The sequence below is a fragment of the Coenobita brevimanus genome, chromosome 18 (genome assembly GCF_032717465.1).
Source record: "Coenobita brevimanus isolate Jiangsu-jjx chromosome 18, ASM3271746v2, whole genome shotgun sequence".
In the NCBI taxonomy this organism is placed as follows: domain Eukaryota; kingdom Metazoa; phylum Arthropoda; class Malacostraca; order Decapoda; family Coenobitidae; genus Coenobita; species Coenobita brevimanus.
In genome coordinates this window covers 3,990,513-4,062,601 of record NC_136971.1, presented here as the reverse complement: position 1 = coordinate 4,062,601, position 72,089 = coordinate 3,990,513, and positions in this window count along the sequence as shown.

Below are 72,089 nucleotides of genomic sequence, written 5' to 3'. Positions count from 1 at the left end.
TTTGCCTTGATATAATTCTCCGTAACCAAAACTTAAAAAACTGGAAACTGGAAAAACCCTTCATAATCGTGGCTGCTAATCTGTTGGTGTTGGTTGGTGTTTTTTTGACCTTACCAGATGAAGCAAGCACAACACCTCGCCATCGCTGAAAACATTAACGCCTTTGCCAGCTCCATCGTCGAAGCTGACAAAACACCTTGAGTAACATGTAGCACTGTGATATAATGCCTAAACGAACACCATCTCATTTTCACACTAATAACACGTCCCACTAATACCCACTCTGACACCTTTATTATGACACAGACGCCACTTCACCATAAACTGACACCATATCACTATAACACAGACACTCTCGCAATGACGACACTTCACTTTGTTTTCCGCCGCTGAGCTGTAGAGGTGAACCTATAAAAGGAAAAAAATCTGGGCCAAGTTAGAGTAAAAAATATTATAGTATGCAACCTTACAAATCTAATTCCTGCACTGCACCTTTGTCAATGTAAGCAGCACGATTATTAACTTTTAGAATTTTCAGACACATTAAAGTTACCGAATTGAATGGATTGAAAGGATATAATCATTGACCCCCTCGGAATTCAATGGAAAAAAAAAAAAAAAAAAAAAAAGCTAGAGGTAGGAAGAAAAAGGTGATTGTATCTGCCTCCATGGCCACCAGAGACCAAATCCGGGCTGAATAAAATCGTCTGGAGTTTCGAAAAATAAAAAATAAAAAGATAACCAGAACCTAGTGATGCAACAGAGAGGGTTAACTTGTCGCCATGGTTTGTGTGATCCTCCAGAGCAGAGCGCGGATCCGGTAGTAGTCGACCTGATCCTCTGCAGCAAGAGCCTGGATCCTCTCTCTCTCTCTCACACACACACACACACATACACACACACACCTCGACACTTACTACACTACTCCACCATAAACACAAAACTACCTCACAGATTAATGTAGTGCATTTTTATTTCTCCCCCACATCGCTTGCCACAGCCTTGATGGAGAGGGGTGGCTGTTCCGCTACTCTGGGCCTCATCCTTTCATTCCCAAGCCTTCAGTAGCTTTACACATTCCAGCTCTGTGTTTTTGTGTCCCGTCCTTGGCCTGAGAGACTGGTGTGGTAGGAATTGGTGGGAACTACTGAGGTTAGAATTGGTTTGGTAGGTCCTGGTGGCGTTGGTGTGGTTAGGGATGATGACGGTGGATTAGGTGCTTGTGGTGGGGTAGGTACTGGTGATGAGGTGGGTATTGGTAGTGGACTATGTATTGGTGGTGGGATAAGGACTAGTGGGGTAGGAGTCAGATAGTCCAGGAATACAGCTTTGAATAAATCATTTATATAGGAAAAGCATCATCAGGAAATCTATAATCAGACCGCGAGAATATACTTTTATTGGAATTCAGTTGTACAGAAACCAAGTATATTTGATTTTGATCGAATATTAATCCTATCATGCAGATATATCAGTCAAGCAGGAATCTGTCTGCATAAGTATCCTACTGTATTAGACTTTGATTGCATGAGAGTCATATTGCATAAAAATGTGTGAACTAGGCTGTATTATGTGAAGTTATTTATATAGGAACTCGGTGACAAGGTATTGATCATGTAAGAGTCCATTTGCACTGGAGTCTGTCATGTAGAAATCGGTTCAGTGGGAATCCGATTGCATGAGAGTGTTGTCGCTTAGAAATCCTTTAGTGTAGGAATCAGATCGTACGAATCCGATTGTGTACTTGCCCCTTACACCCACCTCCCTTCAGTTCCCAATCCCCTGTTCCTTGTCTCCCCCGTCCCTTGTTCCCTGTTTCCATGTTCCCTTGTCCGATGTCCCCTATCCCGTTTCCTCTGACCTGTCCCATGTCTCCTGTTCTGTATCCCCCTATTCCATGTCCCCTGCTCCTTACCCCTCCTCCCACCACATCCCCACTTCTGAAATAAACGAGAGAGAGAGAGAGAGAGAGAGAGAGAGAGAGAGAGTCCCCCCTCCTCCCGTAATGTAATGGAGAGGATTCAATTCGGTAATGCCGTTATTTGCACATTTGTCCGGCTTCCTGTAATGAGATTCCAGTTTAATAGGTTGGGATAGGAGCTTTCAGGATGATTGTATAAGCCTGCCCTTCATCTCAGGCCTCCCAGTTCACCCCATCAGTCAGGGATACATTTTGACAACTCCTTCAATGCGAGGGATCTTTCATCATCATCATCGTCATCGTCGTCGTCGTCGTCCCAGCTCGAATTTCCACTTGGCCCTTGCATACCGAGAACATGTTTCCTGTTTCCTCCAGAAGATTGTGTTCAGCATAGGAGGGCGTCATCATCACCGTCATCATCGTCATCATCAGCTGGCAGATGATGAGACCCATCCTACAGAAAAGCTAGCAAGAATCGAACATAAAAAGGTATTAGTTTGAAGGGGTAAATCACCTTGCTATTTTATTCCCTCGAGCTTGAAAGATTATTCCCTTCTCCGTAAAAATAACGACAGATAGACAGAGACAGACAGACAGGACATCGGATGTAATGTAAGAGCTTAAATAGACAACTTTTTGTTTTTTCTGGTAAGCGGCGCCGGCAGAAAAGTTTATGGTGCTTGTATGTTTAATATCCAGGGCGCTAGTCGGCTAAGGGTATTATTCTGAATGCGGATTGCCTGCTTTCCAAATATGTCTGTAACGAGTGGGTATTAGCATGGGAAATTAAAATGTTAAAATGTTATGTCGGCAAGAGTAGGATTTGGCCTAGAAAAGTGCGGGGATGTAATTAGTTTAGAAAAGTAGGTATGGGTAAGGTACACCTGGGAATAATTAGCCCGGAAAAGTTACGAGGTGTGTAGGTAGATGCTGGGTGTAACTTAGTAAAAAAAATAAAAAAGTGGGAGAGTAGGAATGACGATTGAAAAAAAAACTAATTAATTATGACTAAGAATGACCGTAGAAAAAATAGGTGGATAAAAATGAATAGGAATAACGATAGAAGAAAAGGTGGACAAGAATGAGTAGGAATAACCGTAGAAAAAAAAAAGTTGATTTGTATGAACAGGAATATCCATAGAAGAAAAAGTAGAAAGTATGAGCAAAAATAACGATAAAAAAGGAGGTTGGATAAGTATGGGTAGGAATAACGATAGAAAAAAAAAAAAAAAGGAATGTTAAAAGGTTTGAAGTACGAGTAGAAAGTAAAGTAGTAAATTAGGAGTAATAAAGCATAGGAAAGTAAACAGTGTGTAGGTGTTGTACGAGTGGGAATAAGCTTAAAGAAAAATAAGTAAATAAATAGTATGTAGGCACAAGTTGAAAACGGTATTTAAAGGTTAAAATGTGTATAAGTGTAGATATGAGTTCGGTTGATTTGGAACTTGCGTGGAAAATAAGATATATAGCCTGAGTACAGTAACGAGAGTTTTTTTTTTTTTTTTCTTGTTAGTGTCACCACCATTCAAGATTAATCCAATCTGTTTTGCACTTGAAATAATCTGTAGGAGGGCTGGAAATAAGCGGAGAATATTATCTTCGTATTAGTGCTGAAGTGTGTCTAACCCTGTCAGTGATAAGTATACATCTAAACGCCCTAAGGTTCTTATAATTCACTCAACTCAATCATATCAATTTTGGCGTCAGCTAGAATAAAATAACAGACTTGACACTGTCATGAAGGAGTTAATCGTGGCGCTATTAGTATTCCCAGTTTAAGCTAATTTTGTTCAAGGTTAAGCACCCATGACGTGAATTTCGTTTTCAGCTCTTTTACTTTTCCTCAGATTATTTTTTTCCCGCTAAGTGAACGAGTTTGGTATCGGTGCCTGGTGTACACTATATTACCTGATCAAAACTCACCTCACCTTAGTTCATCCTGTTTCACGAAATGACTTGACATGTACTATAATATAATCAGCCTTATAGCTTCGCATAGCCTCCCTCCACTCCCTCGCTTCCACATAGCCAAGCGCCAGTTCTCTCCAATTACTTGAGTCACTTTAAAATCGTGCATTACACGATGGCATTATTTGATATACTGGCGCGAAATGAAAATGTGCAGACGAACAGAAATATAAATCCGGCTTTAATCTAACTTAGCATATAATTTACTTCGACTTCCTGCTACCCCTCCCCTCCCCCTCCACAAATCTCTCCGATCACGCGAAAAAATATGCATTACACGATGGCATTTCGGCTCATTGCTAAAATCGCGGAGTCCCGGTCTGGCCCTCCAATTAAATAACTTCAGTGCCCTCGAGTCCGGAGATAAAAATGTCGGAATTAGATTTTGCCGTAAAAGTTGAAACGAGGAGAGATATAAAAAGGAAAATGGGTTTGACAAGTAGTGGAAGTTTGTCCGTGGAAAAGCAGGAAGAATGAGACGGACAGTGAAAGCAAACGATGATAATGAGGAGGAGGACGGCGAGGAGGAAGGGGAGAAGGAAGAGGAGTACGAGGACGAGGAAGAGAGGGAGAGGAAAAGAGAAAGGGGGGATGGAAGGAAAGATAGAGGAACAGATTTGCGAAATAGGAGGGTTAATGAGAAGAGAAAATTCGGGAGGAAGAACAGGACGAATGGGATGAGCGGTGAGAGAAAGCGATGATGATGATGATAGGGGGTTAGGAGAGAAAGGGAATGGAAATCCTGATCGTAGGAGAAGATAGAAGCAACAGACAGGAGGAGGAGGAGGAGGAGGAGGAATATGAAGAGAAAAGGGAGATGATGGAAGGAAAAAAAAGAGAAATTGCTGGGGAAGGAAGGGAAATAAGAGAAACGAGGGAATGGAAGGAAGAGAAGAGGAAGAAACTGAGAAGGAGAGGAGAAAAGGAGAATGGAAGTGTTGATGGGAAGATGAAGGAGAGAAACAGGGATCGAAAGTGGTAATGAGGGGAAAAGTATATAGTGTAATCCTCAGATATATCATAATCCTGAAGTTCTCAATGTAATCCCTAAGTAATGTAATCCTCAAGTACTTTATGTAATCTTGAAGTAGTTGAAAAGGTGGTGGGGACTATGGTAATGCAATCTTCTGGTACTTAATGTAATTCTCAGGTACTTAAAATATTCCGCGTGAAGGCATCCCACTTCAGCACCGATAAAATTAAGGTGAAGCAGTGAAGTGACTCCGTGGCGTAAAGATGATTGTTATAATTCCCTTTTTAAGTAAATTAGCCAATCGTAATAGTAATTGTATTTAGCGCCACTCCACCTGTAAAGAAGGTATTTTTGTGGGTATTACCGTGTAGGTAAGCCTCTCCGGTGATGTAACACACACACACACACACACACACACACACACACAAGATAAACAGGTGAGTAATTATATATAAACACGTGTATTGACCTACTGCCGGACCGACAGACACGTAGTATTGCGTAGGAGAGGATCAATGGGGAGAGAAAAGGAAGGGGGAGGAGACGAGAAGAGAGAGGAAGGAGGGAGAAAGGAGAGAAAGGGGAAATGGTAGGAAAAGGAAGAGAGGGGAAAGAGAAGATGATGGGGAAGGGGAAGATGGGGGAGAGAATAGAGGATGGGGATATTGAAGGGGGGAGGCTTTCTGAGGGGGACAACAGAGGGGAGACTTGTACTACTCTCTCTCTCTCTCTCTCTCTCTCATCTGGACTCCATTTCTAGGTCCTTTTCCTTCCTTTTATTTTGTCATTCCTCTTTTCTTTGTGTTTATCTTCGTCTCGTCTCTGTTGTTCTTTTATTCTGTCTTTTCTTCTTTTCACGTGACTCTGCTCTGCTCTTCTTTTCATCACCTTTTCTGCTCTTCCTTCTCTTCTTATGTCAGATCTTTCTCTTGTGTTCAACCTTCATTTTTTTCGTCTTTTCATTTTTTATTTCTTCAGGGTCGTCAGGCAGTTATTGACGTGCGTGTGTGTGTGTGTGTGTGTGTGTGTGTGTGTGTGTGTGTGTGTGTGTTTTTCAATATTTGTCATCGTATGCACTATTTGCCCTTTTTTTTTTTTTTTTTTTTTTTTGATCGTTTGTTTTCTCGAGTTTTTTCTCTTAATCGTATTCTGTGTCTATTTTTCTTTGTCCATTTTTCCTCCTTGTTTTCTTCCTCTGTATTGTCACTCTTCCTCTGTTCCTTCCGTACTTCCTTTTATTCCTTCCTTCCTTCCCTCCCTCCTGTCTTTCTTCTTTCATTCGTTCGTTAGTCCCTTCGTTCCTTCCTTCGTTCCTTCCTCTCATTCTGCAGATTGTCCCTAATTTCCTTCCCCCTTCATCACTCCCTAAAGCCGCTCGCATAGCCTCTCTCTCTCTCTCTCTCTCTCTCTCTCTCTCTCTCTCTCTCTCTCTCTCCTCTCCTCTCCTCTCCTCTCTCCTCTCCTCTCCTCTCTCTCTCTCTCTCTCTCTCTCTCTCTCTCTCTCTCTCTCTCTCTCTCTCTTTCTTTCCCCCTCCTCCTCCTCCTCCTCCTCCCATAGCCAAGACTGACAATGATCCCTGCCCGGCTTTGCGTTGTGACGGCTCCTGAAAAGGCTGATACGTGGCTAATTTGGGAGGAGGAGGATTACACAGGATTACACAGGAAAGCAAACAGCAACAGACCTTATGGTCCTTTCGAGGCTGCTTGTTAGAGAAAACTATGACTACAAGATCTAACTCTACATGTTGAAGGATAAGGATAGGAAAGCAAGAAGGCTCCCCCCACCACCAAACCCTCCAGGAAAAAGTGAGAAAAACCACCATGCAGCATGGAAAAACTGACATGGAAATTTTATAGGAAACACTGGAAAGGAAAAGTCACATTCTATAATACTTTATCTATAAGCTACCCGATAGAGTAACCTGAAAGAGAAAGTAAACAAATAAAATAATAGTTACCGCATGACATTATAAACCAGTCACATTGAGTTAATGGGAAGTCTGTGGACATAACGTGGAAGCTACACACTGCACAGTGTGGATGTTTAGGGGTGGTGCAGCAGCCTTGCCTGGCGCTTTTAAGGTAGGCAGCAGTCAATCAGGCCCTAGCTCCGTTTGCTCCACTGAGACAAGGAACTCTCCCATGTGGGACAAGTACACAAGTTTCATCCTGAAGCAGTGACCCCTGGTACATTAAAAATCCCGATGGTGGTCACTTGACTAACAGGGACCCTCAGTGATCCACAGCCCATCACAGGTCGAAAGTAAGAGTAGTGACCGTTAACTCAGGGTTATCTGTGCAGCTCCTAATCTGTGCTTATATTGCTTTCTTTGCGCTGGGGAGACTGAAAAGTATATAGGACGGGTGTCTTAGATAAAAGGGGACTGCACAGTGCAGTGTGGATGTGCAATGCACAGAGTGGATGTTTAGGGGTGGTGCGGCAACCTTCCCTGGCGCTTTTTAGGTAGGCAGCAGTCAATCAGGCAATAGCTCCGTTCACTCCACTGAGACAAGGAACTCTCCCATGTGGGACAGTACACAAGTTTCATCCTGAAGCAGTGACCCCTGGTACATTAAAAATCCCGATGGTGGTCACTTGACTAACAGGGACCCTCAGTGATCCACAGCCCATCACAGGTCGAAAGTAAGAGTAGTGACCGTTAACTCAGGGTTATCTGTGCAGATCCTAATCTGTGCTTATATTGCTTTGTTTGCACCGAATAAATTGAAAATGTATAATATCGTGACGCAACACTATGTACGGGTACATTGTTTACGGGGTGTCTTGTAGACTAAGGGGGCATGAACTTCCATGTACCGTAGCTATAAAAGCAAGTTATTCGGACAGAAAAAGAGTCAGCTGAGGATTTTCGTGCAAATACTTGTCTAATTTGTTTTTGAATTCTCAATTGAGATACTGTTCACGGTATCTGAGGGTAATCTGTTCCAGATATTTACAACTCTGTTAAAGAAGAAGTATTTTGCTTCGTGGGATTGGAATCGTTTTCCCATGATTTTGCAGCCATTACTTCTGGTTTGACTCGACCGGTCTATATCAAAATATTTATTCATGTCTAAGTTGTCATATCCCTTCATGATTTTGAAAACTTCAATAAGGTCCCCCTCTTAACCTGCGCTTCGTTAGGCTAAATAATTTAAGTTCTTCAAGGCGTTCCTCATATGGTTTGTTTCTAAGTCGTGGTACCATTTTTGTGATTCTTCGCTGAATTTTCTCTAATTTTTCAATGTCCTTTCTGTAGAAATACGGAGACCAGAATTGCACACAATACTCAAGATGGGGCGCACTAGCGAGTTGTACAAGGCAAGTATGACTTTTTCCGATTTAAACTCGAAAGTTCTTCCAATAAAACCCACTAGCTTGTTTGCAATTTTTACCGCATCGGTACACTGTTTGCTTGGTTTTAGGTCATTTGATATTATCACACCAAGATCCTTTTCACTGTCTGTACTTGATAACTGAATATTGTTCATTTTGTAATTTGCATGGACATTGTTACTTCCAATATGAAGTACTTTACATTTTTCTGTGTTGAATTTCATTTGCCATTTTTCTGCCCAGCTTGCTAAAGTATTAAGGTCATTTTGTAACTGCTGCCACTGTAATTTTGAAGTGACTTTACTGGTTATTTTAGTATCATCTGCAAATTTGGATACTTTACAATTTAGACCCTCATCAATGTCATTTATATAGATAATAAAAAGTATCGGTCCAAGTACTGAGCCTTGGGGCACGCCGCTGATCACATTACGCCATTTGGATTCCTTTCCGTTTATCACAACTCGCTGTTTTCGGTCTGACAGCCAGTCTTGTAACCATTTTAGCGTCTTTCCTTTTATTCCATGTGCTTCTATTTTTCTCATGAGACGCTTGTGAGGGACAGTGTCAAATGCTTTCTGAAAGTCGAGGTAAATTATATCTACTGCTCTTGAGTCATCGTATGATTTGTAAACATCATGGAAGAAGTCCAGTAGGTTAGTTAAGCATGAACGACGATGTCTGAATCCATGTTGCGAGTCTTTAATTATATTATTTTCTTCTAGATAATTAACTATTTTATCTCTTATGATTTTTTCCATTAACTTGCACACTACTGATGTTAAGCTGATTGGTCTGTAATTTCCTGGGTGCGACTCATTTCCTTTTTGAAAATTGGTGTTACATTTGCTAGTTTCCATTCGCATGGAACTTTCCCAGTACTTAATGATTTATTGAATAAGACAGAGAGTGGCAGCAGTAACTCATGTTTTGCTTCTTTGAGAATTCTCGGTGATATTTTATCGGGGCCAGGGGTTTTGTTTATGTCCGTACTATTTATGGCTGAAAGGATATCATTATTATGGATAGCATAGTTACTAAGGACTGTGCTATTTGCTTGGTTTGTGGGTAACAGTAGGTTTCTGGTGGTGTTTTCTACTGTAAAAACAGACGCAAAGTAATCGTTAAGAATGTTTGCCATTTCGACCTCATTTTCAGTGTGTCTGCCATTGTTTGTTTCTAGAGGACCTATTGATGTAGTCATAACCTTTTTCTTTCTAATGTAACTGTAAAATTCTTTAGAATTTGATTTGCACGTATTAGCAATGTGGATCTCCAGTGCTCTTTTGCTTTGTTTAATAAGTCTTTTCGATGTGCGGCGTAGATTATCGTATTGTAATTTATCATCATTATTTTGTGTAGCTTTATATTTATGGTATGCCTGTTTTTTGGCTATTAAGTTACTTTTTATTTCACTGGACCACCACTTTGGTTTACTATTTCCAGCTGGACGTCTGTTACGTAGTGGCACACATGACTTTACCACTTCATTAAATTTTTCGGTGAATATTTCCCATGCTTGGTTTATGTCATCGGTTTCAGACATTTGATTCCAATCTGCAGTTGCAAGTCGCTCTGAGCCTGTTGAAATTAGCTCTACGATAATCTGGGACCTTTTCTTTGCTCTCCGTTTCTTTTACTTTTTCAGTAGTAATATTAAACTGTATAGTTCGATGATCACTGGAACTAAACTCAGGTCCTATTTCAACGTTGTTGACTAGGTTATCATTTGTAGTCAAGATGATGTCTAGGATATTGTTTCCTCTCGTTGGGTATTCTACGTGTTGGGAAAGGGCGCTTTCCTGAAGATTCGTATATAGCTCTTGTCCTGAGTGTGCCGTAAGTGGTTCACCCCACTTTGTTACCGGTAGATTAAAGTCTCCAAAAATTACGCTATCCTCTTGACAACAAATTTCCGCAATTTGATCATAAAGTTTTTCATCTGTCTCAGTTGACTGTGCTGGCGGACGATAGATGAGACATATATTTATTTTGTGTGAATTAATACTTAGCTGAACATAACTGGCATCTATGTTGGTAATACTGGGTTTAGATAGCACAAGGGGATGGAGACTAGTTTTCACATATAGTAAAACACCGCCACCAGCTCGATGTGGTCGCTCACAGCTGAAAATATTGTACCCTGTTAGTGAGTATTCCGCTAGAAAGTCACGGTCAGATGTGTTAATCCAGGACTCTGTGATGCCAATGATGTCATAATTTTCTAGGTAAATTAGAGATTCTAAATCCTCAAACTTGTTACGTAGACTACGTGCGTTAGCATAGCAGACTCTAATTCCGTTCCGAACAGTTGGTGATCTGACTTTGTGGGTATTTATGTTAAGGTTACTGTTCCTGGACGTGCCGCGTTTTTTGATCTGAAGAGGGCAACTTTATCGTGTAGAAGTCTACCTAGCCGTGCCGCTCCTACTGAGGAGGGGGAAGAGGAGGAGGAGAAGGAAGGTGAAGGTAAAGGGGAAGAGCATTAGGAGAACAGAAGAGGAAGATGAGGAGGAAGAAGAAGAAAAGAAAAAGGGTGAGGAGGAGCAGGAAGAAAAAGGGAAAAGAGGAAAGGGAGGAGATGAGGAGGAAGAGAATATTAGGCAGAAAGAAAAAGAGGATAAACTCAAGAGGGGATGAAGTTGTACCAAGCTTATCAGTAAAAATTACCAATAAAAAAGTTAAGTAATGAAAACTGCGAGAAACTTCAAGCAGAGAGGAACAGTGGATATTAGGAATGAGAGAGAGAGAGAGAGAGAGAGAGAGAGAGAGAGCAAAATCCCTTCAGTACGATAGCCGTCTTGTTATGTTTAAGACTTTTTTGCATTTTCCTCAACCCAATGAAAAGTTGACCTATGACCTTCACTGACCCCTTCCTTATGATTTTCCCAATTTCTATCTTTCTCATCAGTAGTGAGGTCATAGCCTTACAAAGCTCATCATGTTTTTCACCCTCTCTTCAGCTCTTCCCCAGCTTATGGTCAGAGTTAAAGGAGGCAAAAAAGCTGAGAATGTAAATAGGCAGAAGTGATTAATGTGTAAGTTTCCTTGATTTCCGGATAGTCAACAGTGCTTTCTTATTTTTGGAAGTATCGTCGTGTTCTTCCTTCCTCAGCTTCCTCCTCTTTTGTCTGTACCTTATTTCATTGTCATTTATCACTAACAAGAAGTGTGTCTCTCAGTCTGTCTTTCCATCCATCAGTATGCCTATCCATCAAATTACCCATACCCACCTACGTCTCTGTCTGCTACTCAGTCAGTCAGTCTGTTTTGGTGTATCAGTCAGTTGATCTATCTTCAGTTATTGCCAGAGCCTAATCCCAGTCAGTCAGTCAGTTTGTATTTCTGTCTATGGGTACTGTCAGTCCATTGTTGCCAAACGCCTAATCCCAGACTTCATCTATATCACACACACACACACACAGACACACACACACACACACACACACACACACACACACACACACAATACATCCCTCTAAGCTCCCCTGCCGTCACATGTCTCCGCTTCCTCTGCCCTTCCCAGTCCATGCCGCCCTCCTTCATGTATTCTTGCACTTTAACCCCTTGAATACCATGATCTTGTTTAGTCTGAATAAAATCGCTTGGTGGTAGGCAGAGTAAAGTCTCACAGTAAAGGCGGCAAAGTAAAAGAAAAAAAACAGTGAAGGAAGTAGAAGAAAGTCAATAATAGTCGCAATAAAGGAAGTAGATTTAAATAAATAAATTACAATAAAGGAAGCAGAATAAAGTAAGAGTCACAGTAAAGGAGGTACACTAAAGTAATAAAAGTATAATTACTGAAGGTTAGCATGGATGAAAGGGAAATAAAACGTCGCAGTGATTTTTTTTTTTCAATTTCTGGCGCTGAGAGAGAACCATGACCTCGAACTCTGCTTGCCCAGGATTTCCTCTTACATAATTTATTCCATCAGAGTCCCATGTCATGTCGGTCTTCATTACGAGGAACAAATTACATAAGATTGACGTCATGCTCTGTGCCCTTCGTACGATATATCATGAGTTTATTTTATTCTGGCTGCCTCCTGACGCATTTAATTCGGCCGAAGAAGGACTTGTCGGGTTGAATTAGGAGCTGACAGACAGACAGACACAGTTAAGAGTTTCCGCTTGCATATATAGTTTTAATATGTACACTTTTACCTGTGCATGTAGGTGAGCACTTGTATGTGTTCGTATTCAGTCTCTATCCCACTCCAAACGGTAAAAAGATCAATTAGATTAATGAAGCTGGTAAAAAGATCGGTGAGATTAATGAAACTAAGCTATTTTGGAAACGAAAAATGGGGCGGATGGAAAAAGAATTAAGTGAAGAATAATGCTTGGGGATTAGCCTGAGGAAGAAGGGGAGAACACGAAAAAGATCACGAGGCGAATTAAAACACTGAATTGGAAGAGGGAGAAGGAAATAAGAGTGTGTGGGGGGGAGAGGGAAACGGGGGGAGGAGGGAAGGGGAGAGAAAGAGAGAAGAAGGGGAACTGGAAGTGGAGAAGGACGAGGGGGAGAGGGAGGAAAATACGAAAAATGTGGGTATGAAATATGCACATGTAAAATGGGAGGAGGATGGGGGAGGTGATAAAAATGGAAACTGGAAGAAACGAAGATAAAGTGAGAGAGAGACAGACAGACAGAGACAGACAGACAATTATGTGATTTATAAGTTGTTTATTTTTTTTATGTATTTTATGTGTATTTATTTGTTTACATTTTACTTTAATGGTCCCTCGTTAGTTGAATAAATTTATCTCGTAAGCAAGAGTACAAAAAAAAAAAAAAAAAAAAAATCACGCTGACGTGGTTATGAGCATTATCTGTTATCCGTCACTAGTGAAGGACTTATCAGATGGGAATAACTTTATCTGATGGAAACCAGAAGAAATAAAACTCCCAATGCCAGCAGGAGTAAATTGCTATAGGTTCGACAGCCCAACGATTAAATAAGAACCCGGATTAGTTTGACAGGTTTACAGTCGAAAGTTCTACGATTCGTTCTTAACTGAATAAAATTGTCTTCGTTAGCTAAAGAAAAATATTAAAGTTTTTTTTCCGATTGTCAGAGACTTAATGATATCTGTATTAATATTCTGAAACTTTTTTATTCATTCTCAGCTGAAAGATATTGTTGGGAATGTATCTGTAAATTTGTTTCGACCCTGAGGGGGACTTAATAGAATCCTAGTCTAAAATAATACCCAAAGAAAAAAGACGAGCCATTGCCGAAGAGGAAGGAACAGAGGAGGAAAAGAAGATGGAAAAACTTTGTGGAAACTTGATAATTGGGTATAAAAAGGGAGATGAGATTACGCTAATTGGTTGTGGAAGAATTACCATAAATGTGTGGTGGAAGAGGCGGTGAGTGAGGGATAATATTTGGAGGATCAGAGAGAGAGAGAGAGAGAGGGAGGGGGCCTTTCCTCTGTGTGTGTGTGTGTGTGTGTGTGTGTGTGTGTGTGTGTGTGTGTGTGTGTGTGTGTGTGTGAATAGAATCGTCTAGAGATGGCAGACTGAAATGAAAAAGATATTAGCAAGTGGAACTCAGTTTAAACAGAGGACGCGCCTGTTATTTCCTTCTTGCTACTTTCAGTCAATTTATTCGTATTAGGAGAGACTTTTCGTAGTTGGTGATGGGAGTTAGATGTATCCTTCAACACTCAAGATTCTCAAACTGAATAAAAACCTTTGACAGTAGGAAATATGCAGAGCTCTTCATGGTACTGAAACCTTACTATCTAGAACAGCTTAAGTCGAAATATCAGAGAACAAAATAAGATAAGAATTTCACCTTGATCTTAAGTACATTTCAGTTTCTAGCAAATAGTCTTGGTTAGGATAGGTTATGGTATGGTAGATTAGTGTAGGTTAGGTTAGGATGGGGTAGGGTAGATTGGGTTAGTAAGGTAGAACAGGGTAGTTTACATAAAGGTTGAGTAGAATTAGGTATATTAGGTCAGGTTAGTGCAAATTAGGTTAGGGTAGGTTAGGTTAGTGTGGGCCAAGATAACGTTGGTTGGTTAGGGTAGGCCTGGGGTAGGTTAGGGTAAACTAGGGGAGGGCAGTTAAAGGTAGGGAAGGATGGGGTAGATAAGATGAGGTTAGGTTAGTGTAAGGTAGGTTGGGATAGGTTACGCTAAGGTTAAGGTAGGTGTGGTTAAAGTAGGTTAGGCCGTGTCAAAAAAGGTCAGAATTTCACCTTTGTCCTTCACTAGACATCATTTCTTGGGAAGCAGGTTAGAATTTTCATTGATTAGGTCTGGCCTGACAGAGCCGAGAAAACAGAATCATAAAAGCGAAAGATAGTGATATAATACACGAATAGATGAAAAGCTAAAAATAATTAAGGATGAATGGAGATAGGGGGATAAAAGAGAGAAGATAAAATGATAGAGATTACAGAGAGATGGAGGTATTAAAAGCATAAATGAGAGTGGAAGTATATAAGGACAAAGGATACAGAATGATAAAACTGTAATGCATTTGAACAAGTAAAAAGATAAGTTTATAAAAATCTAAACGCTTCTCATCCCTTCCTCGCCCTCTGCTAATTGACCCTTCGAAAAAAAGAAAGAAAAGAACACATTTATAAAGCAAAAGCAAAGACCAAAGAGATGGAAAATTTTGCTATAAAAATGATCCACTTTTTCATCCCTTCTGTTCCCACGTTTAATTATAATTATCGCCATCGTAGCCATTATCGTTATCAAATCGTCATCTTTATTATCATCATCTTTATCGTCACTGTCATCATCGTCATTGTTATCGTCCACATCGTCGTCGTCGTCGTCCTCTTCCTCCTTGTCCTCCTCCTCCTCCTCCTCTTCCTCCTCCTCCTCTTCCTCCTCCTCCTCCTCATCATCATCATCATCGTCGTCGTCATCGTCGTCGTCGTCTTCGTCGTCTTTCAGCTGTTAGAAAATCAGAAGGAAATGGAAATATGAAATTATAAATGTTTCATTGTCTTCAACTCTCCCCCAGGAAAAAGTATCACACGAAAGGCAAAACTGTACTGGAAAAGAAACATAGTATGATAAAGAATCCAGTTCGTTAACTTTTTTCTCTCTCTCTCTCTCTCTCACACACACACACACACACACACACACACACACACACACACACACACACACACACACACACACACACACACACAATAAAAGCAGAACCACAGACAGCTGGAAAGATGAAGTGAAGAAAGTTCCCGTTTTTCCCTCTCCTCGCAGTAATCCCCTTCCAAGATGAGCTGTGGCCCCGAGTCAGCTGGTTTCCTCCCCCAGCCCATCACTGTCTCTCTCATCTGCCTTCTTTCTCCACCTTGAACTTGTTACCTCCTTCCCTTCCCATACCGTGTGCTTGACAGGCTTCTCTTTCCTTTAATAGATTGTTTTGTACAATCATTAAAAGATCGATCACTGTCTTTTCCACCAATACTTTACCTGTATATGGAGTTGGTAAGAGAAATTGGACAACAAAGCCACAATATTAAGAAAATTATCAGCAGCCTTCCCAGCGTTTATCTAAATATTATGGAACGTTATGGACTTCTGACAGTCTCTTTACCCCATGTCAGTATCTCTCTCTCTCTCTCTCTCTCTCTCCATCCTGAACTTAAAACTCCTGTCCATGCGATGTTGTGTGCGTGACAGGAGATATTACTCTCTGCCGCACACTTCACCCCGAGGCCCTGTTTGTGTATCTTGTTGCTAGCAGGAGATTTAAAGCGAACATAATAGTAGAGATCTCTGATAGTGAAAGAAGAGACAGCATCAACTCTTCCATTTTGAAAAGTCTCTCCTAAGCTTAGTATAATCACATGGAGGTAGCAAAAAAGGAAATTAATTAAAAAAAAAAAATGGCATCTCAGTGTAGGAATCACGACTGAAATTATGAAGGGCAAGTAAAAACCTATTTGACGGACATTTATACAGCTCGAATGGTTATTATTTTTTCTTTCATTTTTTTTTTTATAATCTTTTTCTCGGCATCTCACTTTACACAGTCCAACCTCCACCACCACCACACTTACGGCATCTATCACCCCACCCCTAGCCACACTATCAGAACCACATTTTCAACCACATTGCCCCTACCACATCATTAACTGCATTGCTCCAACCACCCATCGCACTGCCACAACAACCCAACACACCTACTTCACTACCACACCTACAGTATTATACTTACCACCAGACCTCAGAACCACCACACTCCCCTGCAACCACCCACCACCACGGCTACCACAACTCCTTCCACCATACATTACCACACCTGTCACCATCCCTACCATCACACCTACTACCACACACCTCCCCTACCATACACATACCACCTCACCTACCACACACCTGTCTCCCAAATTGGCGCCGCTAGAGTAGATGATTAAAGCACAGCACACACAACTTCCAACAGCGAATTTAACGCATGAGGTTCCCGCTTGCATATCAATCTGGGGGCCTTTAAAGCTTTTCCTCTGGTATTTGAGAGAGAGAGAGAGAGAGAGAGAGAGAGAGAAATAGTAAATAGGGGAAACAGGCCAAGCAAAGATAGACACACGGCAAATTACACAGGCAGTGTGTGAGAGAGTAAAAGAGAGCAAGGAGCGAGAGTAAGAGTTAATCGAGTTAGAGGGAGAGATACAAAAATACAGAGTGAGTTAGGGAAAGAAGAGGGTGAGAGGCGGAGGGCATGGGAGAAATTACAGGGAGTTACAAAACCAGAGAGAGGGAGGAGGGTGTGGCAGGAAGAGGCAGAGGACAGAGGTAACTGATAGGTGGTACAGACAGGAGATACAGGATACAGACTGGAGGAGATGGAGGTAAGGGCAGTAGGAGATACGGGACACAGACGAGAGGAGACAGACAGACAGCCTTACATCTCCCTCTTAATGGTCAGGTGCTTCCATTCCACCCCTGTTTGAGTGGACCTTGAATTACGCCTGACCTGGTATTGAATCTGACGCCGATTAGGTCACCCCGAGACCCCAACCCAGACCAGTTTAACGTAATCCAACTGAGGTATACTTAATCTGAACCAGCTGGGGTGATAAGGGTCAAGTGCTGAAGTATACTCTTGATCTTTACACATTCCGAAGAAAATGAATAAATAAATAAGAATTCGGATTTAGAGATTGTATTACTGTTTTTCGATAGTTCCCTTTTAATGGTTCTTTTTCTATTCTTCCCATCACTATCACGATTACAGTAACGGTGATGGCAGTGAAAGTAATGCATGTAATGATGAAGAACTTTACATCATTTATAACAACGGTGGCGACGATGAAAATGATGACGCTAATGATGATGAAGGCCAAGTGTAATGATCCTGAAAGATGATGACGGTGAAGTTAATGAAAATGATGATAAAGGCTACTGTACATCACAAAATAATGGCGATGATATTGATGATGATAGTGATGAGGCCTGTGTGTAATGATCCTGAGAATTGATAACGATGGCGATAATGAGACGATGGCGATAATGATGATGAAGCCCAGGTTAGTGATGCAAAAAGATGATGAAAGATGACGATGATGAAAATGATGATGGTAAATGATAATAATGATGATGATGATGCTTAAGGATAATTAAAATGATGTCCATAATGATGATGAAGATTATAATGATGATGATAATGATGCCCAAGGTTAGTGATCCAGAAAAGGTGATGAACGATAAAGATAATGAAAATGATGATGATGATGATGATGATCGTAATGAAGCCTATGCGTAATGATCCACAGAGATTACCCAGGTTATTTCCAGGTAGGGCAGCGAGCATTGTCAAGCCTTTTAACTGCAATCAAAACTTTTATGAGCCCCCCCCCCAAAAAAAAAAAAAAAAAAAAAAAAAATAGAAAAGTATTTATTGGTGATCAGTGAAGCCCTTCCATTGTATAGATCATTAACAACACGATCATGATTTATTTTTTTGTACAACATATTCATTAAGTAGATGCATCCGGCAATTACCGAGGTTTAGAATATAAATTTTTCGACGTGGGACCTAAAAAAAAAAAAAGGAAATTATTATGGGTGTACCTCGACCTGTTATTAATTTCTGGGGCAATAGCTGAAGTGGGGCAATTACCATCAGTCACGTATTTTCCTGATTGGTAAGTGCTAAGGTTAATTACACATGCTGTATAGAGGATGTCATTTTAGCTTGGCTCAAATTTCGTCCTTTTGTGACTTATCGTACGTAACTCAGATAATGCTGTACTATTCCATAACACCTTTTCGTGACTAGTGCCCTATTTTAGCGTTAATTTGTTGTTACTGGTTAACATTGAAGGCTGAGGAATAATTACACTACATTCGAGCCACCGAATCTCCATTTCTCATCTTATAGTGCCTGGTCTTCACCCCATCCCCTCCCATCACCGCTTTCCCCTCCCATCACCATCCTACTAAGGGGAGGGGAGGGGCAACAATTAGGCATTCACGACAGAAACTCCTGTTGTGGTAGAATTTTCAGTCACTGACGAGTTGGGGTGGAGGGGAGAGGAACTGGTTGGGAAGGGATGGAAGGGGAAATTGTTGGGAGGGGAGGGGAGAAGAGGCGAGAGGAGGGGAGTGGGAATGATCGGAAGTTGAGGGGAGGGGAATAGGAATGGTTGGGGGGGGGGAAAGGGGATGGTTGGAAAGGAAAGGGAGGGAAGAGGGAAAGGTTGGGAGGGAAGGGGAGGGGAGAAAGAAGGGTTGAAAGGGGAGGGTAGAGGAGAGGGAAGGATTGGGTGGGATGGAGAGAGGAGAGGAATGGTATGGTGAGGAGGAGAGAAGAGAACGAATGGTTGAATGGGGAGGGGAGGGGAGAATGATGGGTTGGGAGGGGAAGAGATGGGATGGGCAGGGTTAGGAGGAGTGAGCGAGGATTGTAAGGGGAGACGAGGGGAGGGGAAGGGTTGGGAGGCTAAGGAAGGCCAAGTGAGGAGAAGGGAAAGGAAAGGGTTAAGGGTGCCGGAGAGAAGGGTAGGTGAAGGGAGAGGGAGGGACTGAAGTGCAGAATAAAAGGGAAGTAGGTATGGAGGAAAATGAGGACTTAATGAGATAAATATGGGGAAAATAGAGGGAAATGGAGAGAGTATGTGGGAAAGTGGAGATATAAAAAGAGAATTGGAGAAAACGAGACAAGAGGAGAAAGTAAGAGAGAAATCGAGAAAGCCCTTATTGAAAGAAAGAATGTAAGAGTTAAGAGGAAGAAAGCCATAGCTGAAAGAAAATAAGAGGTGAAAGGGAGAAAGTATGCAAAAGTAGAGAGAGAGAAAGTAAGAGGGAAACAGAAGAAAGTAAGAGTGGAATGGAAGCAAGTCTGAGTGAGAGAGAGATAGTAAGAGGGGAACGTAAGAAAATAAGAGTGAAATGCAAGAACGTCTAAGATGAAAGGGAAAAACTAAGAGTAGAGAGAGAGAGAAAGTAAGAGTGAAACGGAGACAGGAAGAAAGAACGGAGGGAAACTTGTAGCAAAAGAGAGAAACCAAGAGAGGAAAAAATGAATTAGCAGGGGGAAACTTTGGAGGAAAAGAAGGCAAACTAGCTGGAAAAATAAGAATAGGGAAAAATGGAAGGGAGGGAGAAGGAAAAAGGAAAGATTACTTGATCAGATTAATGCAAAGTGGAGGATTTAGATTTAATGCGTGAAGAGGAAAAGTAGGTGGGAAGCAGGCGATAATAAATATGGGGAAACTAAGAGAGAGAGAGAGAGAGAGAGAGGGTGTAAAAGGGATAATTGGAGGGGAAGACATTGAATTAGGCACAAAGAGAGATAGGGGGACTAGGGAATGTAGGAGGAGAAAAAATGATCACGTAAAAGCTGTTAAAGGAACATTGATAAAAATAGGAATGAGGAAGAGGGGAATGGGTAAGCGGGAAGACATAAAATTGAGTCAGGAAAAGAAATACGTGGAAACAAAAGGAATATTGAGAACAGAGGAGGCATAATAGAGAGATGAAATTAGAGTAACAAGATGGGTATGTTGAAGAAGGGAGCAAGAAGAAAAATATCTCAAATATTAGGAATACAGGAAAGGAAAACAGTAGAGACAGAGAGGTAGAAACAGTGAGTGCGGTAAAAGTAAATTAAAATCGAAGGGTGAATGGAGGTGAATGACGATGAGTGCAAGAGGGGGAGGAAGAGAGGAATAAGGAGGATGGTAAATAAAGGAAGAAGAAGAGAGGAATAAAGGAGAAGGAAAAGACGAATAAAAGTGGAAGATGAGTAAAAGAGAAGAAAGGTAAATCACGAGGAATATGAATAAAGGAGAAGGAAAGGATTAAAGGTGAAGATTGATATAGGAAGAGGAAGATAGGAATAGAGGAGGATGAATGAAAGAGGAAGAAGAAAAATAAAGAGGAAGATGAGTAAAGCAAGAAGAGAAGAATAAAGAGGATGATGACTGAAGGAGAAGAGAGAGGAATACAGGATGATGAATAAAGGAGGAGGAAGAGAGGAAAAAGGAGGAAGATGACTTAAGGAGGAAGAGAGGAATAAAGACGAAGATGAATAAAGGGGAGGGGATAGAGGACGAAAAGGGATTAAGGAGGATTAGCTGAGGATTGGAGAACGAGGGAAATACAAGAGAATCGCTGAGAGGGAGGATAAAAATGGAGTTATGAAAAGGTAGGCGATTAGAGGGGGAGATGGGATAAAGGGGAATGTATGGATTAAGAGAGTAGGGAGAGTATGAAGGGAAAAGAGAAGCTAGGAGAGAGAGAGAGAGAGAGAGGTAACGGAGAACCTGGAAGAAAAAGGTTGGGAGGCTTAGGAGGAGAAAAAATTAAGATGGGTTGGGAGTGATAAGCAAGGGCAATAGAAGGGGAGGGGGAGTTTGATATGGAAAGGGGAAGGAAGAAGAAGAGCAGAGGAAGAATGGAAGGGGGGAGGGAGGGAGGAGAGAAGAGATGAAGGGGCACTGGGAGGAAGGGAGAAGAGAGGAAGAGGGGGAAGGGTGAAAGTAAGAGAGTGGGAGGGAGGGAGAGAGGGAAAGAGGGACGAGGTAGTGAGAAAAGGAGAGATAGGAAGGTCGACAGGGACTTGAGCAGAAAGTAATAGAGAGAGAGAGAGAGAGAGAGAGAGAGAGAGAGAAAGCGAGAAGTAGGACGGGGAAAGTAGAGGGGGAAGAGCTGTCACCTGAGTTTTATTTCCAAAGCTTTTTTCTCTCTCCCCTTTATTTTTTGGGGAGAGAATAGTGGCAAAGGTGTTTTATTATGCAGCCAGCGCCGTCCTGCGTGTGGAAAAAGTGTAGTCTTAGTTTCTAATTAGATTTGTTCGTGTCCCGCGGGTGGTTCTCCCCTGGTTCTCCCCTCCTTCCTCAGGTCCTCGTCCCAGGTGGCGTAGGGAAAGGTAAGGCAAGTTTATGTAAGTTTTGTTAGTAGGGGCTTTGTGTTCGGGGCAGAGTTTGGTTTTTGTTTGAATTACTGTGTGTTACATTATTTTGTGTTGTGTTATACTAGGTTTTCTTGAAGTGCCGGTGTTTTTCTGTGCTATGTCTAATCTGTTAAATGTTAGTGAATGTTGAGTGAGGGGGGGTTTTATTTGGGGTAGAGTTGCGTTTTCTTTGAGTTACTGTGTGTTAGTGGGTTATGTTGTTTTATACATAGTTTTTGAATTATGGTGCGTTCCAGTGTGTTATGTTGTGCTATAGTAGTTATTTACGATAAGCTAAGTTAGGAGGTGCTTTATGTTCGGGTTGGAGTTGGATTTTCTTTGAGTTTCGATTTGTTTCAGTGTGTTATGCTGTGTTATACTGGTTAATGTGTGGTAAGTAAGAGGAGCAGTGTTTTAGGTTTTCTCTGACTTGTGTTGCTTTGTTGTGTTTTAATAGTGTATGCAGAGTAGGTTAGGAGAGCTTAGTGTTTGGGCCTTGTTTTTTGTGTGAGTTTTTGTGTGTGTCTGTGTGCTGTGTTGTGTGCTAGTGTATGTCCGGTGAGGTGGGAGCTTTGTGTTTGGGTTTGAGTTTGGTTTTCCTTTTGAACTGTGGTATGCTTCAGTGTGTTCTCTTGTGTTGAGCTATAGTAACTAGTTACTGTATTGTGCTGGATTTTTTTTTTTTTTAATGTAAGCTGGGTTAAGGCAGTTTGTATTTAGCCAGATTTTAAGTTACAGTATGTCTCAGTGTGCTATGCTGTATTGGGCGGTGCAGAATATGTAAGATAGTTTAGTTTGCTGTATCTGAGGTTTGTATTTAGAGTAAGGCTTTCTATGTTTTTGTCAATATGTTTTAGTATACTACTTTCTCACGTATATATTATGGCATTGGATATATAAGTGGATCAGTGCATTGGATGAGTGGGGCGGAGTCATTTAGCGCCTTTAGTACCTTGAACCATTTGGCAGAAGACTCGCAGATTCCACCCGTGGTAATAATTGTAACTATTTAGTGGGTATGTTGACGCACCCATGAATCAATTTGGTAAGAATTTCAGCATCAAGAAGTAAAAAATGCTGAAGAAATTAGAGCATTAAGGTAGTGAAGTAATTTTGCTATATAGGTTTAGAATGCAAAACAAACTGCAAAGGAAAAGGATGCTAAGGGCCCCCTAAGCACACAGGAATGTCCTCCCCCCCTGTCAAACCATCACCCTTGGGCATCCAGCAGCAAGTCCTACCCGATCACGAGTCCACATCACGTAACAAGCAGGATACCCCGCCGCATCACGTACCTAGTCCAAGGCCTCAACGTCACTCAGGAGCCAGAGGTAAAATATTGAAGCCTGGGAGGGAGGGGGAGGTGCAAGACCAATGTTCCGTGTTCTGATGTCGCAGAAATTGCTGTCAGAATGCGCTGTTATTAATTTGTATTTCTATATTCAGAACAGCCCCTCTGTGCAAGCACACACACACACACACACACACACACACACACACACACACACACACACACACAGCATATATCAAAGAGAGAGAGAGAGAGAGAGAGAGAGAGAGAGTGAGTACTGACATTCTTACTGTAAAGATCCTATTTTCGAACTTGCACGGAATCCCTCGAACTTTCCGTTTTTGTGTGTGTGTGTGGATGGGGGGGAGTGGGGCTTAAAGCATGTGTTAAAGAGCGCTGTACAACTTTTGCTTTTGGAGATTACTATCTTCTAACGGTCTTCGCTTGATGCCACGGACGAAGTTAGTTCGCGTTAGAGATGGACAGACAGATTGAAACACGAACTTAGGGTAATGCATGTAAATAAATGAATCTACCTATCTGTCTATCTATATGTCTATCTATATACAGTATATATATATATAATATAAAATACGACAACGAGAATATAACACAGTCTCGTGTCAAAATTGCAAACTGGTTAAACCTGAATAAAACATTAAAAACATGTGAGGGATATCAACGTTGCTTGGAATTGAAATGCAGTTTACCCGATAATGGCATGTTTATATTGGCGCTGCAGGGCCTACATTGCCTCTGCACTGCGTAGTTAATGTTGCAACTATTCCGATGTAACGCGAGTAATGTTCCGTGTTCCAACGTTTGCCACTTGCGACACTCTATTGTTTTCTACCCAGAGTCGTGGCATGGGACCGAATTACATTGTCTATCCCTACCTGTTCCATCTATCTATCAACCTGTGTATCTACAGTAGTTGTCTGTCTACAAGAGTCATGGCTCAAGAGCGAATTACATTGTCTGTATGTGTCTGTTTTTTGTTACATTGTCTCTGCATCTGTATTTGTATAAAATTATTGTTACGTGACAGAAGTTCCTCTTATGTGTCTGTTGCTTGTGTACTAGGTTTTGCCCCTTGTCTATCGTGTTACCAAGTTACATTGTCGATCTATCTATCGATGTATCTGAGTGGCGGCGTGTATATTTCTCGTCATCGTCCCCGCCCCGGAGGGGCTCGAGGATGGGTATTGTTTTCACTTGGTTTGTCTGTTTGTCTGCCAACAACTTTACGCGAAAACTACCGGTGCGATTTTGACTAAAATTGCATGGATGATGGGCTAGGACCATCTGATGCCCTGATTAAATTTTAGGCCAAATTGGGCCAAGGCCCAGGCTGTAGCCCCCAGAAATTTTTAAAAATATGTAAAAGAAAAAAATAATATTTTCACAATAACTCCTTCCAAATTAGCCATATCGACATGAAACCAAAACCTTAAGGTGCATCTTTCAAATCTACATCCTATAACATGCCTCATTACATCAGGGGGGTCACCCCCTAGTTAGCCGGAGGGGGGGTCAGCGTCAGGTCGGTCGGACCAAAAATTTTAGATGGGCATAATATCGTCATTTTCGCCCGATTTACTCCACATTCGTTAAGTTACATCTTTGACTAGACATCCTGTATGTTTATACGTCACCACTAAAATGACTGTCGGGGACGGGTTTCCTGTACCTTGGCACCGCTTCTTGTTGTTTAACTGATTAATGTTTTATCTGGAGCGTTAGCCAGTAGGTCAGTGAGTGGTCAGCGTTCTTCTTCTGCTTCTGGGGGATTTGTTAAAAGGAGGGCTTTGAAGACATAAAAGTGGTACCGTACCATATTAAGTCATTTGACATGGAGAGTCCAAATCTGCCATCAGCTGATATCTGAGGTGGCTCCAACTAGCGACAACTTTAGTAAAAGTGCTTAATTTAAGCCTGTTGAGACATAAAAGTGGTCCCATAGTAGGTTTTTTGACATGGCTAGTTACTTTTTACAGGAAACTGTTCGAAACAAGAGCCTTGCCGCTCTGCAATTCTACTCTTGTTTGTACACGACTCGTGACACGTGAACTAATTACATTGTAATTATATACCTACTACCTACGTACCTTCGTACCTTTCTATATCCATCCATCTACCTATCAGTCTATCTGTCTGTCTATCTTTACCTATCTGTCTGTCTTTATATCTTTATATGATTCTCTATAACTCTCTCTCAACATTTATCTTTTCCGATGTTTTCTTTTCTTCTTGGTTTTGTACTTCTTACAAACACACGTTGCCACGGCCTCATAATTTCATTTCTGGACCGATTTGCCTAAAAATTTCTGTGCATGTAGTACCTGAGCCTGGCATCTCGCGACGTTTCTCAGTTTCCGATTTAGGTATTTAAAAGTGAGTTAAAGACCTCTCCTCTAGGAATGAAAAATTTAAGCACGTAACTACCAAAGGACGGACACGTAACTCAGACCACAAAGGAACCAGCATAATACAGGCACGAGATTAATTCAGCGCAGTTACGATATAGGGTGTGTGTGTGTGTGTGTGTGTGTGTGTGTGTGTGTGTGTATTCTATTATGGGGAGAGTGTTTGTTCTGTGAATCTTTTCCTGTGAGTCACAAATACGAGGAAATACATGTAGTATATGAAAAATATATGACAATATCATTTTGACTGTCAGTGTGTGCAGTATATTTTAACCCCACTCGTGGCATGTAAGCTGATTACATTGCTTGGATTTATATATATGTTTGTCTGTCTGTTTATCGATATGTTTGTCTATCTATCTGTAGAGTATTCTGTACCCGTCTACATATCTGTCTAGATTGTTCTGTGCTTACGGCATGGCTTTGGAGAACATACTACCTTACATTGTCTGATTCTGTCTATCATTCTGCTTATCGTTCTATATTTCTCTGTTGTTCTGTATGTATCTGTTATTTCTGTGTATCTTTGTGTATCCACATATCCAACCATCCATCCATCCATCTCCATAACAATATTTATCTGTTCACCTGTCTGTCTGTCTACGTGGGATGGCGCTCGAAAGCCGATTACCTTGTTTATCGGTTTGCGTATTTGTCTCTCTCTCTACGTGATCAGTATGTTCTACCCCGCTGGCCTAATGTACTTGGGGCTCTGGAGATTTAATTGCATTGTGTTCCTATGTAATATTACGTACGTATTAATTTCATCATAGTCTTTTCCATTTCACTGTGATTTTTTCTTTTACCTTTTGAATTGGATAACGTAATTTTTATTGTGACATATCTAGACGATTTTGTCCAATTTGGAAGGGGTCTGTAGTAGTGAAGAGTTTATTTGTGGCTCTATCTAACTCATCCTGTTAGAAAACTCTCCTGTTGGTTGAATAAAACCGTTTAGATATAAAGAATATAACAGATGTCACCGGGTTGAAGGATTTAATCAGCCCACCACCCTTTCATTTTCACTGTTCTTGTGTGAAATGCTGTGCAGAGACTGTCGCCATTCGTAACGCTTTTCACTACGAGGATGTGTTTTTCATTTTCATCACCGTCACCATACTGTTCTATTCAGCAAAGGGTAGAGTTTTCGAATTGAAGGGGTTAGACATTGCTTACGTTAACCTTTCTTTTGTGAGTATGCTGTACTGTGCATAACATGTTGTCTGGAGTATACCAAAAATGAAATAAGATTAGGATATCGAACGGAGGAGCTTAATCCTATCTGTTCCCTCCCCAACACACACAGCCCCTCACCCCCTGCATAGAGCCCCTCCCCTCGCACCTTCCTACACGCACAGCCACAGTCACACTACTCGCCCTCCTACACACACAAACACAGTCACACTACTTACCCTCTTAACAAAAGCATACTTTCTCCCCCTATAGACGAAGTACATCAGCACCATCCTTGCACACCCCGATATACCCCCTCCTCTCTCCCCCTCCCCTTGCTCCCCTTTCAACTCCCCTTCCCCCTCCCTCTTCTCCCTTTCCAACTCCCTATTTCCCTTCTTCCTTTCCCCCTCCCCCTTTCCACCTCCCCCTTTCCTCCATTCCTCTTTCCCCTCCTCATTTCCCTATTCCCCATTCCTCATTCCCCCCCTCCTCATTTCCTCCATTCCCTATTACCCATTTCCCCTCCCCCATTCCCCCCCTCCCCCCGACATATCACGGCCGGCTGCTCCACCGTCTGCCTCAAACACGTAATATTGAAATTCTTTGCAGCTTCTTGGTGTCTTCGCGGATATGTTTCTCAGAGCCGGGCCAGCAATCTGTTCCTTCCCTCTCTCGCTCGCCCATCCTTCTTACATTTCTTTCCTTCGTAACTTCGTACCTCCTTTCTTTTGGTATTTTTCTCTCCCCCTTCATTTTTTCCATCCTTACTACCTTTCCTTCCTTCCTCGGTAGCCCTGCCCATCCCTCCTGCTCAGTTTTCTTTCCTTCCCAGCTTCTTACCGTCTCTCTTTTAATATTTTCGTCTCCGTCTTCACTTCTTCCCTCTTTACTGGCTCTTCCTTCCTCGATAGCCCAATGCCTCCGTCCTTCTTTTTCCTTTCCTCATTTTCTTCATCAATTTTTGTTTCCTCCTGGTATTTTCGTCTCTTAGTCGTCACCTCTTTTCATCGTTAATACCTCTTCTTCCTTCTTCGTTAGCCCTGTCCAACCGTCCAATTTTTTTTTTTTTTTTTTACCTCTCTTTCCTCCCTTCTTGTGTTTCCCTTAATCACTTCTGTATATATCGTCCGTTCGTCCTCACTTCTTCCATTTCCAGTACCTTTCCCGTATTACTCGATCTTTCTTTATCGTCACTTCGTTTTACCACTTCTTACTTCTCACACCTTTATTATTTTCTGTATTATCTTTATTACATTCTCACAGTTTTTTTTTTTTATTCTCGAGCTTCATTCTACGCTCTTTATTTCCTTCCTTCCATATTATCGTCTCTCCTTCCTCATTTTTTTAATATTGCTTTCTTGGTCTTCTTCTTATACATATTTAGTGTTCCCTTCCTCTCTTTCACATTTAGTTTCGTTATCATTTTTTTTTTTTTTGCATTTTCTCTCCGCTCCCTCTTCTTTATTTTGGTTTTATTGTCCGTCTTTCTTGGTTTTTCCACTTTTTTCAGCTTTTCGCCCTAATTTTGCCACTTTCTTTAATTTTTTCATCCTTCACCTCCTTTCTTCCACACATTTTCTTTCCTTCATTCAGTTCAGTATTCTTCCTCTTTGTCCTCCGACCTCTGCCCCGTCGCTTTTATCTCCAACTTTCTTCGTGTTGTCTTCTTGTCCTTTTGTCGTTTTTTTGTAAGTTTCATTGTTGGATATTCGAGGTATGTGTAATACATCGAGACTCATCCCTCATTCTCATCTGAACTTTTATTCATTTTTTGTTTTATCCTTATTTCTTACCTGAGCAGAGGTCACTCATAAGCTGAATGAAATCGCCTGGCAATAGCAGTAAATAAATGGTTAAAGAGCTGCACAGTTTGGGAGTATACTGGAAACTTTTAAACCTTCCACTCCCAAGCTGAGTAAAATAGTCTGGCGGCATCATGAATAAAAGTTATGACATGCCACGTCCGAAGAGAGTGAAGTGCGCCTTTTTCTGTTTTTCATTTTTTTTTTTTTTTTTGGGGGGGGGTGCTTTTTCCCCCTCTAAGCTCATGTCCACCTTTTCCACGACTAATAACGTCTTTTTTCAGTATTTTCCGTCCAGCTTCTCTTCTGCCCTTGTCAGTCACTCCTTTTTAATGCAATTTCTTCCGCGTGAAGGAAGGCGCCGGGTGCAGAATAAGGAACCGGGTTATTGAACGTTTTACCAAGGCTGTCTTCATCACGAGTCATCACATTCTTCCAGGAACTTGCATTTGTCTGCATATACGTGTTCCTCATAGCGAATGTTTATCAGGAATATCACTACATCTATTTCATGATCCTCTTGAGACATCTGCTTCATGGTCCTCAGCACATTTATATCCTGAAACTCGCTACGTATTCATGATCCTCACAACATAATTATTTCAGATTCCTCACATTACAGTTATTTAGTTATCCTCACACCATCAGCATGTCTTGATCCACCCATCTCTTGATCCTCGCAACGCCTCTATCTCTTCAACCACCCAGTACCTGATCCTCCAGTACCCAATCCTCACGAGTTTCTTGATAAAACCAGTACCCGATCCTCACCAGCTCCCAGATAAACCCAAAACCTGACCCTCTTCAGTTCCCTGATGGACTTAGTACCCAATCCTCTCCAGTTCCCTGATAAACCCAGTACCTGATCCTCACCAGCTCCCAGCACCCGGTCTTCTTTAAGGCCCGTGTCGGCCGAGCGTATTGCCTCTCGCTGGCCCCTCATCTCGCTCCTCTCAATCCCTCGTTAAAGGTGAACCAAGTGAGATGCTTTGTCTCTCTCTCACACTCACTTAGGTTATACTACTCATTTCTCTTGAAGCTGAACCTCACGTGCCTGTCAGGGATGTGTAGGTTTGTGCTTTTGTGTGTGTGTGTGTGTGTATATTATATATATATATATATATATATATATATATATATATATATATATATATATATATATATATATGGGGGAGGGAGGTGCACTGTGTGTGTGTGTGTGTGTGTGTGTGTGTGTGTGTGTGTGTGTGTGTGTGTGAATGTGTGTTTGTGTGTGTGTTTGCGCGTTTGCGTATGTGTGTGGCTGGAACTGGTTCATTAATTCCTGGGGCAACGCTTTCGACATGTAAAAACTGCATCTCATCATTGCCATGTCACTTTCGGGATGACGTATTGCAATGCCATTATATTGCCTTTGGGAGGGGGGGTGGGATTAGACTTCGACGACTTTTTATTTATTCTTGCTATCTACAGACGATTTTTGTCAGCTTAGTAAGGATTTTTTTTAAAGAGGGGATTTGATCTATCCGTCATTAACACCCTTCATTACTAGCATGCCCTACAAGGAAAAGAAAATTACCTGATAGTAATTAACATAATATTCAGTATGTCATTGAACTGAAGTGGTTAACCTCTTCACTACGAGAGATCCCACCTCAAGCGAGCTGAATAGAGGTTGTCTGATGTTAGTAAGATGGGTAGTAAAACAAGACATTACTTTTCTGAACGAGTTAGCTCCTTCATTCAGGTAAGTGTTCACTGATTCCTCGGACACTTTTACACACACTCCTACGCTCCTGCACACGCTTCTACGCTCCTACACATTCTCCAACACTGATTCCTACGCCCTTGCACACACTCCTATGCGCCTACACATACTTCTGCAGTCCTGCGCTTACTCATACGCTCGTGCACGCACTCCTACGCTCGTACACACATTCCCATGCCCCTGCACACACTCCACGCTCCTACACACTACGCTTCTACACACACCCATGCGCTCCTACACACACTCCTACGCTCCTACACTTATTACAACGTGTGTCGCTTTCCCTTACACTGTCATCACCTACCAAGCCACTGTCACCCCTTATTTGCATTTACTTTCCTCCCTTGACCTCGAGGACGTCTTTTACATTTTGCTCGTCATATCCACAAGCGATTTTGTTTAGCGTTGACAGCACCTCGTAGCGATGAGGATGAGAGCCGTATCTAACCTCTTTAGCTCGAAAAAAAATAAAATAAAATAAGTCGAATCAAACCGTGTAAAGAGAGCTGGAAGTCGACCACATGACCTGTGTCGCGCCGTGAATCCGTAAAAAGGGCGTGTGGTGATCCAGGATTGGGTGAGGATTGGCTGGATATTTGGCTAGTGGCGGAGACAGGGAAGTATGCCCTTTGAAAAAATGTGTTGTAAGATTTGCATGCCGAGTGTCGTTAAGGTTTTATTTCAAAATGCCGTTCAAGAATAAGTGTCGGGGGTAAGGAAATGGGCGTGTGGGACAGAGAGATGGGTGTGAAAGACAAAGAAATGGGTGTGAAGGACAAAGGAATGGGTGTAAGGGACAAAGAAATGGGTAGGATGACCTTGAATTTGAGTGGGAGACAGAGCGGGACGTGGGCAGTACAGTCTGTGGAAATTAGTGATGTTAGATTAATAATTTGTGTGCAGCGATTGTTTGTTTCGAAATTCTCCACAACGACAAGATTAAAATAAGCTCACGTTGCTCTCATATACAGGCAGAAGTGCAAAATCAAACTGAAAATATTAATAGTACCACTCTTTCACTCTTTCACACACTGCATCACTCTGACTGCGTAGGCTGGAGTTGGTTTTGCATATGTTCAGATTACAGGGCAAGGCAGCTTCAGGCACAAAATAAACTGAACATCTGAAACCCTTGCTGCTCGTACGCCTTTACAAAACACAGTAATTCTTCGTTATATATATGTCAGGAATACGTTCCAAAATATTACTACTGTATCCATACGACTGATACTATAACTTGGAGTAAATCTGTATTCAACTATTTATAGGTATCTGTGGCATTTAATATGTAATCGCTAGTGATTTACAGTGGAGTTTTTTATTGCACAAAAAGGCGTCAAAAAAGGGCAATTCATACAAAAAGGAAATGTCCGTCCACCGTTTTCAGAATCCACGTACAGTTCCTGACATAGAAATCGAATCATGTTTAATTGCCATAAATATATAACGAGAAAGTGAGCAATGAATTTTGAAACCCAGTAACGTGATCCTTGGAACCATACAAGCCCTTTAGAGTATCGTGTAATGGTTTCATTATAGTCGCCTCAGTTATACTTGGATATAGTTTCGTCCAACCTACCTGTAACAATATTTCCTTTGTTGAGTTTGCCTGTGTATTCCAAAAAAGGGCTGAACACTTCTGGACTACATGTGCGTTTCTGAATGAGTTTGAATTGTCTGATCGTGGACATGCATTTCTGAAAAGGCTAAAACTTGGTTTTGTAAAACTAGAGACGTACAGCCAAATTTTCGGATGGGTTGAATTTTCCGGGATGCATTCACCAAGGCATATGGAGATATTTAATTTCCGTGCTTGATTGTCGCAGGCAAAAACTCAGCGACAGTCCCCTACAGATTTTATTCTGCCATTTATATATATAGTATTTTTTATATTTCCCCGAATGTAAGAGAGGTAAATTCCCTCCCTCACTCTTGTGTTGTGTGCTTTATATTAACCTACTGTTTTCTAGAAGTGTTTCATGCAATACTTCCCATTTGCACATCCGGCAGGGAGAGTCGACGAGCTTTTGATTGATAGTATATATGCATTAAAAAAAAAAAAAAAAAAAAAGTTGAACTCACTGCAGCAGCTGTCACTTCGGCCTTGTTTTCTACCTGTCTACCTACCCAACCACATCCCACCCACTCCTGCCCACCCGTCCACCTACACTCTCTTCTACCCAGCCTTCCACTACGCACCCACCCACGTTTCCTTTCCCCCACCAAACCACTCATCTACCCAATACCCTTGCTCTCTCCTACCCACCACCCAGCCACCATCCCATTCATCCTACCTACCTATCTACCTACACATCCACCCTTCCACCCATCCTACCTACCTACCTATCCATCCTCCCACCAACCCACCCACCTACCCATCCACTCTTCCACCAACTCAATCACCTCACTCATCCACCCTCCCCTCAGCCCATTCACCCATCCTTCCATCCATTCATACATCCTACCTATCCACTTACTACTAGCCCTTATGCATCCATCCTACCTACCCACCCTACAGCCCTCCCATCCACCCACCCTTCTCTCCATCCCATCCAACCACTACCCTCCCTCCTATCCACCCACCCAGCACCCTCCCTCCTATCCACGCACCCACTACCCTCCCTCCTGTGCATCCACCCACTATCCTTCCTCCTGTCCAACCACCTACCACCCATCCTCCTATCCACCCACCCACCACCCTCCCTCTGCTGGAGTCCCCGTGTCGCCTCCTCTGAATCCCGACTTTCAATTTATGCGGGTCGTTCTCCGGGAAATGGTCTGCTTCCCATTGGCTCTCCAGTACTTGACGCCAACATTAAAAAGGGGTAAAAGGAAGAGAAGGAATGGAGGAGGGGGTGGGGGGATCACAGCCCCCTGTTTTGCGGGGTGTGGTAGTAGCGCCCCCTCTCGCTGTAATTGGCTAGATCAGGCACAGCATCACGGAACCAAAGGACAAGCATGTAGTCAGTCTGTCATGAGCTGAAGGGAGACCGATATGAGGATCTACGGCTATATATACTTCTCTTCCCTGTGAAAAATTATATTAGTGCTTCCTTTGGAAATTTTGCCGCACGAGAGAGGATATTTCCCCTAGAATATTCCTCAGCAGTGTAGTCCATGATAATGAGGTGTAATCTGCAGAATAAACCACCAAGGAATAGGTGTTAGGATATTGCAAAAGTCCTTCGTCATAACGACCCTTTGGTGGCATACTTGGTCTAAAATTGCCAGCCGTCCATCTTGAATGATGAATTGCAACAGCAGATTAACCCTAGGATATGATGCAAGTCACGAATAAGTGCTGTGGAAAGAATGTAGATCCACAGCATTGTCTTTTTCTGTCACTGAGCCGTATGATAAAAGCTACGGAAAGACAAACATCCGGGCCTTGAAAGGTGAAAAAAAAAATACAGCGCACCTTAACTACCTGTAATTTCTTAATATAGCATGTTAATGGTTGTTTGTAGGTTATTTTTGCAAGTTATTACTGTATCTGAAGGATATGAAGTAACTACTAGAAAATATCAAGGCGAAATAAGCAAAAAGGATATAAAATAACTGCAAGAAAATATCAAGGCGAAATATGCAAAAGGATATGAATTAACAGCAAGAAAATATCAAGGCGAAATATACAAAAAGGATATCATTTAACTGCAAGATAATATCAAGGCGAATTATGCAAAAGGATATGAATTAATTGCAAGAAAATATCAAGGCGAAACATGCAAAAAGGATATGGATTAACCGCAAGAAAATATCAAGGCGAATTATGCAAAAGTATGAATTAATTGCAAGAAAATATCAAGGCGAAACATGCAAAAGGATATGGAATTGCAAGAAAATATCAGGGCGAAATATGCAAAAAGGATACGAATTAATTGCAAGAAAATATCAAGGCAGAATATGCAAAAATAGACAGGTAAGACGAGAACGCGGGCCTACCTTGTAAAATTGGAGAGTAATCAGTTTTTCATCAGTGTGTGGTTCAGAGGGAAGCCGTATCATCTTCCATTCAATTTCCCACTCAATTCCCTGAAAATTTCCCAGGGCGATAATTGCTAGTCCATCCTTCTTAGGGTTGTGGAGTTAAGGCCGTATTCTCGTTAGCTTAGGAGGCTTTCTTGCCAACTTTTCCTGAGCGATTTATTTTGCTTACTGTCCTTTGCTATTCTGTCTTAAGCAGTCTATGGTCTCGTAGTATCGACACAGCTTACATAAATAACATACGGGGGATTATTGGCTCGTTAGATGCAGAAATAAACGAGTAAGTATGGGTTGTTGGATAGCCTTTTTATGGGCGAGAATACGAGCTTTGCCGTGTAGTCAGCTTCTCATGAATTACCGGGATTTATCATTGAATTACCGGGATTTGTCGCGGGTTACCGAGATGATGAGAAGGTGGCCGGCGACTTGCATCCAAATCCCCCCCTCCCCCGATACGGAGAGATTTCACTTCCGCGAAAATTTTCTTGATGATGAGCGGTCTAGTCCATCCCAAGCTATCTCCGGGTCTCAGAGTGGAGCGTTTCCCTGCCTGCCACCGCGGCGATTGGGTATTATCTTAAGATTGGATGGGAATAGGAGACTTGGAGCTCATGCATGACTGGAGATTTCTTAGGCTTCGAGAGGGTGATAATATTTACTTGCTAATTTTCCAAAGCGTTGCATCTCATTGTTTCCACATTATTTATCATTATTATTATTATTATTAGCGGTGATGGTGGCAAAGTCGGGTAACCATAACAACGAGCAAGAGGAGGAACTTCCTCCCAGAACACTTCTCCCCTTCCCCTTCTCCCTCATACCCCCCTCCTCCATCCCCTTTCTCGCCCTCTTCCTTTCCCCTCTCCTCCTCCTCCGCGTTCTTCCTCACCCACTTCATCCTTCTCCCTCTTCTCTTTCTCCCCACATCTCACCTCTTTCTCCCTACTCGCCTTATCTCCCCACACCCCTCCCTCCTCCATTCTCCCCCTTCCTTTCTCTCCCCATTTTCTTTTTTCCGCATCAGCTAGGCCATAACGCTCCCATCGTACACTGAGAGCACTGTCATACGCTTATATCCTCTTGTTTTCGCCCACACGATCAAGCAAAACACTTGTGGTGGCCTTGCTTACGGCGGGTTCGTACTCCACTTGTGACTTCTTAAACACGTCACATACAGATCTGAGAGGATGGCTGGGGTGGGAAGTGCTGTTGTTGCTAGGAGTGATTCTGACTAGAGATAGAAGAAGAAGGAAGAAGGAGAAGAAGAAGAAGAAGAAGAACATAGAGGGGAAGAAGAACATAGAGGAAAAGTAGAAGAACATGGAGGAAAAGTAGAACAAGGAGGAGAAGTAGAAGAAGAACAAAGAAAAGTTGAACATAGAGAAGAAGAAAAAGAAGAAGAACGTAGAGGAGAAGAACATAGAAGAGGAAGAAGATGAACATAGAGACGAAGAAGGTTTATAATTAATTACTATCGACTGTCGGAGTCAGTAAGGCAGAGTATCATACTTATTAGCTAAGTCCCAGTCGTCCTAAAGAATACGATCCGCAATGGTCGAGGTTATGTCTAGTTTCAGGTTGTGCTGCAGAGTGTACAGGGACAGGAGGAAACAAGCTTTGTCCAAAAATAATAACCGGTCCGAGAATCGAACGCCGGGCCTCCGAGTTGCGAATGAGATGAGCTAACCACTTCCCCATCGGCTCCCACATGAGAGGTGGGGATCGCGTTACTGGGTGTGATTCGGACCATTGTTTTCGGTATCTCATGGATCAGCACCCGGGTCCGCTTGCTCCCCGTAATTCGGCGAAAATACAATCGGAATCCGTAATGAGGGGTCGCAATCTGCATAAGGATGTGATAGCTTCTTGGTCCTCAGGCGAGATTGATTCATACCCCCGCGCAGATGAGATTTGCATTCCATTAAAAATCCATATTCCTCCTTCCGCTGTCTCTCCCTCTTCGGTCTCCCTCCTCCGTCTGTCTCCTTTCCCTTCCGTCTCTCTCCTTTCCCTTCCGTCTCTCTCCTCCTCCTCCTTTTCCTCTTCTTCTGCTTCTCTTCTTCCTTGTGCCTTCCTCTCTCTCACTCCCTCTCTGTGTCCTCTCATCTGTGATCTTCCTCCCCCTCCATCTCCTCCTCCCTTCCCAGTCTGTCCTTCCCCGTCCCTGTGTCTTCCTCCCTCCCTACCCCCCGTCCTCCTCCTCCTCCTCCTCCTCTCCACGCCCGAGGGAGGAGAAAGAAACCTTGAACGGCTTTTCTCGGCTGTGCTTGATTATTGTTGGCACGAGTTTATTGTTTTTCAGAGGGTACAAACACTTATCTTTGCTTGTATATTCACACAAACGGTTTGTATTGTATCAGACGGTGTCGTATACAGGCATCATCATCATCATCATCATCATCATCATCATCATCATCATCGTTGTCGTCGTCGTCGTCCTCGTCGTCGTCAAGAAATGGTGTGAGTAGTATCCAGAAACGAGAGGAAAAGGCAAAAAATAGGAAAGATATCAACAGAGTACCCAGTGAATCAGTATAGGTAGTAATAAATCTCAGAACATTATGCATGAAACCACGTCATTGTTTTTTTTACATATTAATCTCACAACAGCCACGAGTGCAGTCATATCCATACAGGAATCCCAGTTGTGTGCGGAGTACCAGGCAATATCAGCGGAGTAGGCTACCCTTCTAAGTAAAAATTAAAACCTGGTAATACATCCCAATGCATATCAGAAAAAATAACACCTTGTAATACATGTCAGTGCCTGTAAATTCAGACCACGTCATTGATTACCTCCGCCAACGAAGTTGGAGGAGGTCATGTATTCACCGATGTTTGTCTGTTTCTCCATACGATATCTCCGAAAGTTCTTAATGAATTTAAAATAAATTTTGTGGAAGGGTGGGCCATGGGCCAAGAAACATTTTTTTTTTTGGGGGGGGGTGGATCCGGATTCTGTGTATATAATCTCCAAAATTTTTCTTAGAATTTCAGTAAAATTTTGTGGAAGAGTGGGCCTTGGGTCAAGGAACAATTGATTAAATTTGGGGGCGGATACGGATGCTATGTACTCCATGCAATCTCCACGGATCCAGATCCGGATCATTTTTAGTGGCATTGGCGGAGATATGCGCTCTCTGAGTGCTTTCTAGTTTGTCGATGTGAACGGTAGAATAGCCACGAGTAAGATCCATGTAGAGAGTCCAGATGATATGCAGAAACGAGACTTTATGACGGCACGAAAGGGGGAGAACTATCGACAGACTGCCCAGTGAGCCAGTAGAGCAAAGAGTAAGATACTAACCATACAAGGAATACAAATTATAAGGAAAATATGAACCAATGTGAGGGGGCTTAAAAGCTCTGAGACTGGGCCTACCAGAACTGTGGAGGAAGGGGGTGGAAGAGAGTATAAAGACGCAAGAGGAATGACAGAAGGAGCATACAAGGATAAAAAAGGAGGGGATATTAGGAAGTGAGAGAGAGAGAGAGAGAGAGAGAGAGAGAGAGAGTAGCTGAGAGGAGAGGAATAGGAAGAGAGAGAAAGAAAAAGGTAGGAGGAAGAGGAGTGAATAGAAAGAGAGAGAGAGAGAGGAGGAGGTGAAAGCTGAGAGGAGAGGATGATGGGAGAGGAGAAGGGGCTAGGAGGAGGAGAGGAATACGAGGAAAGAAGAAGAAAAAGGTAGGAGGAAGAGGAGTGGGTAGAAGTAGAGGTTGAGTGCGACACTAAGAGTGTGGAAAGGGTGTTCACAAGATAAACACTTCACAACACTCATACTAGGTTAAATGGACCCAGAGAACCCAGCGGAGCCACACTCTGAACTTTCACCTTAACTTTGATCTGCACCGAAATAGACTTAATCCATCTCATGCCTGTTCACAGTGTTTATGCCAGATTTGATTCAGATCGAGTCACGCATTCATGAGCTCTTTGGTTTGTATACGTATATGCATAAATACATAGATACAGACATAGAAAATCACAAAGTCTTCTCCTACAGCGGCGCTAAGGCCAAGAAAAACTCCTCCTTCCTTTGCCATCCCTATCATCACCCCAGAATTAGATATCGTGGTCATAGTCTTCAGAACAAACAGCCTCAAAAAGACCATTAATTATGTTGCTTTTTGCTTTCCTTTGTACCCCTTTGTACAGCATGCGACTGTCCACTACAACACTTCTCCGGTTCACCGTCTGTGCTTAATGTATGTCCTATCCTGTTCCTAAAGTACACCATATTAATGTGTATTTACCCCTTATCTATTATTCCATTATTTTTGCATTGTGATAATTCTGCTCCTTTCGCAATTCTCTATGACCTTGTTGTAACCTACACCATACCATTGTCTGCTGTAGTTATTTTTCTGTATCACCGTCTGAGCTTTGTGTCAGAGGGATGGGGAATGAGGGAGAGTTGAGGCCTAGTGGGTTAGGAGAACACGTAGGGGGATCAAAGGTAGGGGGGTCAGGGGGGACTGTTGGATGAGAGAGGGCAGAGACAGGGATGGGGAAAACATGAGGGTTGGGGATGGGTGTGGGTCCGGGGGGATGGGGGAATGTTAGAATGAGGGAGCGAGGCGGAGGACGTTGTATAATAGGGGGAACTGGAGGACTTACGACCCTGAGTTACGGTATCAGATGCTTGAGTTACGAGGGCCCTGGAGCAAAGTGGAAGGACGCGTGTAAGTTGGCATTATCGGCAGATGCATGACCGGAGCTGCGTCTGGGTTTACTATCATTTTCATCATTTTCTTTGCCGCCTTTATGGCTGTCTTTGATTTCGCTTTGGTGTGTGTGTGTGTGTGTGTGTGTGTGTGTGTGTGAGAGAGAGAGAGAGAGAGAGAGAGAGAGAGAGAGAGAATTATACAGTAGGAAGATGCAGTGCGTGGGCCGCTCTATCCTTAGTGTTCATTCAGTCATATTTCGTGCTCTGTTTTCAGCTGAGGTTGACTGATCTTCGTTTTGTGTGTGTGTGTGTGTGTGTGTGTGTGTGTGTGTGTGTGTGTGTGTGTGTGAAAATATCCATTATATAGTAATATATATATGCACACTAGTGCTTGCATGCAAATATTTGCGAGATTAATAGTCATTCCATCACATAATGTTTGAAAATACCATTATCATTTTTTCCATGCCATTATTGGTCCCACAGTGACCAATTTTGACCCAAAAGTCGAAAAAATTATTTTTGCAAATTGCGCTTGTCGCGATTCCCGACAATTTTGCGCCGTGTCGTCGCGCGCGATCGCCATTTTTTTTTTCAGGACACTCTCTGGACTTTCCCCTACCTAATAGGAAAAAGAATTGGGTCGATATCTCTCATCGTTTTCGTGAAAAAAAAAAAAAAAAAAAAAAACGAACAAACGCACAGACAGACACATCGATTTGATTTTATTATTTCGCATACAAATCGGGGAAAAGTATTATATATATCGTTTTATTCCATAGATCCATCATTCATCAGGTCATCCATATTTCTGTGTGATGCATTGAGTCAGTGGGATTCAGAAAGTTTTTTTTTTTTTTTTTTTTTTTTTATTGCACATCCGTTTCAAGATGAAAAATTGTATGTACAGAAGATTTTGTCTCAGCCAAGTTATGAGTTCTTTTATGATGCATCCGCTGGCCTGTGTACGGGGGATGGGAAAGAGGGGAGGAGGTGAGGGGAAATGAAGAGGAAGGGGAGGAGGTGGGAAGAGGAAATTAAGAAAAGAAGAAGGGAGGGGTGAAAATAAAGTATGGAACGTGTGTATTAGGAAGAAAAGTGAGGAGGAGGGGGAGAAGTATAAGGATAAATGAGAGAAGGTGGGAGACGCTTAAGAGAAAGCGGAGAAAATGGGAAGATAGGACAATGTCAGAGAATTGGAGTAGTAGTAATAGTAGTAGTAGTAATAGTAGTTGTTGTTGTGTGAAAGCCTAAGGAAAATAATAGAAACTGACAAAACTTTGTTGTTGTTGTACCCTTGATCTGGGTGGGCGAGGAGACCCATCAACCGCAGGCAAGCAATCGCCTTGCAGGGTCTTCCCGCACAAGGAACCGATGTTCCCTTCTTGTAGATAGCGCTTCGGTATATGGCGAGGTGCGTGGAAACAGGTGAAGGTTTGACTCCTAAGTGGACGTCGCAGGTGTCTCCACCCAGGTAATAGGGGCACCACAGTCGGCTCTATATCACCTCGCTGTTCGGTTATATGGGTACGACACAGCTTTGTAAATGGTTACTTGGGTTACAGGAAGACATTAGGTTTGTCACTCGTTGTACAGTAGAGCTACCTGAAGTGTAAAGAAGAAGAATGAAATGTAACTGGAGGGAGGGGAGAACAGGAATAGAGGAGGGCAGACACAGAAGAAGAACGAGAATGGTGAAGAGGTGTGATAGCTCTCTTATAATGTATTTAGCCCTTTAATGAGAGGCCTCATCCTAAACTAATCTAAAATTATCTGGCGGCAGCAAGAATGAGGGAAGAGTGCATAAATCATAATTATTAGTGTCCAAGTTGATGGCATGAGGTGTGGCATTGTAGCTGTGTTGTTGTTGTTGTTTTTTTATGCGAGGAAGAAGGAACCAAAGGCCATGAGCTATGAATAGGCGTGCTGGGCCTCAGGGAAGGGAATGACTAGGATACGTAACAAAATATATGAGTACGGAAATAGTCTGTCGACCTGTCCATCCACCATATGTTATCCAGTTCTTTATGCGTCAGTCTGTCTCTCTCTGTATGTCTGTCCATCTATCTGTCTGTCTGTCTCTTGTGTTAACTGTCAGTCTGTCTGTCTATCTGCTCATCAATTTATATGGCAGAGATCGAGCAGCATGAAGAGCCGCCATTAGGTAGCCAAGGCCGACGCATGAAAGCATGTTGTAGCCTTTAAAAACGAAACGAAACGATGTGTGTATCTATCCATCTCTATGTCTGTCTGTCTGTCTGCATGTCTGTTTGTCTCTGTGACTTTACGGTACATATTTGACTGTTTCTGTATATGTATCTGTCAGTTAGCCTATCTGTCTGTCTGTCTGTCCATCTACCGGCCAGTCTTTCTATCAGTCCACCTATCTGTGGGACCCAGCAGCTTGTTTTAGCAAGTTAGAGAAGCCCCTAGTCAGCGAAACAGAGGGATAACTTCAGATGGGGCTGCCAGAAGAAGCGGGGGACATTTGGACAGCATTAGAGAGAGAGAGAGAGAGAGAGACAGACAGACAGACAGACAGACAGAAGAGACAGAAAGGCACAGTGTGTGTGTGTGTGTGTGTGTGTGTGTGTGTGTGTGTGTGTGCGTGTGTGCGCGTCTAAAGAAAGATGGGGAATTATTCTAAAAAGGAAGACAAGGAAGAAACATCCAGGGTGAGACAAACAGTTATCTGGGTGAGTGAGAGAGAGAGACAGAGAGAGAGAGAGAAACTGTGACAGAAACCGAAGAAAAGTGGGAGAGACGGAGAAAGAGAAGGAATGATGAAAAATGCGAGAGTGAGGAAGAGAGATAGTTTCCATATCTCCCTCGTAACTCACTCCCTCACCCCCGCTACCCCACCACAACCTCTCCACTCACCCCCACCATAACCCCTCTCCCTAACCATCCCATCATCTCACCATCACCACCACTGTTTCTTCCACCATCCTCTTGTTCACCATCACTATCACCCTCACTTCCTCTCTCCCCCATCACTCCCCTCCTCCCCACGATCACCTTCATCACTGCTCCTCTCCCTAGCCATCCATCTCGTTCACCCCCTCCTCCTAACCATATCCGTGTCCCCTATTATCATCTTTACTCCCTGCTCCATTCCCTAACCATCCCTCTCCCTCATCTTCAACCACCACTCTCTCATTCTCAACCACCGGTCCCTCTTAACCATCCCTCCCTCTCACCCTCAGTCTCACTATCATATTCACTTCCTCTCTCACCCCCATTCTCCTTCTCCCTAGCTGATCCTCTTCCTCACCGCCACCATCCCAACCTTACCCTCACTCCATCATCACCCTCACCACAACTTATCCTCTCCCTTACCACCCTTCTCTTCCCCCTCCATCACCCTTACCATTACCTTCCCCCTAAACATCGTTCTGCCTCATCCACATCACCAATATGTTCTCCAAACCTTGCCACCCATCTTCCTCTACCACTCTCCCTTTCACCACCACTCTCCCTCACAACCACTCTCTCCCTCACCACCACTCCCACACGTCCATCACCTTCACTTTCTCATCACACCAAACCCCCCCCCCACCCTCTCCCTCTTCAACACAGCTCAGCCCCACTATCACCCCCACAACTACAGTCCTCTCCCCTACTACCCCTATCACTTGCACTGCCTATTGCTTCCAGTTGCACGTTTATTGTAGCATCACTATTTTGCAATCCATTCATTTGCGTCACACACCTCGTACCCCTGTATTGTGGTGATGGCGGGGTGATGATATGCTGAGGGCGCTTGCCAGAGGGGACGAGAGGCTGAGAAATACAGAGCTTCGAATGTCGTTGATGATTTCTTTACACCTTTAAGCCACGAAAACAGATAGGAGGAGACAGCCACAGAGAGAGAAACAGACAGCAGCAGAGGCCCAGGCATGAGCCGACAGGCCCAGGAATGAACAGACGGGAACAGACAAACAATCAGCCACGGAGGGGAAGATAAAGCCACTGAGAGGATGTAAACACGGGCAGCAAGAGATAGCCACAGGGAGGGAGGAGGGGACAGCCACAGGCAGCAACAGACAGCCACAGGAAGAGACAGCCACAGGGAAAACAGACAGTCACAGGGAGCAACAGACAGCCATGGGAATGCACCGGCAACCCCAGGCTATATCAGACAGGAACAGACAGCAATAAACAGCCACAGAAGACCACAGAGAAGCCCAAACAGTTACAGGAATGACAGAGAGAGCCACATAGAGGACATAGACATGAAGAGACAGGAGGAGACAGCCTTGAAAGCGACAGGCAGTGTGACCCGGGTGATGAAGCCATTTACTGTCCACCTGCCCGTCACTGCACTGATTAGCCTGCATCCCACCGGGGGAGGGGAAGGGGGAAGGGAGAGGAGGGATGTGGGATGGATGAGGGGGAAAGGGAGAGGAAAGATGAGAGATGGATGAGGGAAAAAAAAGGAAGAGTAAAGATCAGGGATGGGTGAGGGAAGAGGGGGAACGGTGGAGAAAAGAGAGGAGGAAGTGGGAGTAGAGGAAGGGGAGGAGGAAATGGGCAGAGAGGGAGTAGGTATGCAGAAGGGAAAGAATACAATATTGGAGGAAGAGGAGGAGAGAGGATTAGAGACGGAGAAGAGAGGGACGGTGGAGGAGGCGAGGAGGAGGAAAAAGAGTAGAGGAGAGAAGAAGAAAGGAAGTGAGTATTAGGAGGAGAGAGGGAGGGAGAAGGGGGGAGGATAGGCGAGGTAGGAAGAGGGGAAGGAGGGTGGAGGAGAAGATGAGAGAGGGAAAGGAACTGGGAAATGAGAGAAGAGAGGAAGGGGGCACTAGGATAATGAAAGAACGAGAGAAAGCATTGAGGTAGGAGTGGAATAGGTGAAGGAGAGGAAAATGTGTTGGGGAAAGGGAGAAGTAGATGAAAGGGGAGAGTAGAAGGAAGGCGTGAAGAAGGATGAGTGAGAGACGGAAAGGCCATGGGGAGAATATGAAGAAAGGAAGGAAGAGCTAAAGATATCATTAAAGAGAACGGGGAGGCTAAAAGGGAAGGGAAAGTGTTATACAGTAGAATAGAATAAGGAATTCTGGAAGGAAAGACAGACCAAACTGAAGGGAAAGAGAGTCAAGAGGGGAAGAGGAGGAGACAAGCACGAGGTAGAATATCAAGTTTTAGAGACGAAGAGAGTGAGTCAGTAACAGGGAAGGGGGAAGAGGAAATATGTAGTTCAAAAGGAGGTAGAATCCACCAGTAAGAAAGGGCGACAAGCGAGAAGGAAGACAGACTGGAGAAGGACAGAGAGAGAGAGAGAGAGAAACTATAAAGAGGAAAAGACGGGTACAAGAGAGGGAGAAAGGTTGGCAAGAGAAAAGTATATTAACTGGGAGAAGGAAGAGGGAATCATAGTGTAAAACACAAGAGGAGGAAAAGGAGGCTTTCAGACGAAGAGGAAGAGAGACAAGAGGGAAGTAAAATATCGCAGGGAGGAAGAGGAAAGATATAAAATAATACAAGAGGAAGAGGAAAGATGAAAACAAGCAGGTTATCACTAAAAGACAATGGTGGAAGAGGAAAATGAATCCCAAGAGGTGAAGTTTGAAGGTATAAAGCACAGAGAAGACAAAAGCAGGAGGAGGTGTAAAATATAAAGAGGACGAGGAGGGGAATAAAGAGGACGAGGAGGGGAAGGAGAGAGATGGAAGGAGGAAACTGGAATGAAAATAAAAGGAAAAGAGGGAGAAGGGGTACGAAGAGGGAAGTTAAGTATAAGGAAGAGGGGGATGGGGGAGGAAAGAGAGGGAGAGAGGAAAATAAAATAACGAATAAGAGGGGAAAGGAGGGAGGAAAGAGAAAAATAAAATATCAAGAGGAGGAGGAAGAGGTGAAAGAGGAGGGGGTTGCCAAGAGGTAGAAGGCAGATTTGGTGAGGAAGGAAAAGGAAGAAGGTGTAATAGAGGGAGGGAGACAAGAAGGGAAGAGGATATCAAGAAGAGGAGGGGGCGGAGAGATGGATAAGGAGGAGGGAGAGGAGGAAAGAAGGAGTGAAGGAAAGCAAGAGGAGGTGGAGGAAGAGGAGAGGAAGGGGGAAGTGTCAGGAGGTAAAGGGCAGGTGTCTGGTGGAAGGACGGGCGCTGAAGGTGGGATAATATCAGGGGGTAATTAATTTCCTTGACTCTGGCTAATGATGCTTAGTAACTTGGCGTCATTGCCGGGAGATGTGACGTGGCTGGAATAATTGGTGAGACGGAGGGAGTTGGCCGGCCGTGAATGCCAGCTTAATAATGCGTTTTTTTCTTGGATTACCTCGTTTATACTCTTTGATAGCGTAGTGCGAGTTATTTTTATATTTTCCAATGCTTGAGTTACCTTTTTTGAATAATCGTTAACTTTTTGGGGGGGTTGGGGGGCACAGAGTGCGTTACGTTTTTTGTAGAGTGATCTTTTTTTTTGGCATAGTGAGTGAGCATTTTGGATTTGCGTGAAAATCCTTTTTGCTTGTGTTGTTTGAGTTAGTCATATTTTGTACACAGTGAGTTACTTTTTCTTTCACTGTGAATTGCTTTTTTCTCTCGTTAAATACTTTTTTTCTGTATAGTGAGTTACCTTTTCTCACAGTGAGTACGGTAAGTTTTCTGCATAGTAAGTTACTATTTTATCACTGTGTGTTACTTTCTCGTGCATAGTGAGTTACTTTTATCTGGGTTGTGAGTTACTTTACTGCACAGGTTCTTTTTTGCGTCGTGAAATACTTTATTTTGTTTTTTACATAGTTTCATATTTGCACTGTGAGTTACTTTTTCTGCATGGTATTACTTTTCTTCATAGTGTTACTTTTCTGCGTAGTGAATTACTTTTTTTCCTGTATTGTGAATTCCTTTTTTTTCCGCACACAGTTTCTTGTTTCTTTTTTTTTTTTTCTTTTTCTACTAACCTTCAGCAGTTCTGATAGTAGGAATATAAACTCATTTAGTTGCCAGTAAATATATAAAATTACATGACATGCTTATTTATTTTATGCCTCAGCGGGAACTACGAGAGCTGCACGAGGTACTGCTGTAGTTTTGTCAGTAGTTATTTCATCATCATTATCACCATCATCATCACCATCACCTCCACCATCACTATCACCAGAACCGCCATCTTCATCATCACCATCATCACCATCTTCACCACCACCATCATTATCGTCATTATCATCATCATCATCATTGCCATTGCCTTCTTTATTTTCATCATCCTAGAAACATATTTGAAGTATAATTTGCGTAATATTAATGCTTCTATTTTAATGATACACACTTCATAGTATCACGACCTTAATTCAGTGATGCTTAATGTGTGTAATTATATCAGTAATTTCCGGACGTTACTATAATCAGTGCTAATAAGTTTGTTTACATACCCTTTATCTCAAACCTCCCCAGTAACTTCCCTTTGTCTTCCACTACAGGTACGTGGTGTTCCTGCCCTTGTGCGTGGAGGTGGAGGCGCTGTAGGTGGAGGTGGAGGCTTTTAGGTGGAGGTGGAGGAGTTGTACGTGGAGGTGTAGGCGTAGTAGATGAAGGTGGAGATGCTGTAAGTGGAAGTGGAGGCGCTGTTAGTAGAGGTGGAGGCGCAGTAGGTGGAGGTGGAGGCGCTGCAGGTGGAGGTGGAGGCGCCGTAGGTGGAGGTGTGATGTGAGGGGAATGGACTTCGACTCACCTAGTAATGAGACAGGTGACACCCCCAGGTAATGTTATACCCTTGTCACCCCTTCTGGACTAACGAGGTGGCTGAGAGAGAGAGAAGGAGGGAGAGAGAGAGAGAGAGAGTGTGTGTGTGTGCGTGTTTATTTTCTAGATATGAATTGCCTGACGTACACATATTGCTAGTCTGCAGTAACCACGGATGACAGTGTTTTTATTTATGGTTTATTCTGAAGTCACGGCAGATGACGTAAGAACTTGGTCGTGTGGTTAATTCTTAAGTAATTTATTCTGTATTAACCATAAGTAATGTAGAATGGGTGATTGAGATTGTCCTAGTGTAACTCAAGATGAGGTAGAGAGGGTGCGGTAATTTCTATATAGAGTGTTTTAGTAGAATAAATGCCTGTGTTTTATGCCTGGTTGGCTATAGTGGATATTTCTGATTTTTTTCCTGGGTAGGGTTGAGCTTTTGATGTATTTAGGTTAGTTTTTTCCTCCCGTATGGGTCACGAACGTAATACTTTCCCCTCTGTCTTATCTGTCAGTTTGTATTACCGTCATTTCTATACCTTTCTACCCTGTCTCCCTCGATGCTGTTTCTCTCCCAAAAACACATTATACTGGGTCGAACTTATAAAGAATCATTACCAGTTTTTACGATAATCATGTCTTAATAACAGATAAGCTTTCATGGACCGTAATGTTTTTCTTGTCATATACGGTTCACTCTTATTAAATTGTGGAGCGTTTGGTATCCGTATTAGTGAAGACAAACTTAGATACAAGTATTTTTATAATTATAGGAACGTGTTTTGTCTGAAACATGGAATATGGGTGTAGCAGAGAGGAAAAGTTTGAATGTAATGGAGATGAGATGTCTGAGGAGTATGTGTGGAGTGACGAGTATGGATCGGGTGCGAAATGATGAAGTGCGAAGGAGAACTGGAGTTGTTCGGGAGATGGCTGGTAGAGTTGAGCAGAGGGTGTTGTAATGGTTTGGGCATATGGAGAGAATGGATAATGAGCGATTGGTGAAAAAGATAACTAGATCTGATGTGAGAGGTGTAAGGCTGAGAGGAAGACCACGAATAGGATGGATGGACAGTGTGAAGAGAGCGCTGGATGCGAGAGGGATGTCTGTTGAGCAAGGAAGAGTGGCTGTGCGTGACAGAAATAAATGGAGAGAAATTGTGAATGAATAAGTGATGACGCAGCTCTGAGGGGATATTCTCCCGCATTTGGTCTGATCAGCTAGTCAGGTCAGGTGCGGGTAAGGGGATGGGTCTGTTATGATGTGGCAGGGGTAAACCAGTTCTGCTGTCGGGCCCTGGTGCGGATGTCACTGATTGCATTGCCCAGTTGACCCTTGTGCGGTGTGGTGCGGTGAGGATCTGTCCGTTCTCCCCTTTGGGGCTAAGATGCGAATGAATGTGTTTGAATGGATGAGTAAATGGAGAGTGAGTCGTCCTGTCTCGGCTACCTCCCTTTCCTTGGGGGAAGCAGCCTAGGTATATAGATAGATAGATAGATAGTTTTGTCACTGTATGATTCTAATTTAATTGTGGAATGTTTGGTATTCGTGTGAGCGAAGACGAACTTATACACATGGAATCTTATTCTTTTGGGAACGTTTATAAATACGGGTCACTGTCCTTTCAAATTCCACTCTCTCCAGCTAATTATCATCTCGATTCCCTCTCGTATCCCTGCCCCTCATGCCTTCATTAGCATCATTAGTTGTCCACCCCATTGTATTACCCTTCCCTGTGTTTCTCTTGTGTTCATTACGTTCAAATTGATTGGTCCTCTTAACCTCTTCCCTCCACAGTTTTCTTTTATCGCAGCACTTTCATTTTAACTTGGCGGAGATTTTCGTCCTTTTGCGGCTTATTTCCCTTAGCTCAGTAGCAGAATAAGACATGGCTACGACTCCTTATCCATTCCTTTGATTTTCTTCGTGACTAGCACCATATTCCAGCATCAATCTCCTGTTACAGCTCAACATTCAAGAAGAAGAGGTGGAAGTTTTACGCATACTTAAAATGAACAAAGTGTAATTTTCCATAAGCTAAAATAAATAACCTTACTATGTGCAGAACCATCTCTTCGGACATCTATTTTTCTTTAGCCATTCTTGATTTCCCTTCCTTTATTCATTTTCATATTTTCTTTATTCTCAGTTTCCTGTTTCCTTTTCTTGGTTGCTTTGTCGCTTGTTCGTCTTCAGAAAGTTTTTTTTTTTTTTTTTTTTTTTGCCTCTTTTCTTTCCTACATAGTCCTCATATGTTTCTGTTCATTTTTCGTCCTCACAGTCTATACTTTTCTCACACACACTGTTCTCACACACACTGTCGAATATTGCTGCACAAATTATATTTAATCTGTTCCCCTCATTCCTCTCATAGTTTTTTTTTCCACCAAGATTTATTTATTTTCATCATTTTTCCGCTCGTTGCCCATCTTCACAAAGCATAAACCATCACTTTCTCTTGATTTATCTCTCGTTCGCTCATTTCCGGCAAGATAACTTTTTTTTTCTTTCTTTTCAGTTTCCTTTTCGCTGTTCATCTTTACAAAGCATAATTTTTGTTCTGTCATTTCCCTTTCATTCATCTCAGTCATTCATTTCCTCCAAGATTTGTATAGGTATTTCTCATTTTCCCCATCGTAGTTCATCATCATAAGGCATAATTTTGTCCATCATTTTCATTCATATTAATCATTCATTTCCCCCAGGTTTTATATATATATATTTCTTATTTTCCCCTTCGTACCTCATCTTCACAAAGCATAATTTTTCTTCCATGAGTTTCCACTTTTTTCTCTTTCGTGGTTCCTTCATTTCCAGAGTCTTCATTTTTTCCCTTAGACCAGACCAACCCAGCTACCTTGTTTCCCTGACCCTCTGCTCACCTCGCTTTCCCCTTGCCTCTCATTTTTTCCCCTCGCCTCCCCTCGGCCACATGTGCACCTCTCACTCTCCCCTCTCACGCTTCTTTCCCACGTCGCTCCTCCTCCTCCTCCTCTTCCTCTTATCTTTCTCATCTCCATTGCTTTTTCCCCAGCTCCTCATATTTTTGCCTTACCTTTTGCCTCTCAATAGAATAAGCTTTCTTCCTGTACACCCTGCTAAATAATTATCTTTACTTATAGATTCCATTAACTAATTATTGTCGGAATTTACCCATAGATTCGGTCGTATTGATCATTATTACCCATAATTAAATACGACGGGATGCTCATTAATTACACAGAAGTTTGCGCGACGGTTCAATTTAAGAGAGGATTTTGTGTACTCAGGCGCTGCGTGGCCCCGTTCCACTTCTCACACGCACTAACCAAGTCCAAAATCATAAGTCTTGCCCCCCAAACTGCCACATGTAAAATTTCCCCCGACCGACAGCAACGGACAGTAAAGTACAGTAGTATCGTATTCCCCTCGACAACAGGAAATTATATAATGCAAGGAATATAAAACGTTAGTTCTGTATTTAAAATTTCCTCACCTTGTACTCTTAGTTGATGGACGTACTGTAGCGGACACTAATATTCTTCAACTTCATTACGATAAATAACGGGGGAGTGAACAGTAACTTTTGGAACCTGGTGATACGCCCTTTGTAGCCAAGTATATTTTTCAGGATAATGTGTACGGATTTCTTAACTGTTCGTCTTAAAAGTAGAACGATATTCCTAATCACATCTATACACTCAAATAATAAACAACGTTCACCTGTCTGTCTCATTTTCACTGCCAGATTAATAGGCCCGTATTCTCGTTGGTTGAGGAAGCTCCCTAACACCTTTTTCAAGGTGATTTATTTTGCCTGTTACACCTTACCTTACTCTTCTGTATTATATCAGTCTGTCTACTATCGCCATACTTTGCATAAATAACGCATAAATAATATTAATTAACAATATTATCCAAAAATAAATCGCTAAGGAAGAGGTGTATGGAAGCCTTTTTAGCCAGCGAGAATACGAGTCATAGACACTTGAGTAAAATGTAGTAGACAGAGATTCATCTTGATACTTACACATTAATGATAATATTACACCCAGTCCACAATGTCACACCGAAGAGTCTGTGAATCCAGCCATGAAGTAGAGGAAAAGGAGGCGAACGGATTTTAGCATTTGATTGTACATATTCCAAGCTACATTTAGTATATCAGATTTCCTAACCTGATCTAATTCTGGCTGCTTCTCACACCTCAGCGTGACCTGTCTTCGACCTTTGCCTCACCTGCCTCTCACCTGTCCGTTACCTCCATAATTAGTGTCTTGCTTCTCTCACCTTGACAGTAATTCATTTGTCTACCGTTTCTGAATGCTTCGTTTTTTCATCCATTCGTTTCTTTCGCATGTGTAATTCCCTGTTTTTTTTTTTCTTTGTATCTTGTACCCTTCACTTCATTGTCATATTTTTTTTTTTCATTTCTCTTTTCATATCCTTCTCCTCCTCCTCTTCCTCCCCCTCCTCCTACTAATTATTCCTTTCATCTTTTGTTTTTTCCCCTGTTTCCTCCTTGGCTCCATCCTCTTCGTTCTCTCTCTCTCTCTCTCTCTCTCTCTCTCTCTCTCTCTCTCTCTCTCTCTCTCTCTCTCTCTCGCTATTTAGGGGTAAGAGAGGGATTTTTTTTTTTTTAATTCTTAAGAGGGAGAGGAGGTGAAGGAGAAGGAAAAGATGGAAGATCTGGGGGAGGGATGGGAGCGAGGGAGGGGGGTGAAACGGGAATGAAGAGAGCTTTGGAGGTAACATGGATTTTTCTTCATTAGAGATGGAGGCGGAATAACGTATGTGGAGGAGGAAAAGGTAGGCAAAAAGGTGAGGAGAAGGGGAGGAATTGGAAAGAAGTCAGTGAGGGGGAGAGACGAGAGTTTTGGGGTGAAAGGAAGAGTAAGATATTTTTTTTCTTCGGAGCAGGAGAGGGAAGAGCATCGTTGGAGGGTAGGGGGAGGAAACAGAAACAGAGGTGGTGTTGGAGGGAGGTGAAGGGGGAAGCCTCAGAGGGGAAGGGAAGTCAAAACAAAAACTGTCCTGCAGAAAAACCATTGTAGGATCTGTGGAGAAGGAAGAGGTCGTTGCCATAGTGGGGTGATTCTCTCTCTCTCTCTCTCTCTCTCTCTCTCTCTCTCTCTCTCAGTCCATTACAAAATCCATTCCCTACCTTTTCACACCAGCTTCGTTATCGTTCAAGCTTCATCAGGGTAACAGCGTAGTTCGAGGTATGCAAGGCCGTGTTATTCTCCCATCCGTACAGGCACCGAGTTAGCAGATTGACAGCCGCGGGGGTCGAGTATGATATAAAAGGATTGGAAGCGGAGTGAAGGAAAAGATGACGTACACTAGCTGGTAGTTCTGTGTCCAGCGGGGAGGGAATGTCGCAGTCGAGGTGAAGTTGAGTTCTGTTCCTGTATGTAACTCCATTCAGTGCGATGATGTCTGTTTTAGGCGATTTTATTAAAGCTTAGGGGAAACTACTTAAATTAGAAGGATTAAATACGGCACAAAAATATCAAGAAATCGACCATAAGCCACAAAATCAAGAGGCAGGTGGAGTAGTAAAATTATACAAAAAAAGACGTCATCATACTGCATGGATTATGTCGACCTGAAAAGCTGAGTGATGGAAAGGAAAAAAAGCTGTGTTGCTGTACGAGGCAGTTTTGATCGCCGGGGAGGTAGTGTAGGTGTAGCTGGCAAAGGTTATGCAGGGTTCTGTTCCCATATTAAACTCTCATAACTGGGACAACTTTAGTACCCTCATTCCAGCGAACACCAAATTATTGTATAGTGTGTGTGTGTGTGTGTGTGTGTGTGTGTGTGTGTGTGTGTGTGTGTGTGTGTGTGTGTGTGTGTGTGTCGTGTGAGCCTGAGAGTGTTAATAATATCACCGTCAACCCTCTCATCGTCAGGACAAATTGACAGCTGTATATCATTGAACACCCACCAATTTTACATCCCGGAGATTGCGTCAAAGGAGGCGAAGAGTGTTAACATTTTAGCTTCGAATCATCTACCTGATTTTTCTTTTATTTATACTAACCAAAGACGCCAGTAATGTTTAGAACGATCGCGATTAACGTTTTGACCGATATTAACAACATTACATTTTATTACAGCGTATGACGGATGAATTTGAGACACGCTTTGCCCTTCACCAAACGAAACCGAACCACTCTCGCAGTTTGGATGTGGGAGTGGGGATGTGGGAGTGGTTGCCTGAAATTCGGTGAGATTTAGGTGTGGGGTAGGAAAGAGTCCCTTGGGTTAATCTTCAAATCATCCCTCTAATCTGACTACACTTGGCCATCAACCGACCTGAGAATGGACAGAGGGTTATCAAAGGCTAGAATATATGCGCTGTAGCACCCACACTTCACCTACACTTCACCTCTCCAGCACTTCCTACACGTCACCTCCAGCACTTCCCACACGTCACCTCCAGCACTTCCCACACGTCACCTCCAGCATTTCCCCCACGTCACCTCCAGCACTTCCCACACGTCACCTCCAGCACATCCCACAGGTCACCTCCAGCACTTCCCCCACGTCACCTCCAGCACTTCCCACACGTCACCTCCAGCACTTCCCACACGTCACCTCCAGCACTTCCCACACGTCACCTCCAGCACTTCCCACACGTCACCTCCAGCACTTCTCCTACGTCACCTCCAGCACTTCCCCCACGTCACATCCAGCACTTCCCCCACGTCACCTCCAGCACTTCCCACACGTCACCTCCAGCACTTCCCACACGTCACCTCCAGCACTTCCCACACGTCACCTCCAGCACTTCCCACACGTCACCTCCAGCACTTCCCACACGTCACCTCCAGCACATCCCACACGCCGAGGGTGGTTCACAAAATTGCCAGGTGACGATTCATTTAACAGATTGCTGGCTGTGTCGACGTAAAAATTATACGTAGTGGAATAAAACTCTTTCTGTATAGCGTGCCTGGCTTCACAATATCCCAGTGAATTTGAGCAAAGGCGATCCCTTCTAATCCGAGGATGCCGTTTGTATATTATTCATTTTTTAACCAAACAGTCTAATTTTTCTGCCTCCAAACAGCTGTATGAAAGGCCTCTCTTAGTGAAGGGGTTTAAAAAAATAAGCGATTTCCATTTAGGCTACTTCAAAACTAACTCGGGCGACTGTATGAGTAAAAGCAACGAGCAAACAAACAAACACAGTTTCCAAAGTGGGTTGTATTCGCTTTCACTTAAATGTCACAGTACTGGCGATTTTTTATTATAATACATCTTAAACTTTTGACTTCAGTGAGTTTTCTTAGGGTGAATAGAATCCTCTCTCTCTCTCTCTCTCTCTCTCTCTCGTATACATAATATATAATCAAATATATATTTATGTGTATACAGGTATACTTATTCACAGTATGTATTTATATATACAGAAAATATTATTCCTTAGTTAAATATTATAGTAAGGTTGTAAATAATGGCCCCTATCTTTCTGTCGTTTATTTAACACTTGCTATGTTGTTGTGATGAGTCTGCTTCCCCATTAGAGAATTGTTATCAGCATTGTGAAAAAGCCCAAAATTGTACGAATTTACGGAGTATCTGATATTGTTATGTGATCAAAGTGCATCCCCAGTAACGATGTAGGTAGATCACACATATTGTAGGTAGGTCACGCGCTTGAGTGATTAGCTAAATCTCAGGTGGGAGCTTCACACCCTCACCCTCTCACTTTACTAATGCAGCCCCAGGTCCCAAATCACCTCAGCAAGATTTACACTTTATCTCAGTCGTTTTGATCTTTAAAAAAAAAAAAAAAAAAAATGTATTTAGTGGGAAATGTCGAAATAATATATTCTTGGTACCGTGGCACAGGTAAAAACGTAAAGACAGTCATTTAATTATTTAATTTATTTATTTATTTGTTTATTCTTTACGATAATCGAAGCTCCATGCACGATAGCCAGAGTTTCGCAAATTCCTTCCAGTAATTTTCTTTTTTAAAAACCCGGGAGAAAATCCGAAATTGGATATAAGATTGGGGAAAATTTCATTGTCGGGGAAGGAAAGTAAAATTTGGACGTATAAAACTTTTCCCGCGGATAGCCAATCAGTTTTCTTTCGTCATCAGTTAGTTCGGCAATCAGTTTCCCGTCCCTGGATAAATGAGTTTGTCGGTGATAGCAGCTGGGGACTCAGGCGAAAATGTCAGAATTTGTTTTGAAGGAGAGAGGCATGGGGGAGGAGGAGGGGAAGTAAACAAGGGGGGGGGACGGAAAAGGGGAAAGAAAAATGGGGGGAGTTGTTTTGAGGGAGGGAGGGAGGGAGGAGGAGGGGAAGTAAACAAGGGGGAGACGGAAAAAGGGAAAGAAAAATGGAGGGAGTTGTTTTGAGGGAGGGAGGGAGGAAGTGGGAAGGAGAAGAAAAAAGAAGGGTGACGAAAAAAAGGGAGGAAAGTGGAGGGAGACGGGAAAGGAGAAGAAAATTGGAGGGAACGGAATAAGGGGAAGTGAGAGAGAGAGGTAAAGGATATACAATGGAAAAATAAAGGTGAAGAGGTTAGAGAAAACTGATGATAAAAAGAAGACGGAAAAAAGAGAATAACAATGGAGGGAGCTGAAAAAGGGGAAGTGAAAGAGAGGAGGTAAAGGAAGTAAAACGAGGCAATAAAGGTGAAGAGGCTAGAGAAAGGGGAAACAACAAAGGAGAGAAAGGAAAAAGAAATAAAAGAAACAAGAAGATATAAAAGAAAGCAAAATCGAAAATGAACGGGAAAGAGAAACGGGAAAATTGAAGACAGGCAAATTTTAGACAAACTGAAATGATGAAGGAAAAAAAGAGGAAAAGATTAGTAGAGAAGGAAAGAGAAAAAGTGAAATTAGAGGCTGGGAAAACAAAATGTAAAATCATGAGAAGAGTGAAAAATGAGAGCAAACGACAGACGAAAAAGGAAATAAAATGAAGGAAGAGGGGGGTCCCAAAAAATGAGAAGAAATTGGAAATGGGTAAAGAACAAAAAACGATTTAAAAAAACACACAAAAAATAGGAGGACACCAAGAAAAATGTCGAAAAATAAAGAATTGAAATATTGAATATAAACGAGAAAAAAAGGCAAAAATCAGATGCACACCCACCTGCCATAATAGGATTTCTTTTCGTGTATTGAGGTTAATGGATGTTCACAAAACTGACTTTCATTCGCCACGCTATATACCTGAAAAACTGATAAGTGGTTAAGTTGGCGGGGGATCGGATAGAAACTCCATTACCAATGTGTGTGTGTGTGTGTGTGTGTGTGTGTGTGGAGCATAAAGTAGGTTATCCATGCCTATCTACCAGTATTTTCTCTCTCTCTCTCTCTCTCTCTCTCTCTCTCTCTCTGTATTATTTATATATATATATATATATATATATATATATATATATATATATATATATATATATATATAACATCGTACCCTGTCTCTTCTATTCCTACTCTTATTACCTGACAATGAATAATCAATGTGTGTATTGTACCTGCGTTGTCAGGGCAACGATCTCTCTCTCTCTCTCTCTCTCTCTCTCTCTCTCTCTCTCTCTCTCTCTCATTTGTTAGAAGTTGGAGGAGGTTATAGATTCACCCGTTTGTTTGTTTGTCCACAAGATATCTTAAAAGTCATTGATGGATTTCATTGAAATTTTGTGGATAGGCGGGTCATAGTCGAAGGAAAAGTTTATTAAACTTTGGTGGCGATCTGAGTTGTCAGGTGCAGGCATTGATGGAGGTGAGCGCTCTCCGAAGCACAGAATTTGTTTCTTTTATTGTACATTCATTTCTCCACTTTTCTCATTTCTTCATTACTTCCCTTCTCATCCATTTCCTTCCCTTCCCTTCCCTTCCTGTCTTATTTTTATTTCTTTCTACTCTCTAACTGCTTGTCTTTTTATCAGTATCTATTTTCATCGATCTAATCATTTATCCTTGTGTATCTATCTATCCCTGCCCTCCATTGTGCCCGTCCGCCTCCGCTGCACTAAATCCTCAGTTACATCTTGTCGAAATTCTACCAAGCATTCCACAGCAATGGGAAAACCGGAGAGAGAGAGAGAGAGAGAGAGAATGTTTTGAGAGGTGGATAGAGGGAAAATAGAATAATGAATCCTGGGTGAAAAGAAAAAAAAAGCTTGTGATCGTGGAATGCAGAGTGGAAGTGTCTACATGAGAGAGAGAGAGAGAGAGAGAGAGAGAGAGAGTATAATGTGGCTTCGGCTGCGACACACTGGGGCGAAGACCAAAGACACTGCGCATCAGGTTGCATAAGAACGTAAGAAGAGAGGAAAACTGCAGTAGGCTAGCTGGTCCATGCTAGGCAGCTCCTTAAAGAGTAACTGAACAACTAGAATGACATAAGTATAGCAAAGAAGAAGGTTGTCCCCCGCGCTCCAAACCCTCCAGCCGAAGCCGGCAGGAAGAAGTCAGAAGGAACATCACACAGTATAGAAAAGCTGGCGTGGACATTTTATAGGAAAGTGTGAAGCTAGTGAATGGGACTCTTATAGTGCAACCTGAAGAGGAAAAATATTTTAATGAATTAGTACTGGCTATAAAAATTTCTTTTATACCCACCCTTTATTTGTCATATGCTTATCTAGCCTATACCTGAAACTCCCAAGGGAAGAGGCAGCAACTACATCACTAAGCAGCTTATACCATTAGTCTAGAACTCTGTTGCCAAACCAATTTCAACCTACTTCTTTACTAAAACGGACATCATCTAGTTTGAAACCATTACTCCTAGTTCTATCCTGTGTGCTAACTCAGTACCTTGCTAGTATCCCCCCTATTTAATCCCCTCGACCACTTAAACACCGTCTCCCCTCACTGTACGCCTTTCAGGTGGGTGCAGATTTAATCTTATTAGTCTCTCTTCATATGTAAGATTCCGAATATCATGTATCATTATTATCATTCTTCTCTGTACATTTTCTAACGAATTTATATTATTTCATTAGTACTGACACCAAAAGTGCACGGCGTAGTCTAAATGTGGTCCTGTTAATGCAAGATAAAGTTGCAGTATTACTTTAGATGACCTATTGCTCACACTTCGCGAAATAACTCCTAGGACCCTATTTGTTTTATTTCTCGCATTAATACACTGTTGGGAGGGACTAACACACACACACACACACACACACACACACACACACACACACACACACACACACACACACACACACACACACACACACACACACACACACACACACACACACACACACACACACACACACACACACACACACACACACACACACACACACACACACACACACACACACACACACACACACACACACACACACACACACACACACACACACACACACACACACACACACACACACACACACACACACACACACACACACACACACACACACACACACACACACACACACACACACACACACACACACACACACACACACACACACACACGTTGGGGGACATGTGCACTTCGTTTATGATGACCCCTGTGTAGTGATGAAAGGTTGGAGTGGCAGTCATGTAGAGGTAATCCATCATTTTTTTTGTCCCCCTCTCTCCTCTATTCTTGTTGCTTCCTCTCTTCTCTCTCCTCTCCTCCTGCTCTCTTCTCTCTTACATCACTTATCTCCTGCTGTCTCCTCTCTCCTGTCTCCTCTTCCCTGCTTTCTTCTCTTGTACATCTGTCTCCTGCTCCCTTCTCTTTCTTTTGTCTCCACTCTCCACCTCTTTTATTCTTGTCTCTGTCCTCCCTCGCTCGCTTCTCTCTCCTCTTCCCTCTCTCTCCTCTCTCATTATCTCTCTTCTCTTGTGGTTCCTTTACCTTCCTCCTCTTGCCTAGCTCTTCCCTCCATCTTTTTGCCCCTCCCTCCCCTTTTCCCTCTACTTCCATCTCGTATGTCTCTTCCACACTCCCTCTGCCTTTTCTTACTCCCCTCAGCCTCTCTTCCCTTCATCCAGCCCTCTCTCTCTCATCCCATCCTTTGTGTAACTTCTCCTCAGCCTCTTTATTCCTTCCTCCCAGTTCACTCCCATTTATTCCCCTCCTCTCCTGTTCCCTCTGTATCACTCTGTCCCCTCCTTCCTTATCGTTTGCTCATCTATTCTGTCCATTCTCCCGTTGTCTTTCCCTCTCCCACTTCCTTCACCTTTCTTCTTTTGTGCCTCTCCTCCCTTCCTTTTCTCTCCCCGTCCCCAGTCCCCTCCCTCTTCACCCACTCACTTGAACTCCACTCCCTCAGTCAGTGACCTTAACACACACACACACACACATACACACACACACACACACACACACACACACACACAGTCTCTCTCGTCCATAGTTTAGCAACTTTTCGCTCGTAACTCTCATTCTTTACACTGTTATCGCTTGGTCGATCACTTTCACACTATCACACATGCACTCACTCACTTTGTCCCGTTTAAAAATTTATTACCTTTCCTGTCCTCGTTCTCATTTTCTCTTTTTCTCTCACAGTTTCCATGCTGCTCCTCGCTGTTGTCTGTCTCGCTCTCTCTGACTCACTCGCTCACACTGTCACTACATTCGCTCCATCACTCGTCCTGTTCACCCTCTTCTTTCACTCTCCAAGCCTATCTTTCACTCGCATTCCAGACCGCCCTAATTATTCTTTCACAAAATACGTGCTAATTCATTCTGTCGCAATATATACTCCGCCACACGCCACTCTTACTTTTCATTTCGTAATATTACTTTATCTCAGTTTCAGATAGTCTACACTTTTCTCTCACTTACTCACCCCCTTCTCAAGCTCCCTCCACACTCCCTCACACTCCCACACGCCTCAGACTTCCTCCCCTCTGCCCTTTTCACACTCCCTCCCCATTCGCCCACTCCCTCCCAGTCCCATCACAGTCCCCCTCACTCACTTCCTTCACCCCATCCCCACGTCTTCCTCACTTCCCTCTCCACTTCCCTCCCTTTCACACTCCCATCCCGTTTCCTCTCAGGTCGCTCCACCCACACTCCTTTCCCCACATCACACTCCCTGTCACACTTCTTCCCCACTTCTCCCATCTCCCACACTTTCTCCCCACTTTCCTCGCTTACTTTCTCTACCCCCTACCCTCACACTTTCTCCATACTTCCCTCTCACAGTTTCTCCTCACCTCCCTCTCATACTTTCCCCCTACCATTCCCCTCACATTTTGTCCTCACCTTCCTCACACACATTTTCTCTGCCCTCCCCTCTCACACTTTCTCCCCACCCTTCCCCTCACACTTTCATCCCACCCTCCCTCGTGCAGCTTCTCCCCATACTCCCTCTCAGACTTACTCCCCACCCTCCTTCTCCCACCTCTTCCCCACCTCACACTCCGTACTCCCCAGCTTACATTCCGTACTCCCCAGCTTACACTCCGTACTCCCCACCTCACACTCCATACTCCCCACCCCACACTCCTTACTCCCCACCCCACACTCCTTACTCCCCTCCCTCACTCCCTCAGGCAGCTTTCCACTCTCATCCATTCAGTGTCCCGTCTTTCAGCACCTTCATGTCATCAATATTCCACCATCTCATTCCCTGGCACTCTCAAATCACGTTTTCCATTTCTTTCTCGCTTCCCTCGCTTTCCCTCCCAGATTAGTAACACATTTTCCTTCCCGTTTCGTATTACATCAGTGGTTCTTTGCCTGACTCTGAGATATGGTTTCTCACTCTATTTGGCTTACGATATATATATATATATATATATATATATCGCTCAATTTCTAAATTCTTGTCTATTAATCTAGTCGCAGGATATTCGTAGACAGTGCGTATTTAAACCAACTGCCGGCTCAGTAGGATTAAGATATTCGGACCTCCCACTCGGTACATTATACAGCTAGTCATATTTATATCAGTAAAATTATAGTGCCATTTAGTCTTGACATTATGAATTCGAAATAGTGGACTGAGTATGGATTGTATTAGATGGCTTAATGACGGTTTGTCAGTGACCAACTTATCGTATGGGTGTGAGGCTAATAGGGAATGTGTGAAAAGTCAGGAATGAGAGCAGTGGAATAGGGGTTATGGACTTGTCTTTGGAATTCGTAGTGTGTGTGTGTGAATCGTGGAAGATGAGGAGTGGTAAGGAAGTCTGTTTAAGATACGGTATGAGAGTGGACTTAGATGGTGTGCTTATATGGAGAGATTGGATACAGACAGGAGGGTTAAGAGAGGCCATGTGAGTTTGAAGGTGGGAGGAGTCGTGTTGAACTCAGATAGTGATGAATGGGTATGGGAAGTGAGTATGTGAGAAGGTGAGTTAAGGAACTTGGAGAAGCTACAGAATTGGCAAGGGATCGAAATGATTGGATGAGGTAAATACAGATATGTTTGACATTGTTTTAACTTTATGGTCAGCGGAATGTTTCCCTTATTGCTGCACACACTACTAGTAAATGATGGCTTACAGTAACTAATCTATAGAATAATGATTTAGACTGATTAAAGTATAAACTTTACATGAATTACTGAATATTAATTAAGCTGTACTGTTGATTAAGATGTAAAAAGGGTTCAGGTAGTGATGAGGAGCATATGGGGAGGGAAGCTAATAACTTCGAGATAAGAGCATCAGGCAGTAGACGTGGTTTTCGTTTATCAAAGCCATATTTGTTGATTACGATAGAACATTCCCGAAGGGGAGTCAGACTGGAAGGAATTTATTGGATTCTAATGACGCAGAATATATTGTCATGAATCAAGATGAATTATGTGTCGTAAATATTGGTGTGAGTAAGCAGAACCCCTTCATAGTATTTGCTAGTTTTGACAAATGAAGTAATTGAGTACACGTAGCGGGTCATTTTCCTGATGTCTAGAATACTCCTATTAAAGTTTCTGTGTGATAAATGTGTGGAAGACTTGTCTGTAAAAAAAAAAAAAGTGTAATGACATGTCTGTGGAGTTGGGATTAGACTTTAATGATGTGTGAGTGACTGTGTGGCCCATATGATGGTGCATGCTGTTGATAATTCTCTCATTTTTCTCATATGTTCTCTCTTCTTTATTATGAGTCCTACTTAATCTCATCTCTAGTTGGGAATAAAGTAAAAAAAAAAATAAGTTCTTTGAAAATGCATTCCAGTAAGCTTATTCTTTTCTTAGGAAACAGAATGCTTACCCAGCGACGCGTGTTTCCCTATAAGAATTATTCTCTTAATGACGTCATGTGAAAAGTACTGACCATACAGTGATGATATATATTGAGTGACATAATGCATAGGACTCTAGAAACATAAAATACAGAATACACTGAATGAGTCCTTGAAATGAAAGACTGCTCACATTTTACAAACCACTGACACGAATTACAAATCATACTACAAAACCTACTTACATAAACAAATAAATACAGACAGACAGGTTGATATAGGTAGATAAATTTGATAGATATAGGTAGAAGATTTGAAGGTACGTATAGATAAATAGGATACGTCAGTGCGCACAAACCTTTGAAATGGAACGTATTACTGGCTACACCCAAATACCTGAATAGTAAATCACGCTCTACTTCCTCACCAGGATCTATCCACCAACTTTTATCCAAATCCAAGTGGGTTAAAGAAAAAAGAAAGTAGAAATTACCCACAAAAACGCAAATCAAGCTCAACGTACCCATAATGAAATAAATAAAAATGATAATAATAATAATACCCAGTTAGACAAAATTCAACCCGGATAAAAATTAATCGGAAAATACAACATACATGTAGAGTCATCGGGTCGTAATCCTCGCTAAAATTTCACCATCGCTCCGGATCACCCCCACACCCCCACATATCCCCACGGCTGCCCGGAAACCTTTCATTCTCCCAACGCCCGTGCCCGGAATCCACGAAACTATCCGAACGTAATCCAGGAGAGGCTCTAACAGTTTCATTTTATACTGCCCGTTTCACTCAACCATGCCAGCCAATATTTGTTTCCAATCTTTATGCTAGGCTGATTTAGTGAGCGATAACAACCTCGGGGCATTTACCGTGTGTGTGTGTGTGTGTGTGTGTGTGTGTGTGTACGGGGAAGCCATGCAATGTTCCAGGATGTTTCCTGCACGAGCCATGTGTAGGTGAGTCATGGGCGATGTTTTAACCCCTCCCATCCATTGACTTCCTTTTTCATAGGTTATGCTTACTGTTTCCAGACAGTTTTCTATCAATTTGGAGAGAGTTTCCGGACTGAAGGGGTTACATAATGGCCATAATTAACCCTATCATCACAATAATACTCCCCTTAGCTTATTAAAATCCTATCTTATAATTGGGAGAAATTTTATAGCATCAACATACAGTACAGTCAATCGAAAGTCTCGCCCCGTGAGGAACGATGGATGTGAAAGTTATCGAGTTCTACAGACACATAATTCTGTCAACTTGGTCCCCCCCCCAAAAAAAAAAAAAAAAAGATCGTCATGTGACCTTTTTCCCATTCCGTGTTCTAATAATTACGAAGGACAATATTTGCACTTCCAGTCGCAGGGAACCCCATATACCATATTGCTTCGTCCATGTTTCAGAATAATACAGACGATAAGGGGGACGATGCTCTTTGAATGACTGCATGGCAAGAGTGTGGAAGTTAGCAGGAGATTTTGTGTAAGACTGTGACTGGCACATAACCACTCATTTCACACACACACACACACACACACACACACACACACACAGCGAGCAGGAACAATACCATCTTTGCCATGCACTCTTCTCAGAATAGACACTCCCTTCTGGTTCGTGCTTAGCCAGGCTTGGAAAAAGTCAGTTTTGTCAACCACGTCCCGTCTGAAAAGAAAGTTCAGTGTTGTAAAAGATCGCGCATTATTATTATTATTATTATTTCTTCAGCAGCGTCTGTTACTTCACTGATTATACTCGGTTCTTTAAAATATTATGAAAATTTTAATTACCCTTCATTCAGAATATATCCAGTAGACAGTATATCATTCATGTACAGCGTTGATCAGGCCCCCAGGGGAAAAAGTCTATCGCTTTTCTCAGTAAAATTTATGACCTAGTTCACTGATACTGTACCATTTTTACTCCAACTTGGCTTAAAATTGCTCTTTTCCCATCTTGAATACTGAGCTGTAGGAAGAAATTAGGGCTAGAATATGATGCTCGTCACGAAAAAGTATCGTGGAAAGGAGGTACAGTTATAGCATTGCCTTTTACTGCCACTGAGCTGCGGAAAACATGCTACAAGAGGGCGAAGTTCTGGGCCAAGTTAAAGTGAAATGAGTTTAGCAATTATTTTTGGTTTAGTAGAACTGCATAATTTTACTAATATGTAATAACTTTTGTATTATTTTGGCTGTCACGCAAGCATCATTAGCATCCTCACGAGAGTCATAAGGGAATATATTAATTATAAATCTCCCACGCTTAGAGCACCTTAACCCCCTCACTGCGAGTAGTTTTTCCGTTCTTCTACCTCTAGGCGAAAATATTTAGCAAGAAATTATTTATACATGAAGGTAAATAAAGTTCCCATTAACCCTTCTCACAACCAGATTTTTTCCCCAAAGTTCATATAATCATCTGCAGGTGGCCAAGAGAAAATTAATCTTCTCAGTCCGATAACATATTTTAGTTAATTTTTGCAACACTCGGACGATTTTTTTTTTTTTCCTTTTTACTGAAGGAGTCAAAAGTAGGCTTCACTAACTCCCTCAGTATTAAAGATTCATCATAAGTTGAATAAAATCGTCAAGAGGTCCCAAGACAACCCCGTCATTGGATTGAAGGGGGTTAATAATACGTCGTCGATCTCAAGCGGCTAACGATGTGATATCCTTTGTATTGGACGCCCCGGCCTTCACGTCAACATCATTAGCGGAGCGTCAGAGTTAATTAATCAAAAAATTCTCCCACGCTTTGAGCAGCTTAGCGCCCGACTCTCACACAGCGATCAAATACGATGATATATTTGCATTAACGTCCAAAGAGGCGGCCTTCTCACCATCCACTTACTATGTCACCCCGCCTCGCTGTAACGATACTTGTGGGGTGTGTTTTAGTCTCACCTCGATGCTGTGTGGCAATGAACGAAGCTACTCAATGGACAGATGCATATAGCGCCGTGTTGGGTGTAGCGCTGTGTTGGGTGTAGCGCTGTGTTGGGTGTAGCGCTATGCTGAGTGTAGCGCTGTGTTGGGTGTAGCGCTGTGTTCGGTGTGGCGCTGTGTTCGGTGAAGCGCTATGTTGGGTGTAGTGCTATGTTGGGTGTAGTGCTGTGTTGGGTGTGGTGCTGTGTTGATAGCGCTGAGTTGGTTGTAGCGCTGTGTTGGGTGTAGCGCTATGATGGGTGTAGTGCTGTGTTGATAGCACTGAGTTGGGTGTAGCGCTGTGTTGGGTCGAGCGGGGTCAACGGAGTGGTCGTAGTTACACAGCCAACGTGAGATCAGTTCACAGGATAAATAAGCCCCCGTAACAACCATTATCGCAGGTCTTTTTTTTTATTTCCGTATTTTATCGCTTTAATATTGACTCTTATTTAATTTTGAAGTGTTTCTTGACTGCGTGTTCAGATACTAGTGTTTATAAACAAGCTTACGCAAAACTTAAGAGAGTTTTTAAATACCGTGAGAGGAGGGGTCATGTCCTTCTTTGATGGTTGACCAAGCGACGCATTCAGAAATATTCTTTGGTTTTTCGAAAAGGGGGGAGGGGAGACTTCAGTAACCCTTTCACTAATATACTCTTTTTACTTTAACATGGTCTGAAGATTGCTCTCTCTCCATTTTGACTGCTGACCTGAAAAAAGATGGATTAACACTAGGCCATGATGCTAGTCACGAAGAAATGCAGTGGATAGGGTGCAGAGTCGTAGTATTTTCTTATTCCGCCGGTAAGCGAAGTAAGCTGCAAAAGGACGAAAATTTGGGCCAAGTTGAGGTGACCGTACTACAGCAGCCTCTCCTGAGCTTAATAAAATCGTTAGGTAGCAGCCAGAATAAACGAGGAAAGGACGTCATCGTTCTGAAATTGTTGGCCTCCACGGTACCAGTATTTTGTGTCGTTCTTCATACTACCAGATTCATTTATTTTGGGGGAGGCTTCTTGTACTGCAGGGGTTCCAGCAAGCTCCATTAATCCTTCAGCTCGAGGACGTACTGTTTTATTTTATTCAAGCCACTCCAGACAATTTTTATTTCAGTAAAAAAATAAAATAAAACTCCTGGTAGTGAAAGGTTAATAAAGGCTGTATTTTAATCCTTGTGGCTCGAAAAGGGTCCTCTAACCTGAATAAAGTTGTCAGAAGATAGCAAGGATCAACAGAGAGAGAGAGAGAGAGAGAGAGAGAGAGATGAGGGGGGAGCTCACTGCATTCAAGAGGGAATTTGGATTCATTAGGTTTGAATACCGAAAGAGCAGAGGAATTATTTTGGACTTCACTGCATACACACACACGCACCACTTTCATTTTCACACACTCTTTACTCACACGCGCTCTCTCATTCTCACCGACTCACACCCCCTCTTGGTTTCCCAGGTTTCGCACGTGCTGTCTCATTTCCCCATGCTGTTTTACGCACTTTCTCGCATACTATCTTACATGCTCTCTCACTCGCACCTGCCCTCTCAATGTCACACACTTGGTCACGCTCACAAACTCTCTTACTATTTCACTTTCTCACACGTTTCGTCGGTTTATCCCACATGCTTTCTCATGCACTCCGTTCTCTCTCTCACTCTCTCAATTTTCATACCTTTCATGCAGTCGCCCGCACTCTGTTATGCAGTCTTCTATTTCCCTTTTTATTTTCATTATTCTCTCTCTCTCTCTCTCTCTCTCTCTCTCTCTCTCTCTCTCTCTCTCTCTCTCTCTCTCTCTCTCTCTCTCTCTCACACACACACACACACACACACACACACACACACACACACACACACACACATTTCCTTCCACTACTTAACTCTCACTGGGGCTGCTGCTCTTGCTGTCAGCGCCACTCACTATAACGATATCTTTCACTCTTACTTCCAGTCCTAATTGTACTCCCCAATCCAAGACCTAAACTCATCCCTTCCATTTTTTTTTTTTTTTTAACACCTTTTCAACATCTGCTCTCACTCTCGCTGTTATTCTTCCACTCACCCCCCACTCCCTTTGTCAGTCGGCCCAGGCTCTCACTCCCCATTTGCTCCACTTATCGGTCCCTCCCTTACTCCCACCCTCACTTCGACCCCCACTGCTACACCCACACCCGTGTCCCCACTCCCATTACCACTCCCACCCTCCATCCCCAGCCCAACCCCACTCCCAACCCTCCCCTCCCCTTCCATCCCATCCCCATTCTTACTCCCTCCGCCACTCCCACTTCCATCCCCACTCCTCTTCACTCCGCCACTCCCACTCCCACCCACTCTGCCACTCCCACCCCCATCCCCACTCGTACCCACTCCGCCACTTCCATCGCCACTCCGCTTTTCATTCCCGATCTCACAAGGCCAGCTAATTAAAGTCTGCTTCTCCCTTTCTCTCTCTCCCACTCCTCCTCTCCCTTTGCTCCGTTCATCAGCCCCTCTCGTCCGTAACTTTCCCTGTGTTCTCATCTCAGAGCCTGCTGCTGCCCCTCTCTCTCTCTCTCTCTCTCTCTCTCTCACACACACACACACACACACACACACACACACACACACACACACACCGCTCGCTGGTGCAGTGGTAACGTTCTCGCTTGGCAACTGGTGGACGGGAGTTCGCGCCTCGCTCAGGTTGCGAAAAGTTTCACTGACGAAGTGGGTGGTTACTGTCCCCCTTGAGCAAGGGGACGGGTGTGTGCGTGTGTGAAGGTCACAGCCTTGCCCTTAGATCGGACTATATGAGCTCTCAGCTCCCTTCCGGGAGGGTAAAAAGCTGACGATCACGACCATCAAGTGATCCTGACCGACCCGGTGAATTACACACACACACACACACACACACACACACACACAGTAATTATTCCGTTTGATGAGACAGATGGTTATTATACGCATGTTGACGTCTTTGGCAAGTCTTCCTTTGGAGCTTAGTAATTTTCATATAAGACCAACTGTTGTGCATTGGCTTCATATATTTTCGTATGTTTTAGCCTTTATCCCTTATTTTAGCTTCGTTTTATAGTTATATATACTGTATTTTTTCAGTACTGGTCAAATTTTTCTTTTTTTAATCAAGGTTCCGTTTTAAGGACTTCATTAGTTTTTTTTTTTTTTTTTTTTTTAAGATACTGAGCAATTTTCTTTTTTTTTCATCATAAGTGGGTTGGACGTGTAGTGTTGTTCATTACAGTAGTGTGTTAGTATTCATATTACAGTATGTCTTTATATTTTTGGCGTTCTTTTGCTACCTTTTTAATGTGCTTCTCTTTCTGTGTGTGTGTGTGTGTGTGTGTGTGTGTGTGTGTGTGTGTGTAGGTAACTGTGAATGCGTGTCCCTCTCTGACTTCCTTGTCAGACTTGTATGATTACCACGAGGCATCAAAGCTTGCTCATCCTCTCTCTCTCTCTCTCTCTCTCTCTCTCTCTCTCATAGATGCAAAGAAGAGTATCACATCTGTATACATTTAATCACCAAATAAAAACGAAGAATATTCACAGCAACCTATTCTTCCAAAACACATTCTTAATATCTTTTAGCATCGTAGAGAAGCCTAATTAATTGGAGTTTGCAGCTAAGTCCTCAGTTCTTACATTAAAGATCTCTTAGAAAACTCGATTACATTATGCTTTGCTGGGTGTGATTTATATTGTAGTGAAAACAGAAGACAAAGAGGATTACAAGGCATGAGATCAGAGCATTGATTAAAACTCTTGCGGTGTGATGTCGAATTTTTACATATAATACGAAGAGACTACATTCCTGACCTTAATGTGGCCCAATTGTGGGATTATGCGATTTTTTTAAATATATGTTTTGAGTCTAATTCTGCTTTCGTTATCGTTCACTATTTTCACGTTGATCACCTTTTGTTAATGGTACATATATAACGTTTCTTTTTCTACTACCCTCAGTGAGCGTTATCAGTGTCTGCCTTGCATTATGTATGTATTACGTTATTTATTTCCTCCTCTCAGTGCCTGCAAGGTTACCCACGGCCACACCAGCAGACTTAACCATCCCCGCAACAAATAAAATACTGCCAAATAAGGTTCTGTTTACCGACCCCACGGTATGTGCACCTCTCAACTAAATATTTTCACGCTTATCACGCCTATTGTCTCTACGCTTATCACGCTTATTATCTATACGCTTATCACGCTTAGTATTTCTACGCTTATCACACGTATTATCCCTACGCTTATCACGCTTATTATTCCTGCGCTTATCAAGCATATTATCTCTACGATTAACACGCTTATTATCTCTGCGCTTATCACCTCCACGCTTATCACGCTTCTTATCTCTCTGCTTAACGCAGTATTATATCCATCTGTTCTTATTAGTTTCTTATTTCTTCGCCTGTTACAGCTTAATTTCTTTGCTTACCACAGCCTATTACTTCTCAGCTCATCACAGCGTACTGTATTATGGTTGGACTTTGGATTTAACGCACCTTTGTAATTCTACTCTTCCAGCATCTTATTTCTAGTTTATGACATAATTTCTTTGCATTATTATAACGTTGTTATGCCCATCGTATCATACTCTTTCAGTTCCTTACCACAGCATTTACCACAACGTGTATGTGCAGTTATGACACCTGCCTCTTGATACCCCACTTTAATTAAAACTTCTGATATTCTTCTGTCATTTTATCATAACTTTTAACATTATCATTAATTTTATCATAACTTTGCCACATATTTTCATTTTATTATAATACTGTCACATTCGTATTTCATTACAACTTTGTCTCGTATTCCGCCGTCAGTTTTATCAAGTTATTATCGTAGGAGGAGAGCTAAACAGAGCATGGATGTCTCACACTCAAGGGGTCACGGGGTAGACAGCTTCTTGATCGTGGGAAAAACTCGTAGTGAATGTGACAATTAGATGATGCCACTATATTGATCGTAAACAACACTGGAAGCAATATTTTAGAGTTGGAACGTGATAATAGGCAACATTGAGGGTACCTGTCTCTCCCGTTTCCCCATCCAGCCCCCCCCCCCTCTCTCTCTCTCTCTGATATTTATATATGTATGTCTATATCCATCTACATCAGTATCTGCATTGGTCTGTCAGTCCTAAGTTATTTACAACCGCCTTGAGATAGCAAGAATAAACTTTAAAAATCCAGCGGGTAGATATTTTAATGGTAAGGAATTGAACCCCTCGTTACACCCACTACGCAACACCACCATCTGGACACCCACGTTATGTTTGTAGGCATTACGTGTGTGTTGTGTCTGGGGGGTCGTGCTGGTAACCTGAGACGCAGGGGTTCAGGGATGGGACACTGGCGCCATTTTGGTTCCAATTTGCTTAAGGACATGGACAGGGACGCCATCTTGGTTCTTCGCTCTTTTGTGCGTTACGGCAGGGTCACCATTATGGATCAACGCACGACCTGATTATGTTTTGCTGTTGTTTGTCTGGTTCTCCGGTCACGTTCATTTTAGCTCTCGAGACTCCGCCTCACCCCATCAGTGAGTGGAGGTAGAGGTCTGAAAAATAATGATGATGATGGTGACGATGATGGTCTGATTTCTTTTTTCTTTTAATGCTGAGTTTACCATCTTAACTACTACCAGGATTTCCCTTAGCGGAATAAAATTGTCTGTTGTCAGCTTAAACAAGCCATCTAAATGCGTCCATAATAAGGAAAATCGTCCGTAGAGATACTTATAAAACGCTGTGACTGCCTTTGTGTCAAAATTAATCGTCCTTGCCTAGAAATGAACCCCTTCGGTACTGTGACCTGTTTTTGGTTCTACGCTGTACTAAGAGGAATGGTTAACGCACACGCAACCCATCCGACCAACGGGAGCTCTTGAAAGGGTAGAAAACAACACGCCATAGATCCCAGTAAAAGCACAGTTTACCCTCGTCTCCTAAACTGCTGAGGTAACCCACATTAAGGTAACAAGGGAACGAAAACACTTGGACTCTCTCGCTGCCCACCCACCCCCTCCTTCTTGCCTCTAAGTTTACCTCCTCCACAGTAAAATCTTGGCGTAAAATTTAATGGCCGAAGTTGTTTTGTAAATGTGCGCGGCCGTGTGTGTGTTGTGGTGCTGTGAGAGTGTTTAAGTTGGGCCAGTGTTTGAGTCCGTCCACCTTAACTTGCCGGAGATTTTCGTCCTTTTCCAGTTCATTTCCCGCAGCTCATTGGTAGAAAAAGACAGTGCTACGGTTCTCCATCCTTTCCATAGCATTTTTGTGTTTATCCTACCGCTGTACTCTACTGTTTATCTCGTACAATTTTGCGGTCAAGATGAAGAGTATCGTAAGTTTAGGAAAGGTAACGTGGAGAGAGCTTACTGTGTTCGGGAAAAATGTAGTGGCCATTTAGGTTGGTCCTTATTAATACATACCATCTTAATAATAATAGATAGGTTAATTCTTACAGTTCGACGGTCAACAACTGCTTCCTTCCGACTAATCCTAAATGACGCCTGGTGGTCTAGTGCAGTGAGGCGCCTCAGCTGGGTGGGGCCTGTGTTTACATCTGAGCGTTGATTGGGATTTATTGCTAACATAATGCCACTCAGGGATGCGCGAGGCTGGTCACCTTCACTTTAATGTCGGGACTGAATATCCATGCCCCGGGTCCTTGCGCTCCTTATGTGATAATAAAGGACAAGATGAATAAATAGATAGATACTAATAATTAATAGACTTATCCCAGTTTTATTCATTATTGGACCTCATATACTAGGCTCCTAATGGAACGAAAAAGGACAGGATGAATAATAGATAAACACAAGTAACAGATAGACTCATACCATTTTTATTTATCTCATACAGGACTCCTAAAACTAATGGAGCAAGAATCAGCTGCCATTCAGTCTTCTATTACCATGTACTTTCCGGAAACCCTTCAGTGCGATGACGTCATTTGAAGGTTTGTTCAGGCTACGGTAACTGCAAAACGATCCTGTTCAAATTACGAAAGAAATAACATAATGAAAGAGCTAATGAAGACTATATTTTGCCCCTGAAGTTCGAAAAATTCCCCCAACCTGACTAAAATCGTTTGGAAAGTGCGAGAATGAAATGAAAAAGACGTCTCGTAGTGAAGGAGTAAAAAGAAAATTAGGAAAATGGGTGTATTGGTATGGATTGCTCTTTATTTACATTTGTTTATTCGTTTATGTATTTATTTATGTATTTTTACTTCCTGTTGTCTTTTATCATCGTCGTCGTCGTGTGTGTACTAGTTTTTTTTATTTTTTCGTGTGCACTAATATTTATCATACTTAACCATTTACAAAAGTACGCTGACTTGTGCTTATTTGCCCTTCTCAAACTCATATGTATCTCAGACAATTATTCACCTCCCCCCCAATCACCACTCCAATATTCATCTTACTCCCCACTCACAACTCCAATATTCACGTTTCCCCTCCACTCACCACTCCAATATTCACGTTTCCCCTCCACTCACCACTCCAGTATTCACCTTTCCCCTCCACTCACCACTCCAATATTCACGTTTCCCCTCCACTCACCACTCCAATATTCTCGTTTCCCCCTACTCACCACTCCAATATTCACGTTTCCCCTCCACTCACCACTCCAGGATTCACCTTTCCCCTCCACTCACAACTCCAATATTCACGTTTCCCCT